This window comes from Diadema antillarum, unplaced genomic scaffold, assembly GCF_040938485.1.
Source record: "Diadema antillarum isolate AM-2024a unplaced genomic scaffold, OU_Dant_1.0 seq00000550_RagTag, whole genome shotgun sequence".
Lineage (NCBI taxonomy): Eukaryota > Metazoa > Echinodermata > Echinoidea > Diadematoida > Diadematidae > Diadema > Diadema antillarum.
In genome coordinates, this window is record NW_027271495.1 from 2,169,517 (window position 1) to 2,241,605 (window position 72,089).

General features: G+C 38.9%; 2 protein-coding genes across 2 annotated transcripts; both read left to right on the forward strand.

Moving 5' to 3' along the window:
• Positions 1-4,926: 4,926 nt before the first annotated feature.
• Positions 4,927-43,498, forward strand: LOC139734848 (uncharacterized). The gene is made up of 6 exons (XM_071645634.1): positions 4,927-5,111; positions 35,227-35,331; positions 35,931-36,049; positions 40,778-41,111; positions 41,883-42,046; positions 42,654-43,498. Exons 1-6 carry the CDS (start codon positions 4,927-4,929, stop codon positions 43,496-43,498), a joined length of 1,752 nt encoding a protein of 583 aa, XP_071501735.1.
• Positions 43,499-54,400: 10,902 nt separating this feature from the next.
• LOC139734892 (uncharacterized) lies at positions 54,401-61,256 on the forward strand. The gene is made up of 3 exons (XM_071645672.1): positions 54,401-54,512; positions 55,792-56,169; positions 58,795-61,256. Exons 1-3 carry the CDS (start codon positions 54,401-54,403, stop codon positions 60,243-60,245), a joined length of 1,941 nt encoding a protein of 646 aa, XP_071501773.1. The 3' UTR covers positions 60,246-61,256.
• The last annotated feature ends 10,833 nt before the right edge of the window (positions 61,257-72,089 follow it).

Sequence of the window (72,089 nt, forward strand, 5' to 3'; positions counted from 1 at the left end):
AATCTCTCACTTCTCTCTCCCTTTAAATGATTGGTTTGTTTGTTTGTTTGTTTGTTTGTTTGCCTTTTTTTTCTCCATCTCACAGCTCAATTCTCAGGAGAGGAGGTTTCACACTTTCCACACCTTTAGCTGTGGCTTGGCGTCCTTAGAGATCGACGCCGCGGATAATCGGTATAGGGGGGCCCCCTTTCTTTTTTCTTCTTCTTCTTCTCTCGTCAGTCTCTAACAATTCGCCACAGGAAAGAGACGGGCTCCGGGGAGAGCGAACAATGGCAAGAGGGAGTAGGTCGGAAGGAGACAAGCCTGGTTTAAAAGAGCCCCACATAACCTCACATCCAAAATAAAATGCCCTAAAAAATGTAACATTTCTGTTTCCTAGGGTTCACAAGGTTACAGCCAAAAAAGGGAATGGCAGAGAGAGAGAGAAAAAAATCAAAACAGCATATGGATCATAGAGATCGGAAATCTTGAAGGGATGACTGAGGGATTACAGGTGAGCTAGGTGGGTGAATGACACACGGCTTTCTTTCTCTCTTTATATACCCCATTTCTTTTTGCTGTTTATGTTTTCTGTTCAGATTTTTTTGGGGGGCAGAGGCGATATTACTAATAGTTTCTCATTTCGAGCGGGAACTGTATAGTGTGATATCTCGGACTCCCGAGGGGTGAAATGCAGGGATTGAGTTTGGCGTAAGGCCAGAGAAACTTGGACAGGGGGTTACATTGCTTGCCATGTCTGGACAACGTGCACTCTTGAACTCCGATGACTTGTGATCCACCTCACAATAATATTATGTGAACGCCCACACTGACTGGAATCCAAACTAACTCTTATTATACACGTATACACACGCAAAGTAAAAAGACAGACATACATACTAACTAACGCGCACGCATGCAGGTACACACCCAAAACGTTACATGATCTTTAACAAAAATTGTGCACAGTCAGAGTTGCAACGTGATCACGTGATAATAAGTCATGTATAACATTCTTTTTTTTCCAGAATATTACCTAGAAATATACTACTAGTAATGATGATGATAATGATACTACTACTACTACTACTACTACTACTACTACTACTACTACTACTAATAATAATAATAATAATAATAATGATAATAATAATAATAGACATTTTTACAACTATATACCACACATGGAGTACAAGAGAAATGACGAAACCTGACACACTTATCATTTCAATTCAATAGTCTATTTATTTCCATAAAAATATACATGATACAAAAAAGATACATGATACAAGAATCAAATTTTAGATAGCATAATACAGTAAGAAGTTCATTTATCTTCATTGTTCTTACAGTCCTGAAAGCTGTAAGAAGCTCAAATCTTTCTTTTCAAGAGCTTTCAAAACAGAGAAAATATTGCACAGATTAGTAAATCACTGAAAATGCATACAACGAAACAAGATGTGGAAATAAAAATAACAAAATGAAAACAAAATACATGTGTACGTATGAGTATTTGGATTTTTTAGTTTATATAATACTCATTCATCTATTTGTCTAATAATCTATTCATCCTTGTGTATCTATCTACTGATTTCATCTTATTTCATTCTTACTTCACATTATATAATAAAGCCTTTACAAAAGCATTCTAAAAAGTGATATGAAGACTTTAGTATCTGCTAGATAAGAAGAGCACCGTCAAAGCAAGATGAAAATAAAACCCCAAAACAAAAATGTCTTCTCCTGAAGCAATTATTCTGTGCATCTGGAAAATAATAAAAAAAAAAAACAACAACAACTATAAAACAAGAAACAGAAAACAAATGAAACTCGCAAATACTTTAATCGTTCCTGGATCCCATTAGTATAAACGTAGACAGCGACTAGTTTTCCGCGCAGTTGCACCTTGCGATATTGATTAACACAATTCGATATGTGTGTTGAACTTGGCAACGGCTTATCTTTCAAGGTCAGGGGTACCCCAATGCAGAGAGAAACAAAAAAATAGACTTTAAAAAAAAAGAGAGAAAATACGGCTTTGCTCTTGGTTCCATCTCTCCAGAATTGTGAAGTGTGAAATACAATACACACGGGCCTAGCCAATCATTTAGTGACATCCTGGCCAGGGAAAGGACAAAGTTTTTGAAGAGAGCGATGGAGAGAGAAAGAGAAGAAAAAATAGTTGAGCTGGCCTGGGTTGTGGAAGTGAACTCCTCAGACACCTTACACTCCGAAATCACAGAGCGACTGCACGGTTGATTGACAGGGCCTAATATTGGACTAGTCATGGTGATACCTTTACAGTCACACAGGATCTTTTGGAGACTGGGTGTGATGGGAAAGGGAGGGGGGGGGGTTACAGGGTGAGAAGAGGATGGGTGGTTTGGTTGATGGGTAGGGAAGAGGAGGAGGAGGAGGATGGGGCTAAGATGGGTAAAAGGAGCAATGTAAACTGTATGTCCATACAAAGGTCATGGATTTGGGGACAAATTTTGATTCTGGGTTTTTGACTTTTGGTTTTTGTTTTGCACTGAATAATATCATAGTAAGTGCAGATATTATTGATTTTAGTCATATATATCTATACATTGCGCATGATGAATCCTTGTAATCATTATAGTTATATTGTATAGAGTGAGAAAAAATGCATCTTTATACGAAATCGTGCAGATGTAAAGATGCTAAATCTACATGCACTTTTTTTCTAATCATTTTGAGGTTAATGATTTTGAGCTAATCATTTTGCTTGTATTGTAAAGAGTCATTACTACCGCAAAACCGGCATTGAATTCATAATTATAACAAAGCAATGATCACAGTGGATTATAATCCCAACTTGATCGTTGTTATCATTATTATCATCATTATCATCATCATCATCATTATCCTCATCCTCATCATCCTCATCATCCTTATCATCCTTAACATCATCGTCATCATCATCATCATCATCGTCATCATCATCCTCATCATCCTCATCATCCTCATCATTATTATCATCATCATCATTATCATCATTATTCTCATCATCCTCATCATCATTGTCATCATCATCATCCTCACCATCATCATCCTCTTCATCATCATTATCATCCTCCTCCTCCTCCTCATCATCATCCTCATCTTTATCATCATCATCATCTTCATCCTCATCATCCTCCTCATCATCATAATATCACCATTGTTACCAATGTTACCATTATCATCATCTTTGTCATGTAGTGGGAAGGAGCAGAGAAAGCTTTTAATCCTATTCGAAAGTCTTGCGACTGCTTTGTATCGGCTCTTCCTACAGCCCACCGCACACTATACGACTCACGACTTTACGACTGACAGACTTGGGATCTGATATAAACAAGTGTGTTTATTCTGAGGCTATTGCGATTTATTTCGGATCCAAAGTCTCTCAGTCGTAAGGTCGTGAGTCGTATTGTGTGCGGCGGGCTTTAGGTTTGTCTCGCATTTTGTCATTGTGACACAATAATGTTACTCGCACGAGAGAGGACAGGTATAATATTATGAAATAGTCTTCGTTTGGAAAACATAATCATTACAATATTAACTTTTCAACAGTCTGTTATGAGTTTCCTTAATTCCCATAGATCCTGGGCACAGGCACTGGCCAGGTACTCATGGAGTATGGCTATTTTATGATACGTTCTATTTGTTGTTGTTTTATGATACCTGCAACATATGTATCAGTTATAAAATTCTCTCACTCTATATAGATACTTGGATATATAACATGATTTAGGCATTTTGTTATTTTTTCAAGTGATCCACGTTTTACACAGCTCAGCTTTTCGGTAGGCCAATCTCTTCAATCGCTTTATTTACATTTCGTAACCATTGCAAAGGGGGTGCATGCATTATTTCTATTCTGTCTGTCTGTATTAAACCTTATGATCTGTATTGCTGACAAACTGTTTACAGGAATGTATACTTTGTATTTGTATTTCCTTTCTGTTGGATGGAAATAAAGCACAATTGGATTGAATTGAATTGAATTGAATTGAATTGAATTGAATTGAATTGAATTGAATTGAATTGGACTGAATCGAATTGAATTGAAATGAAATGAACATATATCGTTCCACCCCAAGTCAAACACATTATAATCATGTAGCGTTGCTGTCACGTGTACGTACGGATAACGTTAGCGTAATCAGGTTGGGGTATGCATCGACGGAAAAGTGTTGTAATCTCGATTTGGAGCGAAAGCGATTCATCTTTTTGACCTAATATGAGGTTAATCTGCCGCTCTCCTAAGCTCTAGGACGGGGCCCCATCCAGCAGACAGCCAGGGAGCGAGCTGCGCACTGACAGATGCCTCGATGGTTTGTTCTCGTCTGTTTCGCAGCCGTGTAAAGAAGCTAGAGGCGGCCCCCGCAAGCAATCCAGCTATTTAAAAACGCGTACAAGTTTACCGCTTCTTTCGCAGTGCTCAAACTGCGTAGCATACAGTAATGGTACGTAGATTGTAATACAGAATGAGTGATCATATACTGTCAAGAGAGGGCCTCCTACAGTACATTCTGGGCTAGACTTGTGTCTCTCCGCTCAAGTTCGGCATATCAAGGAGGACTTCGGTGGTACGGTTGTTGTCTGCAAGAACCTGCCGCGACTCCTTCATTGACTTTCCTAACTCGGTGCGCTCTGCATTCAGAACATGATCATCACCCTCTCCGCAAAAACTCCTCATTCCAAAATGGACTGCTTCGAGGCGCTGTTATAGCTAGCTGAGATATCATGAGTTTGACAACGGACGTGGATTGAGCTGCTCTCGGAATTGCTTACGGAGAAATGCCCGTTCTACAATCGTGGAGGCGTCCTAAGATCATTGAGGATAAAGCTGACCTTTTATCATTATTCGGATGATAATGCAGGAGCAACTTTTGAATAAAGTGGATTGAGTGACGATTAATCCTTCAGTACTCTGTGAACGCGATGATGATTGGACTAAGAGAAAACAACCCGGCAAACATGGAACGAGTAACATTGTGCTACGGCCATATTAGGACCTTTCGACTCCTGGCGTGTTATATATTTATACTTGCGTTCGGGATGGGCAGCGCGATGTCCCAAAATAACGTGGAACCTCATGGAGATAATGTTTGCTCAAGGGTAACAAGGTAACGTTCATCAGCATGCCTCCGTACCATGTCATATCTGTAGACAGCACGTCATTATACAATAATGTACAGTCCCATGTATTCCTACACACCGTGTGAAATTACATGGAATCTACTCTTACCCCATTTGTTTTTCTTTCGTATGTCTTCTTGACAGAATGAGAATGTGCAGATACTGCTTAATAAAGCATGATAAACGTATGTAAACAACCTTCACTAATATTGCAGCTTTTTGGTAATTGGATACAGTATCATTCTGTCATTCGAAAGCGGCAATAACCAGGACTCAGGGTGCTTGAATAGACACAAAATAGCAACAACAACAAAAACCAAACAAACAAACAAACAAACAAACTCGAGACACAGAAGTCCTGCCTGAAGAGATAATGATCGATGACTACCTAGCTTGTAAGGCAGCATGATCAAAGCTCTACTGCAACTTAAATGCAAACATGAAACAGTAAACACGATCCTTGCGCGAAGGGTAAACATCACAACATTAATGATCGCGTCCGTCCACATTGTCTTGGTGACAGAACCCACCCCCCTTCCCCTAAAAAAAGGTTGTAGTTTAGAATGATCGAGGACACCACATTATTCTCATCCCAATAAAATTATGGCGATCGATATTTATACTCTTATGGAAGGGATCAGAGGTTAATGACAATGGCCTTTACGTTGAGAAATTATGCCTTTGGCAAGAGGGACATGAATTTTCTGTTCATGTATCTCATTAATGGTATGTAATAGCAAATGAGGAAATGATGCGCTAATTCCCCGTGTCCCTGAATGTAATTCTCTTGTCCCGTGATGTCGCCGAGGCTCATGGCCCGGACTATACCTGGAGGAATTCATGCTCTTCGTTGAAGGTTGCGGAACATGCTTTCAACTGTCACTGCGCTGTTCCAAATTTAGGTCTGCTCAAATGGTTTAAAGTCATCGCCCTTTCTTTCAGTTAAAATGTAACATCATTGGCCTGATGAGAGTTTTTCTATGCTTGTATGTCTTTTTCTTTCCAATGACTGACTTGGTCACCGATGTCCTCTATCGTTGTTAAAAAGCATTGATTTTTACATGGATTAGAAAATAAAACAGGGAAGCTACTATGTTGATTATTTTTTTTTTGTATCTTTGATTGCTCTGTTCTCTTTTGTGACCTTGAGAAGTATATGTTTATACGATATTATATAACTAGGCGGACATTTAAAAAAGAAATACACTGGTAAGCTCTTCACTTTCCCGACGCCTTAAGCAAGATATGAAGAAGACTCCTCAAAAGGTCGAAAGCTTGGCATTGAAATCTTTTAGACTGAACTAACGCTACGTTCGCTGGCTCCGTCTGTTGTATTATAGACCGTGGAATAGAAACTTCAAGCAACCGTTTTATTCGTGTAAGCTGTAACAGATTTAGATTGACACTAGTAGTGGTATTGATTCGTCGTCCTTTCTTTCAGTTGAAACAATAGCATTATTAATCCTAATGAGAGTTCACCTATGTTTATTTGTCTCCCCCCCCCCCCCCCCAGCACTGACTTAATAGGCACTTGATTATGTATTTTCTGTTTAGTAAGAAAAACATATTCATTTTTGTTTTCATGGATTACTAAATAAGACTGGGAAACAATGCCTAATGATTTTCAGTTTTTTTATTGCTTTGTTCTTTTTGTGACATCGATAACTATAAATCTGTATAAAACTGTGCGATAGAAGCAATTGCATCATTCGTATAGGCCTACCTGCTCATTTATAATGATATTGGAAAAAAAGCTTTCTAAACTTCAAAGTTTTCAACTGCTGTTATCAGCCCAGAGTCGCAAAAGTAGATAAAGTCTGTTCTATACAGATTATTTTATCAGTATTCAAAGCATGAAGTCCAAAGTCTAATACTCTTTGGTTTGTCGGATAATTGTAACATCACGTCCCCATAAACAAGCAAGAGAGAGAAAAAAGAACAACAGCAACCGAAAAGGAAAATGTCTCATTTTAGTCTGAGCACATACAGACTTTCACACACAGGCACGGATCACAACCCGACTGTACATGAAACACCGTGAAAGTCATGCTCTTAGTTCAAGGTTGCGGAACATGTTTTCAACTGACACTGATGCGCTGTTACACATTTAGATCTGCTCAAATCCATTATCAAGTCATCGCCCTTTCTTCCAGTCAAAATATAACATCATTACCCTAATGAGAGTCTTTCTATGCTTGTATGTCTTTTTTTTTCCAAGGACTAACTTGGCAACTTGACAACAACATTGGTTTCTACATCGATTGTAGAATAGGACAGGGGGACTTCGTGTTGATTTCTCATTTATGGTTGCTCTGTTCTCTTTTGTGACCTGGATAAGTATGTATAGGCCTATGTATATAATATTATATACATATCACTCCACAGATTAAAAAAAAAAAACACGAACCCGCACTAGTCAGCTCTACACTTTCCCGACGCCTTATGAAGAAGACTCGTAAAAAAGGTCGAAAACTTGGCAATGAAATCCTTTAGAGTGAACTAACGCTACGTCCGCTGCAGCTCCTATTGAACAAACAGTATACCGTGAAATAGAGAAGTCAGGCAACCCCATTATTCGTATACGCTGTAACAAATTAAGGTCTGCTCAAAATGGTATTAAGTCATCGCCCTTTCTTCCAGTTAAGCCATAAGATCATTAGACCAATGAGAGTGTATCTGTGCTCGTTTGTCCTTTTTCTCCGAGGACTCACTTGGCACTTGATGTCCTTTATATGTGTATGAAAAAAGCACATGCTTTTTACTTGGATTACACAATAAGATTGGGAGACTACCAATTGATTTTTTTGAAAAAAATTTTGATTGCTTTGTTCTCTATATTTTTCATTTGCGACCTTGATTTCTTTAACTATTAAATGACGGCCCTGCTACAAATTTAGGTCGGCTCAAACTGTACCAAGTCATCGCCCTTTCGTCCGGTTAAAATAATTATAGCATCATTAACGTAAAGAGAGTGTTCTATGTTTGCTTATTCTTTTTCTCCAAGGACTGACTTGGCACTTGGTGCACTTTATCTTTATCTGTATAACTATATTATTTAAAAGAAAACCACATGATTTTTTTTTTTTACTTTGATTACAAAACAAGACTGGAAGACTACCAACTGCTTTTTTTATTTTTTGATCGCTTTGTTCTCTTAAGTTTTCATAATGACCCTGATAATTCTAAATATTATGTGCTGCCCTGTTACAAACTTAGGCCTGCTCAAAATGGTATCAAGTCATCGCCCTCTCTTTCAGTTAAAGCATCATTAACTTAAAAAGAGTTGTTTATGCTTGTATGTCCTTTTTCACAAGGACTGACTTGGCACTTAATATCCTTTATCTTTGTTAACAAATAGAACAAAATACTGATCTTAACATGGATAACAAAGTAGGAATTGGAAGCTACCTATTAATTTTTCATATTTTTGAGTGCTTTTTTTTTCTTTTGTGGCCTTAAAGGCATTATTAACCATTTGCAGATGAAACAAAAACACAGCTTTAGTGCTTCAAATTAGTTCTAAAATGTGAGTTAGGAGTAGAAACAACCTATGTAAAAAATTGAATCAGTATGATTAATGTTAAGTATTGTTAAATATACAAAATTTGAACAATGGATATAATAAAAATGTTTCTAAACTAAACCGTCTAAATGTATGGTTTATTGAGAAAAATAGCAATATCTCCTTATATTCTAAGCTTTATTGCTAAATTTTTACGTGGTAGGATGTTTTGTGATACAACTGGCCTACACATATGCATCAAATGTGATATCTTGAACATTTTCTACATCACTGCTCCCAATGGCAAACAGTACCTTTAATAACTATACAGTCAAACCTGCCTTAGCGGTCACATGTCTATAGCGGCCACCTGCCGTATGCAGCCACTGAAGGATTGACTGGGCACTTGAGGCCCGTTATCTTTATCTTAAAAAAAAACACACACATACACACACACACATATTGATTTTTACATGGATTTTGCATAGATTGGGGAACTTAATGTTGATTTTTACAAAATGTATTGATTGCTTTGTTCTCTTTTGAGACCTTATCAACTATAACTATAAAGAGACACCGTAGGATGGGAACGTCATTGGAATGCGTTATTCGTATACATCATGAATGATAATGATAATATATATATATATATATATATATATATATATATATATATATATATATAAAACTTTCTAAACTTCATAAGTCATAAGCTGTTATCACCAGTCAAGAGTAGTAGAAATGTCTGTTTTATATAAAGATTATTATAAGTACCAGTGGTAATCATAAAGTGTGAAATCTAGTGTTGCTCCTAAATTTGTAGGATAATATTGTAACATCACTTCCTCCTACCACACCAGCAATAGAGAGATAGAAATAAGAAACTCGAAAAGAGAGAGAAAAAAAAATCGTCATTTTGGCCCGAGTACAAAGCACATATTTTCACACACTGGCACATACTTTATCATGATTATAATTCTTCAAGGTACTCGTTAACAATGAATTACGTGTTTGTGCATGATTAGTTGTCAAAACTATATCATTGCATATACAGTACATAGCTCAGTACATAACACCAAGGAGCATCGCGAAGGCTAGGGCTCAAGTCCGGCCCTGACAGCATGCACCACTAGTAAGGGCAAGGCTTATTGGTTATATACTTGTATATACTATTACATTTATGATATGATATTATATGATATTATATTATATTATATTATATTATATTATATTATATTATATTATATTATATTATATTATATTACATTATATCATATTACTTGTAGTATAACGGCATAAACATTTCTTATTGTATGATCAGGTGAAATGAAAAGGTTTGAACGTATATGAAAAAAAATGTTTGTGATATATATATATATATATGTATATATATATATATATATATATATATGAGGATTGACGTTTTTGGAAGCATATGCTCCTTGTAAAACGTCGCGGCACGATGTGTGTTTGCGACTAACTAATTATGACATTTATTAACATACCTCAAGTGATAGTATAGAGCAACGCCCCTTGGCCTTAAAACTTCCCTCCTTCCCCCCCCCCCCCCCCCCATCTCTCCATCTCTCTCCTCAAAAGAGGAAGAAATCCATTGCTCTCTCCAAGATACCACAAACACCAATGCACAAGAGTGGATGCCGGCTAATTGACACAATTTACCAAATTACCTTCTGTTACCAAGAGGGGTTTTCGTCCACGCACGTTGTAATACTGAGCGAGCAGCCATGTCCGGCAATGTTTTGCGACGCGTTAATAAGTTTAGGGGGTTCGTCCGCCTTGGAGTGATAACATGGTTATCGGTGTGGTGCGCGACGCTTTTATTGTGATCCTTTTCTTCAACGTCCACCAACTATGACTGACATAACCTGTATGGCCGCAGCAAACCGATGTACTTGTTGCTAACGGAACATAATTTGCCAGTGGTAGGCGGTGAGGAAACATCTTATGAGAAGATGTTGTCTCGCATATAAGTTGAAACGTGTGTGTAGTCCATGTCGTTGAAACACTAGGGTCATAACGGATGAGAAAATTCCAAAATTTCCTGAGAGATTATTTCTGTTGTTTGTGACGAACATTTTAGCCCATCATTCACATTATATAGAAAACCAAGGCCCAACGTATGGCAGGTGGAGGGGGGGGGGGGGGGGGTGCGTGAGATGAGAATCGCTTTATGAAGCAGGCATTCAAAACGTGCACTGCTCTATATCATTGCTCATTGTAATTTGTTAAGAATCAGAATTCTTCACTTATATCAGATAATTTATCAGATAATAATTATACCAGAAGTGCTGTAATGCGGCAAATTCTTCAATTCCACTTAGGGGTGAAATGATTAATCAGCAAGAAACAGGGGTAGTCACGTAGGTAACTTTTGATACGAATTCGAGTTATCACGCACGCAAGCCACGACACAAGGTAAAAAACAGGGCGAAAACATTTTCAGGAAGATTAGAAACTACAGAATATTAAAGCGTTTTCACGAAAATATAAAATTAAAGGGAAAAAAAGAGCAGTCGAGGGAAAGGAAAGATGTAGAGAAGCAAGACAACACACACAAACATACTCACATACAGAGATAATTGAATGCATATGCAGCGAAACTTTGGGGAGCCCGTTATATTCATTTCATTTTCTTTTTGATATTCCCCCCCCCCCATTTTTTGCCAACAATAACGAGCGATTTATGATGCACAGCGAATATAAGCGGAGGATACGCGGCGGACTTGCATCATCGTTGAGGCTTATTAGTGTGTTCTATTTTTGATAGGGGAGGAAGCGATTGATGACAGAAGTTACGTTTCTAGCAGACGCCGCGTGAAAACCGTCTCTTTGTTAATATTTCCTCCCGCGATGATAACAGTTTTTGTTACTTTAAAAGAAAACACACTCATACTCGGGCACGCATTAAGAAATCCGTCACCTTCTCTGTTAAATTGTCGCCTGGAGCTCATTAATCGGTTCTCTGAAGTCATAATATTGTACTGATCACTCAAATTATGGAGTATTAATGCGGAATAAAGTGCGTAATTCCTCGAGGAATGCTGTAACGATATTTTGAGTTACCATTCCTTGACAAAGATGGAGAACATTATTTCTTCACACATAAATTTTGCATAATGGTTTTTGATCATTTGATCCATAGGTACTTCTCGCTATTTCTAAACATACAGAATAGTAATCAATATGAACAAAGTTATGCAAAAAACATTTTCAATATTCAGACTTTTATTTTCATTAAACATTCAAAGCTGTTGAATTGATGGATTGAAATATGTAACAAGAGAGAAGGGAAGATAGATAGATAGATAGATAGATAGATAGATAGATAGATAGAAAGATAGGTAGATGGATAGATGGATGGATGTATAGATAGATAGATAGATAGATAGATAGATAGATAGGGAATACTCTTTGTGACATAGGATTAAAACAGTTATTGTAACATTTTTGTACGCTATGCACACACCGCATACAGCTTATCATCTAATCCTCCGCGCTCGTGTTGGAGTGCACCATTTTGGGCGTTTTCCACCGAATAGTCGCATGTGGTTCATCAATGCTGCACCAACCTTGGAACCTAAACTGACGGGTTCATCATGCATGATCCTACGCAAATCCGTGTAACATTAATTCCAAGGAATCAAATGGGTTAGTGGTATTAATTAAGGTAAAGGAGAAAATACAAGCACGTAGTCGCCGGCAATACTTTCTGTAGGAAGTTAATTGAGTTCCATGTCCACACCTTGCGGTAATTCAACTCTGCCACTCCCCCCCCCCCCCCCCTACTCACAATAATCATTATGACGTCGGTCGAGAATGATAAGGGCGTTAAGTTACTGTACTTCAACGACGAATAGAACAATTAACGACCTTGTACAGTATGTCACTTGGGCGATGGATAAATCCTCTTTTGGGAGGGAGCCAGAAATATCCTGGCACTTAAACTATGTTAAAAAGGGCGATGGCACTTCTTTGACATACGAACGAGGGAAAAGGAGTTGATAAAGTGGAATAAAACACAGGGTATATACAGTATCCCCCCCCCCCCCCCAAAAAAAAAAAAGAAGTACAATAGGATTCCCGCATTGATTACTTTCAAAATCATTTAACAATCTGAATGCAATTTCAGGGAATGAAACTATAACTTCTTACGTCCATTTTGCAGGCAACTCCATTCAATCTAGTTAAGTGGTCACAGAGAAAAATGTGGAAAGCATGTCATGGGCTCTCTTCTTCCAAGTTCAGCACTTTGGTGCTCTTGGAACTGTGAACACAATTTACAAAACTTGGAGGGGGACGGATTCTTGACATGCTCTATAAAGTTCCTCATTTTCTCTTTGACCTCTGAAATTAATCGGATGATGTTTTCTGTAAGATGTAGGTAATAACCTATAGTTTCATACCTTGCAATAGCATTTATATTGATTTTTTTTTTTTAGTTATTGTTGTGGAAAATCCGATTGTATTTTTTTTTTTGGGGGGGGGGGGCATACTGGAGTGTTGCAAATGTCATTTGTAATGACAGAGAGAGACAACAATGGGTTTTCCCGTGAAATTGGGACATACAAGCCTTGTCATGTTCAACTTCCTGTTGGAAAGATAAGTCGCCAAAAAAAAAAAAAAGGTCCCATGGTTACTTATGCCCTGGGGGGGGGGGGGGGGGGGGGGGGAGCAGGAGGATTCAAGGATAACTTTGAAATCGCGATGAAGGACATTGGTCATGGAACCTTTACCTCTGAACATGAAAGATATGGTGGTTGCATGTATCTTAACTAACTTCGTTCGCTGGACGTGAAGAAGACGGTATACCAAAGTTAAAATCCATCTACATTGACCAATCCAATTTCCTTGGGTTTATTGTATAGTCTCTCTTCCCATCTACGGAAGATGTGGGAGTGGAAAGCACATCCAACCTCACGAGAGTTGCACTGCACTGCCTATATTACAAAGAGCGCCACAGATCTATCTCATAGCGAAGTTCAAACAAGCGTGCGCACACGTGTTCTGGGTCTATTTCTCTCTCCACAACGGAAGAGATGATATATTTTAGATGATATACCCATCACAAGTAGGTGTGTTGACACCGCACCTCTCGATGTAATCACTCCGTCACGGCGAATTCATACGGGACGATGTACCCTTTAGCTGTCCATGTAGTGAAATAAAAACAAGACGACGCAAAAAAGACCATTTTGATTGTTCTTTGTTAAAAAATTCAACGAGCGACACTATGACTAAGTGTTCAAAACTTTTCCTCACACTTCATCTGACGCTAATGTTTCCTATCGTGTCAATGACATTAAGGTCGAGGGATTGATGTGGTTACCACAGGAACCAAAAACGGCAGTAAACCACAAAGATAGAAGGAAAAAAGAATATTTGTTTCTGGACAGGGGGGTTATTCTTGACTTTGATTTGCGATCTATTGCGAGCCACTCTTTAGGGAACAGTAAGGGGGAAAGCACGCACTCAGGACATTCGACCAAATACTTTCCCTTTCCTTTCGCTTGCGTTTATCTAAGTCCAAAATCAAGTTTGATGGCACGTCTTGTCAACAAAGTCAGAAATAAACTGATCTCAATACGATCTAGTCTCGTTCACTCTGAGTTTTAGTTTTCTCTCTCCTTTCTCTCTGTCCCTCTCTTCTTCTTCTTTTTTTTCTTTGTTTCTCTCTGTATCTCACGAGAACATTTCCTTCCCTCTTACAACAACAACAACAACAACAACATCGAGAGAGCAGTTAGAACAAGAAAAACGTAGGATATGTTTTTTTATGTCGTGGTGAAAAAAAAAATCTGCATATCGGTTCATCGAGAATCTCTTTCACGCCATTACTTTTTTTAATTAGATTTATGTACTTTTTATTGTTTTTCTTCAACAGAGCATGACACCATCAATATAAGAGTATTATAAATAATCTTGAGTACGCAATCTTTAGCTATATGATAACAATTAGAGGTAGTGAATGCGTGCATACATAGTTTCAAACCCTGTCAAGTTATCCATGTTTTCAGATACCAAGAATTAGGGGTACGCTGAAAAGCAATGCTTGTACACTGTGGACGGATCTGAAACAGTCCACCCAAAAACTTGATACTCTCTTAATAACAAAATGAAAAATTCAAGTAATTCAAAACAGCCCAAACAGGACAGGAGAGAATATAAAAACGAAAACACAAATACAAAAGCACTGCAATATGGCATGACTGCATCAACTATCAAAAGTGACAGTGACAGACAATGACTAAATGTTACAGCCTCAAACTAAAAAAGGTGGAGTTATCGTGATTGTGGCCATCTATGATCCTACTAGCCTAGTCATCCAGGTATGCCCCACTTTTCTGTTCTTTTTCTTCTCCTCTTTCTGTTCATTGATGACATCGTTTTGTTGTTGTTGTTGTTGTTGTTGTTGTTGGACCGATAGGTCTGATGGACTGAGCTATGTACTTACTAGCCGTTTGTAATAAATCTCATCTTTTTTAAGTGCAAAAATGTCGTATCTCCTGCAAATTCTGTTGGGGGTATGGGAGGCCACTGGTCTGTCAAACGGACACAACTTAGGGGGATATCCGGGAAATTTGTGGATTCTCATGCCCGAGCCTGTTAAGCAATGGGGATATCCTATCTAGACTTCAAAATGGCATGGATTATTCTAGGAACAATTTGTGTGGGCGTGTCTGGTGAGTTGAACAAAGAGGGAGGAAGGGAGCAACAACAAGCAAACAGACAACAAGAACAAAAGCGTCTATAGCAATGAAAGTATTTGTCACATGGTACAGTAAAATGAGATCTGCCTTTTATTGTCACAGACACGTACAATCATGTTATGTTACAATATGTCTAGCTGTGTAAGATATACTTTTAGCGTTCAAGACAAATAGGCACGGTAAAATTTTAATTGGGGGCATTGGAAATTCCAAATAACATATCGCCAGTTTCTTTATAATCATCATTATTCTCTTTATTGTGCCCTTTCACCTTTTTTCATGTTAGGTAATGTTCTATCATGTTGGGTAATGCCCTACCCAATCATACTTCACTCAAATCCAAACTAAACTAAACTCAGCTCAATTCACATTTATAGAGAATTACCACATACATGTATTCTCTTATAACATCTAAAGTAATAGCACAACTTCTTGTACAAAAAACCCACAATATTCATACATGATATACACAGTAATTATAATGATAACTGGTGGACAGAACAAATATTAAGGATACATTTAGAATACTGCTTATACATCATATCTGAATATTGAATTACTATAGCTAGTATACGACCAACGAATATAAGTGGAATTAGCAAGTCCCTTCTATCATAATATAATAATCAATGTAAATATGGATATGTATGTATGTATTATATATATATATATATATATATATATATATATATATATATATATATATACATTGTAGTTGTTCCGCGTATTGGCAGTACTAGAAATAGCAATAATAAAGTCACAACAGAGGATTAATAGCCAATCTTGATTTAATGAATAATCCATTAAATCAAGATTATTCATTAAATCGAGATTGGCTATTAATGCATTCCCTGCATTCCTCTGTTGTGACTTTATTATTGATATATATATATATATATATATATATATATATATATATATATATATATACATACATATACAATACCTTGAACTGTGCCTCATTGAAGTCTCTCGCTCGCTAATTCCAGGGGACGTCTGTCAGTGGGGCTTTGGGGTTATTCAAACATATTTCAGTCTGGCGGGAATAGATGTCCTAGATGATGTCAACACTAGATAATATGACTCATTGCGAAAGGACAGAAAGAGCGAGAGACCTATATGCCGGGAGATAGTTAGCCCGAGTGAATCATACACGCGCGCGCTCATTCCGGTATACGTACTCACAAATATGTTTAAAAATGTTACATAATGGGAGCCAGGGGGTGTGAGACGTAATACATTCAGACATGTATCCCCGACACATTGATTTAAAAACACCCTTTAAATGAGTAAAACCTGCTAACGTTAGATAAAATGAACATTGCTTTCTGCGTCGAGAACTCTCATAGTTTTCGTTGTCAGATTTTTTGTTTGCTTTTCATGTTTATTACAATAACAACAGCAAAACCTTTACGATGTCTTCCTTTCTCTATGTCTTCTCTGCATGTAAATGTACTTGTCTCACATTTATTGTCTTTCCAGCTCTCCATTTTTATATTTATTTTGTGTCAATTAAGTGACTGCAATGTCGAACAGAAATCAGCGAACGTCTCTACTTTTTGGCGCGTATTTCTTTTACCCCTCATTGATCAAACTCTAACTAAAATCTCTACCCTCTGTCTCTTTTATATCGTATACTTGGTCATGATACCCTGTGAGCAGGACTTTCAGTCGAAAATGTAGAACATGTGTCAATATAAATCTGCATTGACTGTTCAAAAATTCAGTTACGAGAAAGTCCACCAGGCCTTCCCCGTTTGTGTTTTGATACCTCTTGCCTGCCAGAATTTGTGCTCAAGATATCTGCGTTGATAGATTAAAAAGAACGCAGCAGAGGGGAATGAATGGTGATGTAACTCCCTTCTCCTTATCGGAGAATGGTCTTTTTGCTTGGCCCCTCACACCCCTTTCCAACCCGACAGAGGGCTGATCCGACTCGACGCCACGTTCTCACTTCATCATGCACTACCACGATTGATACGTCACTCCGAATCAGTGGCACACCACTATACTAGCCTGACCATTAACATGTATTACCATTTATACACCAGGTATAGCAATTACATTCACAAGTATTTTTTGGAAACTACAGAGTCATACTCGAAAACTTGTAGAAAATGGAATGGCATTGTAATGTTTGCAACGATAATCATACGTAAGCTCGACCCTAGTACACGGTTACAGAAACTCTGTAAACTTGTCCGAGATATATAAACATAAACAAATACAATGGAAACGAAGATTTTTTTTTTTCATGATATTGTATTGATTGGCCATTCACTTCAAGACATGATTAAATGCAGCAGCAGAGAAAAAAAAAAAACAACTACAACAACCACAGCGCCAGAGTCACGCTTACTATGACTCTCCGTATACATTGAAACATGTTAAAAACTTAATCCGTCGGCTGTGTCATTACGTCACTGAATGGGGAAAACTGATGAGACTCATTATACCGAAAACGTGAGGAATCACACAGAAATATGACACGTCATTGACAATGCACAGCAATGTTGGGATCATGATCACGATTATCACGAGGTGAACTTTGCTGTCTATGTGTGTGTTTATATATATTTTTTTAAGCTGTGGTTCGGGGAGGGGGTTGTTCGTGTTTGTTTTTGTTGTTTTTTTTCACGCCAGAACTCTGATTTGCGTGAAGCATTAAGGCAACCTGACCTCTGAATCATAGAAAGAAACACCAACTTTAGTCACTATCTTGAACATACATAACCATTCTTCACTCGATTGGTCTTTTATCGCCTAAGGAGGTAGCACGCACATGACACAATCATCACTCGTCTTGTCTACTGTCAAAAGATTTTTCTGTCATGTAGCGTTTCGTTTTTGATTAGCGTGTTTATTTGTCTGCTTGTTTGTTTGTTTGTTTGTTTGTAATGATTTATCCGTGACAAAGACAATTGACAATAACCAAATCCACGTGTCTCTTCTGAGTTCATCCTTTCCCCCGGAAACAGGCAGTTCCGCTCATAATCATCACAAGGGCCTATTCATCAGAGCCAAAAGCAGCCAAGAAGAAACCGCTTTCGTTTTCTATTTTCAGTGTCTGACTGGTCTTCAGATATTGTTGTCCTTATTACCCAAAGAAGCAGTTTTGCGGTTTCTGGTATTGTCATACGCAGACGCTTTTCACACCTGTTGCTGCGTGATTACCAGAGAGAATGGTGAGCAATCAAAAACACGTATAAGGACAATAATATGTCCCTCTGCAGAAATATCTGAATGACTGAACGGTCAGCTAGTCGGCTATGTTCCTTTCCCAATGACATGAATGACATATAAATTGCATCCGCAAGCTGCTCGATCAGATACAAATCATCGAAATGGTGATCAGTCGAGACATTTCGGACAGTTCCTGTCAACACGCCGAGGCAATCGTTACGGAAGCTTTAGATGTCAGCGATTATTTCATTCGGAGATGTTGCCGAATTAAGAATGCTGCTGTCTGTGTCCACGTGCTTGCCGATTAACGTTTATCATCGGTTCACACTCTGACTCACAAACATTGCGAGAATTGCCGTTCGAGATAAGAGGGATGAATTAAAGCCTCGATGCATGCTTCAGTGTTTAGATTAGGGGCAAATCACCATCAAGACTAAAGTATAGCACGATAACACGCACACACACCGACATACAAGTCTCGATATTTGACGATTAAAATCCTATAATCATCAGTGTAATCTGGTACTTCATGATATTCAGATCGTCACGGAATTTAGCGGGGCTATGCACCTGACAGAAAACTGTATATTAGTATGACGGACGCGCGCGAACTCGTTACGTTACCAAACTTGGTTGCACAAGACAATACGATACAAAACAAATAAACAAACAAAAGAAAGGGAGAAAAAATATCAGGAAAGTATATATGCTTCCAAACCAAGGGCAAAAAAGTGCAGTCGTAATCCAGGTCACAAACTGAAGCTGGAGAAAGTCGGCTTGAAGGACAAGGCCGGGAGGGTTTTCATTTTTTCCTTTTTGGTGGTTGTTATTATTTCTGTTTTATTCCATAAGATGACAATCATTTTGTGCCAAGACTCGCAAAGATGCGTGAGTTGGCAATACGAGAGGGAAAGGATCATTCTCAGTATTAAATTGTTAGTCCTTAAATCTAATCAATTACAAGGTGCCCGCTTCCTTTTGGGTGAAACAGTTTCATACGTCGATGGAGCAAGCAAATCATTTATATCTCGTAATGCTTCAGATCACGCGACCTAGAGTAGGTAGTTGTTTTGTTTTGTTTTGTTTTGGATTGTTTTGTTGTCGTTGTTGTTGTTGTTTTCGGGGGTGCCTCAGGCGTCTGTTAATTTCAACCAGAGGGGCTGACCTGGTAGATGTGTCACTTTATTAAGGTTTAATATATTTTCAGTGTTTTTTTTTATTCATGCATGCTTATCCCTCCTGTTGACGAAGATGAGTGACGAAAGGAAACAACAGGGCAATCAATCGCTTGCCTTGTTATAACTGTCGTTCTCAAATTTAAGTCGAATAAAATCCAAATCCATTAAAAGGGATTACATCACTCAGTAATTCCGGAGAACTGAGTGGTTTGCAGCATAATACGTTCAGACATTGAGATGGCGTTTATTTTTTCGACTGCATAATCGGTTGTTAATACATGCACTCATGTCATCGAATTTCAAAAAACAAACTAACAACAAGTTAAATAGAGCTTCTATGTTAAAATTACAAAGGTCATTATACGACTCTGATACTTTTAATTTTGTTACATGTGACTTTTGCTACAATTCATTGCGTGAAATTTAAAGTATAACGCGATAATTAATGTCCATTACATCTGATAGGTGAAGTATTTCTTGCATACACACTTGACAATATATTCAATAGTGATCGATTGTGCACGCATGACTGCATGCGAGTTGATGATTGTATCGACGTTGCTATGACGGAGGAGAAAAATGAGCATGTTTTTAATCATATTTCTGTTTGGGGAATTATATAATTATGTAGCCTGGGCAAGGTAACGTCTGGACCCAGACACCTGTAGAAAGAACAATTTTCATGTCACTTCGCTTTTGTCAGTACAGATTAGAAATGTAAGATTGAGTATATAGGACTGGTAAACCGTGACTAGAGTGGAAAGGGGTGGAGATAACGTCATTGCTACTACAAGGTCTATGGATTTGTTCCTGGCCTTGTTGGTTGAAACTTCGACCCTTTAACCCTATATAACTGCAAATATATTGCCTTGAAAATCATCACGGATTGGTTATCTCAACGTTGGACTTTACAATAGAAAGACAAAGAATTCCATACCCCTATTTGTGCAGGTTAACTGGAGAAATTTTGAGTCGCACACATCATCACCTCCTCTTGCATGCATATTGTTATTCTGGCGAATATCCGTGAGCTGTCAACTTAAAGGAAATTCCAACACCCCAAAACCTTATTTTACACACGATTCTTAACAATGGTCGTTATACTCTTCCACTTATTACTCTTACTATATAGTACAGGTTTTCATCACTTTTTATTCCTCTTCTAGCTAGTCTTCCACCTGATTTACAGTCAAATTAAAAACGAAACACCACAGCACATGAACCTGCGTCGGTGCAGAAGAGCCTTTACATTTAATTCAATTTCTGTACAGAACATAAGATAATACAAGCCATTTGCAAAATTGATCTTAAATACACAATAAATAAATGTACGATGAAAATTAACAGCGACATGCCGCAACTGTGGGAAGATATTGCCTCTTTACTACCAGATCCCAACCGTTCAATTGTTTATTTGTATGCATAACCTAAAGAAATGTATAGACCTGCATGTGTCTTTGATACTTCATGACCGAATCCACAAAGCAAAGAGAGAAAGAAACAAACAAAATGCTATAGATCAGCGACTCATAGCAAAGAGATGTGTGGCCGGTATGATTATAATGTCTTGAGATAACCATGAAATAATGATTAAAATGCAAAATTGAATATTGCCTTATGATGTAATAATGGTCTGGCATTGAGGCTGCAAGCACCAATATCGAATTTGTGGCCATGCAGACTACCTGTAGATATATCTTATCTAAATAAGAAAAAAACTAAAAATGATGGCGGGAAATAGGAATTTGAGAGGCCTGCGATGAGTCACCCGCTTGTCTCCTGCCTAAATCCTGTATTTATCCGTTTCGTGTATCCTTGAGGGTATCTCCTACATGTTTTATTTGACTAAAGTGCAACTTAGCTAAGGACGCGCTGAATACAACATCGCAGGAATCGGGTGCATCTCTTTTAGAAGGGGTTCACCTGGGGGTCCACATTCTCATTTTGTTTGTTTGTTTTTCTTCTTTTTAATAGTACACCAAAGAGCAACATGAGTTTGACTCAGGCAGAAATGGAAGTGAAAAAAAAAATCAAAGGAAGCTTTGATTTTTTTTCTTTCTTTTTTTCAGAACATGGTTATAACAAGGCACATTCACTGCAAGTGGCGGTCCACTGGTATCGTAATTTTCACGTAGATTGTTATAGATTTGAAAGGTCATTATTTGCCTTACAAGAACGTATTTCACGTTCAGATATTGGCCAAAAGATTTGACGATTTCTGATTATAAACATGATAGAGAAAAAAATCAAAATGAATTGAATTAAAGACAAACAAACAGACGCGATATTCGAGTGTCCTAGCATACATCCTTACTTGGCGGCCATGCCTCATCATCGCTCTTATTGAAAGATGCTTGTCTTGCTTTAGTCAAGTTTGACGCATTCTTCTGGAGTTACTTCATATCCTACTAAGATAAGAGCGGGGGGGGGGGGGGGGGAGAGGAAGGGGGTGGAGAAGGGAGATAAACACCACGAAACAAGAGAACGTATTATGCAGCAATAAGCAATTTAAACCGAACCTAACTTCCTCCTCCCCTCCCCTCCCCATAGCTAGCAAACAAACAAACAAACAAACAAACAAACAAACAAACAAACAAACAAACAAACAAACAAACATCCAAAAACCGTTACAGGACATTGTAATGTAACAAAAATTAGCGATTTTCGTAATGTGTTCCGTCACAGTATCTTGCGCTGAGTGAAGATTCTCGCAGGTCATACAAATGCGATTAGTGAGCACAGCTGTTTTTAACTTGCTTTTTGAGCCAGCCGCATTTTGACCTGTTTCAATCATGAGCACGGTATTAGCGTCACGCTCCCAAATTAATCCCGCAAAAGAACAATTGCTCAATATCGTCCATGTATCACAGTCCAGTGTGGCTCCTGTGGCTTTAGGCCCGGCTCATTCTGTGGGCTATACCCTTCTCTACTTCCACCCCACCCGTCCCTTGCTTATACCTCCCCCTCCCCCTCTCCGGTAGGATGGAGTTGGGGTGCAGGACAGAGAGAGGGGCCGTTACAGTCGAGGATGTGTGTAATTACGCACTGACAGAGATACGTAGCAAGCGTAGCTCCAGTTCTCTTATCGTTCTGTCTGCGCCACACGGGTAATGCTTATGGTTGGTAGTCAGGGGGTGCGCTTGCTGAGAGAACAGAAGAGCACACGGGATTACGGCGTCTGCAAGAGACGACAAGAAAAAAAAGGATGTTCTTTCCTATCAAAATAGTTCCTTTTCCATATATCCTTATTGCCATAATCGGGATCATGACTCTCTTTTAAGGCATCTACATCATTAAACTGCGCACTATCTACCCAATCGCATCTTACGGGTGATTAATTCGTTCATTTGTGCGATGATGACAAACTGAAACAGCACGGGGGCACCTGTTTTTCAGGGGTTGGTTTCTGGGCACATTACGTGTCTTGTTCGTGGCATGTTATATCACTCGTTTGGAGGGATTACCCCCGCTCTTGTCACCGCGTTTATTTTAGATAAACCGCGATGTCTATTCCGAGGGTGTAATTGGTTACAGTCAAGTTTAACAGGCGTGATCAAAGTTAGCGAAAGAAAAAAAAAGTATCCGAACTCAACTTCTAATCAGCGAGCAGCATTTATCTCTCTATTAAAATATAACTGCCCCGGAGTTAACCCTCAGGGCAAGCCGCCATGTCTTCCGATCCATACACTTGTGTGGGCACGCTCGATTTTAGCGCCAAAGTCTACACCCAACACTGGCACTTTTCTGTGTTTTAATCCACACGGGATCTTGACATTTACTATTAGTATCTTAAAGCCTAGGTACTGAATGTAATATAAAAAAACAATGAAAATTATGTTTACTGCCTCTCCTAAAATTTCATTTCATTCGTAACTACATGTAAAAGCTGAGATCTGCACATTCGAATAGGTGGATTGAATTTCTTCAGATGAGCCATCGATATTTAATCTGTTACATTATTTATATCAATCAAGATAACTTTTCATCTAGATTAACGAAAGAGTAAGCCAGCATGGTATTTTACTTCACTTCCATATGAGCGATATCTATATTTCTGTATTTTACTGACCTAAAATTTTTGTTCACTTCGCACAAGCGGCCGTGTGAATCGCATGCTTTTGGCATGTATGAATGTTTTATGTATGGGTAACAGTACAAGAAAGTAGAATTTTTGGCGCGGGTATTATCGATTTCAAAGTAATGCACAACAAGTAAAAAAGCCAAAGTAATACCGTTGCGGCCTTCAATGTCACAACCGAGTATGTGTGGTATCGTTTAATACAATTCCTTTAAACAATTAGGCTAAGGTTGCAATGCAGACTAGATAATATTCATTAATCCATTTTTATTTTCATCTCCAAACAGAAAAGATGTATACAATATATAGTACAAATATCTAAATAATAGTATATTAATATCATTCAACCAAATACGACACGGGACTTGATTATGTTTTGTGAGGGCCCCTTACTTGATGACTATCTTTTATATGTTTCACCTCGAGTTATAATTTTCCACACCGATTTCTGATTTAAATGTATACCTCATCAAAGAAGAAGAAGAGTTGGCCTGATTTCCATTTCGGATGTGATACTCACATCACGGATATGAAATCATCGTAGAGGGTATCCCATTTGGTAGGTGAAGCTATACACGACCTTCGACACATGTAGGCAAACAAAAGCTGAAAGAGAGGGATTGAATATGTTGAAAAAGAAAAAGAAAGAAAAAAAAAAAGCTTGTTCAGAATTACTGGTATTCCTAAAGATTTACGGTGAACCTAAAATTGCCAGACCTTGAAGAGTAATTATGTGTAGCTTCTCGCAGAATCCTGACACGTGAGCATTTGCATCATTCCAGGGATTCTGCTGGGTAATACGCGATGCCATTTTGGCCGACTGCAGGTTAAATCCACGCAGAAGTGTACACTTCCTTCCCCCTTCTGATCGGGCTCGTCCGCCCCCGATCCCCGACCCCGATCCCCCGAGCTGCACAATAACCAACGCTCCAGGTACGAGCATTATAATACATCTCCAACTGAACACGGTGATGTTATGGCGGCGATCATAATACGCCAAACATATTCCTTCCTCACCCCTGCGGTCGGAACAAGAATCTGAAAATGGTAATACATTGTATGTAAGGAGAACATGCAAATGATAACAAAAAGTAGATAAGAAGAAGAAGAAGAAGAAGAAGAAGAAGAAGAAGAAGAAGAAGAAGTAGAAGAAGAAGAAGAAGTTGGAGAAGAAATAAGCAACAAGTACACTTCGATAATCAGCCCGATTTGTGGCTAATTAGCTAATTGCTTTGAAACTATCTTTCGAATACCCGTCTCCAGGGGTGTGCAGTACTCTGATCCATAGTCTAAAGGGCTTTTTACACTTGTGTTTCTTAACCCCGGACTTTCTCTGACCCAGGACTATCGTTAGTCCCGTACCAATTTTTTCAGCTTTTTACACTCGCCAATTAGTCCCGTACTATCTCTTGTCCGGGGCTAAGGAGAAAACTGACCTTTTTACACTCGTATTTCTTAGCCCCGGACTTTCCAAACCACATGAATATTCATAATTACGCTGTGTACTGTACACGTACACGCACGCACCGGCAGCACTTGATTACCTCGTTTCTGATTGGTCAGTGAGGGTCGGACTTCGCCTCCTTCGCTTAGCCCAGGATTATTTTGTCGTTCTGTTTACACTCACTTGCTTGGCACCGCAATTGCGGTGCTAACCCCTGCTAATTTGCAGGGCCAGATAGTACCGTACTATCGGTGGGGCTAGCCCACTTTGGCAAAAACGAGTGTAAACAGAAAGTGGGCTAAGGATAGTCCCGTACCAACGGTGGGGCTAAGGCCCCCCCTTAGCCCAACCGTTGGTCCGGGGCTAAGCAAAAATTTACAAGTGTAAAAAGCCCTTTAGGGTTCCTCTACGCCTTAGCCACCCGGGCCCGGGGGATTAGGGCTCGGGGGTGTTTGAGGACTGCATGGAGTGATTTCTCGCGATAAGAAAGGGTTAGTTTAAAAATAACGTGAAGAAAGAAGATGAAGATGGTGACGACGAAGTAAGGAAAACAGACAATTTGCAAAATTTCGGAATTTTGTTATCTGGACATTATCTTCAAAAGTGACGTGAATTGAAACAGAAAAGAAGAAGAAGAGAGGAACATTAAAGAGGAGAGCGTGGGGAGTGAGAACACCTTTACGAGAACAGAGAGGGGAAAGTCTTGTTTCTAAACCAGAAATTAAAGAGGATGTCGAACCTCCAGAATGGATGTCATGTGCGAGGTAGCTTGAAGGATGGGGAATGTTTCAAGAGATCAAAACATAGATATTTAGGGCCTTTTTTTTTACATGGCTGTTTCATCTTAAAATGACGATGCTTATCATCATCACCAATGCAAGCGCGATGACAGTTTTGAGAGGAAAAATGCATCAGAACATGAAGCCCCCTTTCCCATCGCTTCTGCGATGATGCTATAGGGGGAAGGTCGTGCAGGTGCGCCCGGCGTCCTTGCAGGGTAGTTGCAAGGAGCTGCTGCTGCTGCTACTGCTCCTGTCCTGTCATCGGCTTCAATTATTCAAGTCTCGCGGATGTTCATGTAAAATGGGACTCGAGGTACATCCTCACGACCTATAGCATTACGGGCTCCGTTCCGCTCCTCTCCGGCGAACCCCTTCCACCGTTTCCACATCATTTTAGCCGCATATTGCGAATGACATTCACACGCATTTCCCCCACACACCCTGAACCAAGTTGCTTCATGTTATCCACATGGTCATTTCATTTTATCTGCTGGTCTTTCAAATGAACTTTTGAATGAAATACGCCCTGTAAACCCCTCCATTTTTGTTCTCATTTAGTTTGTTTTCACATTATTACCATTGTCTCTTGTAATATCATATCATATTGTGTACATACATTTATAATATTCATGATTCTCTAAAGGTATTTCTGCGCGTGATCGCGAGTCTAACGCTCTTTGTAAGTGGGACTATCACTTTAAGAGCAATCCATGCATACTTAGAAAAATGCTTCATGGTTCAATGAATATGAAAATAAAGAGAAGTGCATTCTGGGGTGATGAAATTTCTTCGCCTAGTCAGAGATCTGGTGTGGGAAGACAAAAAAAAAAAAAAAAATGGTGCTTCTCCTTTCACGACAAAGCACATCTCCCCTCTTATATTCTTGATATACGAAAATGAAGAACAGATCGGTGAGATCCTCTAAAAAAATACGACTAAGGGAAATGAAACCTGTTTAATGGAAATAATTTTTCTGGCGTTCCTATTATATGGGAACACGATGTTTGTGTCGAAATATTGTGATTAATATGGGGAGGAAAAAGTGCGTTGATAACTCATGTCCATAAACCACATTATTTCTTTCATAATTATGTAATGGGCATAATCACGAAGAATATACCTGTTTTTAGAAAATATTACAGGCTTTGACACATTCTGTGTGAATACAAGTACATGTCTAGAGACTTGTAGGCATAAATGGAACTTTATGTTGCTTAGCTCCTTCAACTGAAACATTCTAGAGACGATTCCAACCTAGTTTAAATGAGCTGTTTTCATGACGTGATCCTTCAAGGTTTGGTGACATCACGTTGACATCAGCTGTTGATAAGATTCTCTATGACACCTGCCCAATCTTTTACCCCACCCCTATTCCCATCCCCTCATCATGGTCATAATGCCCGGTGTTTATAACACACCTGTTACTGCAAGTCAAGGGTAAGTGGGTCTAAGTGTTTGCGAGGTTACCGTGGTAACTCAACGAGAGGGTGAAAATTCGTCCCAATTTGTCGTGGTCAGAAAAAAAGGAGGGCACACGAAACGTTGTTCCTAGTAATATCATTATTGTTATAATTGTATCCTATCTGAAACGACGATAACAAGTTATTAAATCAAAACGTACTTTTGTGGAAGAAGATAAGGTAAAAGCCGGAAGAAAAATAACACGCTCGTGTTCTATTGGAACCTACCGCACAGATAAGGGTCATCCATATGGGGTGCCTTAATTGACTTAGTATCAACTTAGACCACTATAAAGCCAGTAGTTTGCCTTCTCATTCATTCCGACTATCACATTCTCTACCCTTTCATCTTTTTCTTTAACATAAAAGTTGTTTTTGTTTGTTCGTTTGTTTTTTAACGAATTCATGTACTCATGGCATGGACGGGTACACTTCTAATAATGTCAATGTTGCCTGCGTCCGCAGTGGTTATTCATTACGGCCAGACTGAACCTTCAAGTGACATGCGAAAGCGATATAATGTACTAGTATTACTTTTTTTGTATGCATTTTCCCCGAGATAATGGTGATGATGATGATGATGATGATGGCGATTAGTATTATAATAGTTATTATATTATCATCATCATTATTTGTAGTTTATTTTTGTTGCTGCTGTTGTTATGGTTATCAGCACCATCATCGTCATTTGTATTGCTATTATTTCATTACTATTATAATTTTCTTTATAATCATTATTATCATTATTACGCAATGACTACATTCATCATTACATTTGGGCATGCATGCTTAAATTTGCAATGGCGGACGTAGACGCCTTTTCTTCTTCATCTCCTGCTTTGATCCTTTTCTTTAATCAACGCTTGCCCATCTTGACTAGATGGTGATCTGTGCTTAACCTCGCTGTCGCTGCTATCAATTTCATCTTACTCGACCTCAGTTTCGGAAGTAGGTAGGGTGGTCGGTGTATCGTGTTTCTTATCATAAAATTGCGAGTCATCTTGGGACCCATGTACAACTTCCGAATGACTTCCGTTCGGCCGATGAGACGTTATCATAAAGTGCAGAGTTGATATGTCTCGTAATATTTTTTCCATGACACGATTATCTTTGACAGAAGAAAGGAATTCAAAGTTGTGCATATAAGACGCGCGCAAATGCCGCCTGACCATCGGATTAACATCCCTTCCTTTCCAATGGGGTTGCATGAAAGGACAGTGTTATCCCATCACAGCAATATTGTCAATCAAACTTATTCCTGAGACATTTATGACACGAAAATTTGGGGGCCGGATGGATTCTATATGAAAACAATGAGTAATTACTTTCCGGATGGAGTTGAATTCAATGACAATTAAACACCATGTCAAAGTTGTCTCATTCCTATATCTGACAATCAGAATGGTAGAAGTCGTACCAAAGTTGGACCTGGACTTTAAAGGAAGGGTGGCATTGTCAAGTTTCACACATTTTCGCCGGATATTGGTGGCGACCAAATGTGCGAGTTAGCTCAGGTGATGATACCACTGACCCACGTACACTTCCATCTCCCTGCAGGAAAACCTCACCTTATTACGTAACGCTTATACCGATGTTATTCACAGCCATTCTGTTCGACCTTGTTTCATTAACCCTTAGCTCCTAATTCACGAAGGTGGCACAATCTTTGTCCATGGTTTAAACCATGGACAAAGGCCGTAGTTTTGTATGGGGCGCCAAGTGTCACATGACCTATTTCGTTACGAAATCAGTCATTTCGTCGACAAAATGTTAACATTTCGTAACGAAATAGGTCATGCGACTCTTGGCGCCCCATACGTTTGTCCACGGTTTAAACCATTGGCAAAGATTGTACCACTTTTGTGAATTCGGGCCTTAGAGTCATCAGTGGTCGTTGTTGTTAGATTTGCTTTTTCCAACACACCAGCAAATTGGTGCCAAGGACACAATCTGTTTTCTTTGCAATCAAATGTCAAAAAAGAAGAAAATATTAAAAGAGTGAGGGTATTTGTGTGGGTCAATGGGAGAAGTCTGTGATAACATCGGCTTATGTAATTGCAATGGCAATTGCCAATAATATCAACTTTAGTGCAACTTTGAAATACCACAACTTTGTCCTTGCGACATATTTAGAAAAAAAAGTGGGAAATATCATACTTAACTGCGATAACTTACACGATGAACATAGATAGACCGAGTGCCATTGGATGCATAATCAAAGAAGTAAGATTATTTCTTCGTCAGCATAATTTGTCCGATATATCCACCAATGGTATATAGTCCCTGCAAAATCTGCCGACCGGATCCATAAAGTAAGTAAGTCGTTATGGTATATGCTCACAGGAAAACACCACTCTATTCCTGCTTCAATACTCGGGAGGCATTTGGCTTAGAGTGATAGTGGTTGCTTTGCAACCAAGTTAACATGTTAAGTGGGACAGTGCTATCGATGCAGGACGTTTTGCTCAGGTGCCCTTTCCATTTCCAGTTTATAATCAGCAGACATCGGAGCGTTTCCTATAATTTACAGATTTTTATCTCGCGTATTTCGAGACCCCGCGTTACCGGCTACATTTGTAGTTAACCCCCCTATATGACAATTTCAGTTCATTTTATTCTTTGCATTTTACTTACCCGGGACACACACAAATTTTCGAAACAGTCAGTCGGACAATATCTGCCGTTTTACCTAGCATTTCGATCCCTTATCAAGATGGAACTCTGTTTCCAGGCTTCCTTGGGCTATGGAAGAAGAAAAAAAGAAATATTGATTTTTGTCCTGTTATTTGTTTGTATGTTAGCCTCTCACCTCCCTGGTTTGTTTAAAAGCTCCGTAACTCCGTGTGAATATACTTGCTGTATACCTATATCTGCTTACTCGCCCTCCATAGTACTTATAACGCCTTGAAATAGACTAGATCACTGGAACTGATAACTAAAGAGTCCCTCTAACGTAAATAATTATTGTTTCAAAACATCTGTTTTACATAAGTGGCTTTTATGTATTATTTTGTAGTATCAGGGACCAACATTGCCAGGTATTTCACATAACCTACGAGTCCGTTTGTTTGTTTATTTGTTTGTTTCATTTCCATCTGAGAAGATGGCTGGATAGCCCATATGATCAGCTGCAATAGCTCGGGTCCAGTTAGATGTAAGGCGGGACCACTTCACCGGGTTCTTTGCGATGAATAAATGAAGCGGGATCTTTAAGATTTTAAAAAAAAAAAAAAAAATCTGTATGAGTTGTGACTCTCTCCCACACGGGACCTCCATTTTATGTCCTATCCGAGGGACAGAGTGTTTTGCCTCTTGCCAGAGGCGACGGTATGTTTACACACAACATTGCTCAGTGGGACTCAGGAATCAGGCCGGGGTTCTTTGGGTCGTGAGGCAGACGCGCTACCGACTGAGCTAACTAACCGCCCTTTAATGTTCTATGATTATGTGTTGTTCTCGATGCTTGTTTCATGCGTTGTATAGAAGCACTCTTGCTGTGCAGAATCTGTTCTAAAAAGAAACTTCCCCAGTCATTCTCTCTCAATTTACCGCGAAGATACACAATCATCAGTCTTGAGGGTATGATGAGGAAGAAAAGAATAGCAATCAATTGTGTTCAAGTCTTTCGATGATTCCATTAATGCGCGGGAAATTCGATAAAGCGACATCAATCAGTAAACACCATAGAAAGCAGGTAATTCGATTTGAACAGGCACGTTCTCTCCACCGTACGTTTACGGATGCCGCGTCTTCCGCCTCATTTCAGCGTTTCTGCAAGAGACCAAAAATTAGTCCTCTGCCATAAACGTATTGTTCCGCAAGCGGAGCAACATTCACAAATTAGCGAGAGGAGATCGAGGGAGGGACCATGTTTCAAATCAATTAGCGTAATGCGTTTATTAGCGCGAACTTCGTAAACATTTGCTCATGAGTCTTGTTGTCTATATTTGGATGGTAGGGTGAAACCAGTGACCTACTTCTACTTTTCAACACTGAATATAACATTTTGCATAAATTGTTTTTGTTGCTGTTGTAACCCTGCAAAATCTGACATCATTGCACTACAGATGTAAGAATATGACACTAACGTTTCATTTTCTATACCCCTGCGGGGGTAACCCCTGACAGCAGGCTGTCAATGCTAATTTCTACGCTTTTTCTGGAGGATTAATCGCCTTTCACTCATGGATTTATAATTTCTCTGACCATGAGCCTAAAAGGAGCCTGAACCGTAGTTCTCTTTTTCCTCTGCTGAATTCAGTCTTTGTCGACATGAGAATTATCTGCGTAAATTACTTCGGTGCACTTACTTTCTTGGAAAACAGACAGAAAGTCCTCCAAATAGAATGTTCCATCCTGGTATTGAGTCTGAAAATCCCTGTTCCTCTCCGTACTTCAAACTTCTTAGTTCACGTCGCTTCACTTCTCCTTGAGGTTTTATAAAACATTTGGCGCCCACCTCCCGTAAAACATGACAAATCCAATCACAATCTAAAAATATAAACGACCCTATCTCTCTCTCTCTCTTCATCTTCGTCCGTACTTCCTGTTTGTTTTCTCCTCAATGCCCGTCAAATCCATAATGATATAATAATTATACATAATATCATAATGTGAAATATCTTTGTTTTATAAATTTAGTTTTTGCTATTCATTGTTGGTATTTCATTACAGGCAGGATTGGGACATCTCTTTTATTCGTGTACGTTGATTCCAGAATTATCAATAGACCTTTAAGTCGCTAAATATGTAAATGGTCCTTTTAATATTAGCAAGTGGAAAAATGACATCTAAATTAAAGTCAAAATTTTTTTCTTTGTGTGTTTGTTTTGTTTGTGCTTTAAAATTTCTGTCGGCATAGTTTCTTCTTCTTTTTATTCTGGTTTTGTCCACATTCAGTGAATTTAAGCACTTCTATTCAATCTTAATTTCTCCTGTGTAGGGTAACTACTTGATTCAGACTTCTTATAATTCAATGATGATGAAAAAAGATTTCTGAATGATTTCAGGGATCTTATCTTGCCTTAATGCTTGATGGAGGATAAGATTGTAAATATTCTAAATGTTTTCACTATTATCATCATTATCATACCCATCACTTCCATCCTATTTTTGTAATCAATGCTCTCATAATTACCATGATAATGATAATGGTAATAATGGTGGCGATAATGATAATGATCATCATAATATGATGATAACGATTAAAATAATAACACTGATATAATAATGATAACAATGGGATTCTTAAAATGATGTTTCATTTGTTATCTTTCATTGTCGTTTGTCAATTTCCTTTCCTTGTATCAAATATCTTTTTTTTTTCCTCTCCCTCTCTCGTGGAACAGCAGGTCAACCTTGACTTTATGTCAATGAACGATCTTACAATCACCAATAATTTCGCGTATAATCGTACCCCGAGTTACAAGTTTCCCCAAACTGTGACCTGCTCCACCACCTGGTGGCGCCCTCCGAAAAAAAAACCAAATGATAGTGCAACTACTGCAAAGTATGTTCAGGCAGTATAATACATGTAAAATCAATATATGAATCGGTTTTGATCATATCTAAGTCTTATGGTACGGTCGTATGTCACTTCACATACCTTTAACTGCATCCAGGCATAGTAGATGGTATTTTAAGCACTAGCTCGCCGGGTCTATGACGTCAGAATGGCTCAAGTCATTTTCTTTTAGAGTTCATTCAACTTTCGTGACTGTCTCACCACATCTCCGTTTACTTCCGCGATTGTTGGCGGTTGCTAAAGTCTGTCTTTAATGTTCTGGATCGCGATAGTAATTCACTTGAAGGCACTCGTGGTTCTTAGTCAGGAGTGCATTCTTATTCATGGTCGTGGTGGCCTAAAAGTAAAATCTGTGACTATACCGTCATAAATCATGGTGATGCGCAAAAGGGGACATCGTTTGACATTTTTTTTTGGGGGGGGGGGGGCAAAATAATTGCATACGGTCAGTGCAACTCAAAGAGGAAAACGAATGCTCAAAAAAGGAAGAAAATTACAAGCATGAGTAATGACAAAATGAGCACGAACAGTAACACAAACAACAACGAGAATGCTATTAATACTACTACTACTACTAGTTGTAGTACTTATTACTACTACTACTACTACTACTACTACTACTACTACTACTAGTAGTACTAGCTAGTTATAGTAGTAGTAGTAGTAGTAGTGAGAATATTATAGGAAGAGCGATGATGACATTGATAATGATGATGATACTAACAATGATGTCAATGAACATGATTGTATTGATAATGTAAATATAAATTAATGAATGAATGAAGAAATTAACATTAATATCTTGACTCTATCATTATGTTCACCATAACATAGGAGTTGAAAAACAGCAGCCCATGCATGTTTGCAGTTTAAACACACCTCACTTTAATCGCATGCGTTTTAGTAGAAGGTAATAATAATAATGATAACTGCGAAACTATCTACAGTGAACTCTGAAAGAAAAGTGACCCACCCCCGCCCCCCAAACAATAAATAAAAAAAAAAAAAAAAAAACACCAATAAAGACAACATCCAGATGGAAATTTGAAAAGTAACTGAAATGATGTATCAGAGAAAGAGATATCAGATAGTTCAGCTCATAAAGATTAATCAGCACAAAACTATTTCGGTGTGACCGCGGGATGACGATCAAGGTAGCTGAGATCGTCCCCCCTACACCTGCTGGAGTTATCAAATTAAAGATATCTCGCACAGGTGCGACCTCTTCGAGATAACACCGATGGTGATGAGGACCATAATCATTGGGCCCTAGAGACGCAATTAACAACAAACTATTAGATGAGGATTTTGCGATGTTGGGGAGAGGGGGGGGGGGGGGGAGGGGGGAGGAGAAGAAGTGCAATGGTGCTTCGCATTCCCCACAACAGTGCATGGATGTGAAAAGTACAGCGGGTCACTCCGTCATTTAACCACTTATTTTCAATGTACCAAGCCCACCTCTCCACACCTGTTAATTCTTTCCTGGAATTTGGATGAGGAAAATCGATATTCGATATCATGCTAGTTGTTTTGGGAATAGCGTGGCCAAGGCAGTGTTGATGTTTTGCAATTAACAGAAGAATTATGATAATTTGTTATACATGTAGCTTACCTTGTATGATTACACACAGGCACGCAGCCGCGGATATATAATCATTTCCGTGTCAAATCAATAACAGTGACTACGTCCATTCAAATGAATGTAAAAATGACTATGCTCTGTGCATATACCAAATGGCGTGCGGAGGTGGTGAAGTTTGTCCAGGTGTGCTCAAGAAGTTGGTGTTAAATTCGTTATCGTGCAAGAGATCATACCTATTTTTATTTTCCTTGATGAATTCAATAACAGCGTGTAACATTGATGAGAAGGAGAGTCAGACTTTGTAATGGAAACGCCTGACTTGATTATTCCCAAGGAAATAATATGTTATTTTACCATTAACCTTCTTCTATCCGGGCTGTGTCAATAAAATCTTTCCATATCTTTGCTTGTTTCATATGTGCGTGTGTGTGTCTTTTAACTCTCTATACATATTGCAACAAATGTTTAAAAAGTTTTCAACTTTTGGTAACCATACTATTATTTTCATAGTGTCATAAATGCTCGACCAATGCTCAATCTTTCGTCTTTACACAGTTTTAGAAAAGTTCTACAAGTGCTCTTTATTTACACAGTGTCACAAAAATTCAAAGTGTTCTTATGTTGCTGTTCTTTGTTTACAGTGTCACAAATGTTCAACGGATACCAATGAGTGGCGTACAGACGAAGAGGTTCAGATATATGACGAAATGCAGTGTTTTTGGCGTAGCCCAGTGTAGTAGATATAGGTAAGTGTACAGTTCACTTCATGATAATGTATCATTTTACTGCAAAAGTACATTGAATTAGCCTTTTTTCCTTTTGTTAATTTTTCCCTTTTCTCTTAGGTTTTTTCATTTTAGGAAATGTAATTTACTTTGGTATGTGCCCATGTATTTGTTAACTTTGCTTTTCATTTATTACCTTTTCTATCTCATCTGCCTTGTATAGTTTGGTTGCCTTCAGACAGCTGTCAGACTTTTACATCTCCGAACTCGGTTCCACTTCAGTCTGCACAATTACCCATTCACTGCAGCACAAACTACTTCTACGACTACTGCTACCACAACTACTGCTATTACCACTACCAGGGCAATGTGACCATGTCTTGTAAATGGCTATTAACATTCATATATCATTAGCGATGTAAATGAAATGTAATGTAACGGTTTTATCCAGCATTAGTCTCTTTGATTAGACATAACTATATTTGTTCCCTCTCTTTCACTGTCCCTCTCTTCTCTTCCCCCTTCTTTCTTCTTCTTCTTCTTCTTCTTCTTCTTCTTCTTCTTCTTCTTCTTCATCTTCATCATCTTCTTCTTTTTCTCCTTCTTATTTATACCTGCAGGATCGTTTACGTGAATGCATACCGTGAGCTGGTGTCCACTCAGTACGCGGTGAGGCCCGGATGTTGCCCTGGCTACGTTCAAGAAGGGTCCATGTGCTTGGAAGCACCACCCACAACTGGTATATATTTCAAAATTTAATATTTTAGCTCCCTCGTGGAGACATTATATTGGCAGAACACTTTATTTTATTATTTGATAATGTTTGATTTGTTTATGATTCATTATGGTCTGATTTGAGGTCAGTATTGTCTGGATGGGGCAAATCATTTTAATGGGGTCCTAATTTTTGTAAGTACAACAGCAACAAAATTCACATTTTAAGTTTGTTTGTTTGTTTGTTTGTTTATTTATTTGTTAACCTGTTGTTTGGTTGGTTTTCGGGTGTTTTGATTTGTTTTTTAAAGGCATACGATTTAAGGATTGCTGAGAGCGCCACTGGATGACGTAAAAAAGGCCGCCATTTTCATTACGAATATCTATGATACAAAGCCAGTTAACTGCTGATTAACAAAGTATGTCACTGATGCATATTGCGCGCGCTCTCCTTTTGAACAGTTTCAATAGTTGCTCACTATTCGCTTACAATCATTCACATTCCGAGATCCTTGAGATTATTGTGTCGACCATTTTCATCATACAACTTTGCCATACTCACCTTTGAACGTTTTGAAAATGATAGATGCGCAAGCATAAAAATGATTGAATACATGCAACTTGTGTCAATAGGATGAAAGCGATGCATCAGGTCCAGGTAACAGCGCCCTTTTACATCCTGGGTCCGTTTCCACTGGCTTAATTCTAGAAAGACCGATGAAGTCATATAGGAATTGAAGCGGTGACTTTAATCAAGTCAAAGCAATACTAACGATGATAGAATGACAAACTCCCTAGTGGACATACACACAACAACAACAACAACAACAACAAAAAAAAAACACACAATCAAACCGAGTGATAGGTAATGATATACACTACATCCATCACCAGAGAAAGTAAATCACAACATCATTCCTGTGATATAACCAGAATTGAAAAAAAAAAATAGTACAGAAAAGAAAGAGAAACAGTGAAGTACCACAATATTTGTCATCTTATTGGTCAAATAATGAAATGGAACTCTACCAAAATTTACCCGTCATTCAGTGGGCCTGTTAAATGAACAATAATTGCCTCAGAGGCCGCAGCTATCTGCAAACTGCACGTCCTGATGTTATTGAGCCTTACTCCAGCTGTGCAGAACATAGGGACCCTAGCTGTCAATATCCTTCAGCCCCCCCCCCCACTTCCCCGCAATCCCCTTCATTTTCCCCTTCATACGCCCCTGCTGTATCATAATAGGCCTAATTGTCAACTGATCAGCACATTATGGTCTCACCAAAAAATGTATTCCACGCTGCCCAAACCTTTCAAAATCTCTGAGTGGTTCGCAATACTGTCGGCGCTAATTAGCCACAAAGCCTGGCAGTATGATTGCCTTACTTTAAGAAATACAGATGAACAGAAATAAACAAAACAAAACAAATTAAAAGGCCCAGGCAACGGATAATGACGATAAGACCAGCGGAAAAGGGTCACTTCCTCCGCCATATCGGGACGACTGTCCTACATGAAAAAGTTCGCGTGAACTCTGGTGACGATCACAACGCCATCCTTTCTCAATGCAGTCAAGGTCTCGCCGTTCATGCATGTTTTTATCAACATGCTGTTTACATGAACTTACCGTGATTGTCAAGGACTGGCATATAATACTGGGCAGGTGAAAGTCATTTTGCTGGAGCATATTTATTAGGTTCATGTGGTACCTATAGCAACTGCCACAACCCCCTTGTACCATTATTCGGTTGGGTAAATATGATCAATATGTCAACGCTGTTCCCTGGATCTACCATGGTCATCAAGGCTTGAAGCATTCTTATAGGAGGGTACCAATTAGCGCTAGAACAAAGTCATGGTCAAGTTCATTAGGACATCTGTTAGCGTGGCAATGGGAAAGATAAAGCGGTCACTTCAATCGTGGAACAAGACATAGAGTTCACTAAGCCCTGTACACATGTAGTAACCACGTAAACTGAAGTTCGAACACAAGCTCGCAGACACGATTCCAAGCCAAAGCGGGAGCACAACTTGCACGGCTAGACTTGGGCTTGTTTTGAAATGTTTCTATTGCGCGTGGCGTAGGCACACACATATCACACGTAACACACGCCTACATTATTTTGTATCATAGATAGATTGTCACATGGATAGATAGACAGAAATAAAAGAAAGAGCAAAGAGAGAGGGTAGAGCAAGGTGACTTGGAAGAGATGGAGCTAACTTCTCAAGTGGTCGCTGTTTGTTGGATTTCTGGCTCGATGATTCAGTTTCCTGCAAACGGAGACGTCTTCAGGTCTTTCATTGTCATCAACTGTGTAGAGTGCAGGTCCCAATCGCGAGGAAGGGGGGGGGGGGGTGGACTCTCTCTGATTCCCTGACTCCTGTATGGATTCCACCTTAAAATGAATCAACGCCGAGTCATCAACGCAGCTCGCCCCAAATCGCTCCAAATGCTTTTGAATTCATGTCGTAGATTACCACCTTCATCGTGTATTCGCTAAATCTCGGCTTTCCGCGTTATTTGCGGGGTGAGAAACGTTGTGTTTTTCCTCCTTCTTCTTTTCTTTTTTCTCTCACGATACGAGAGGCATCGTGCCGTTTGGATGCTATCTTAGCACTCCGTTTCTTAATGACGTCACAAATGGGATAAGTTGTGACATGACACACTGTCTCTTAAGTGGGTCTCCTATTTTATTTTGTTTTCATAATTTGAAATGAATCACATAGAATCAAAATTCATGACTTATCTTGTCATTGTTCTCCGTGTTATGGAATATTAGTATTTGTTATCTTTTCCAAAAACTCATTTGAACCATGTTTCATTTCATTGGAGCTTTATTTGAGTTACATGTTCTTGTTTTGTTCTGTTGATAAAGCCCAGATAGAGACATGAATATGTATTTGGCGTGACTTGGATGAAAGACGTCACATTCCAAAAAGTAGTACAGGCAAGCACTACAGAATATAAAGAAACTAAAAGAAAGGCATAAGTGGTATTCGGAGGCGAAGACAAAACACAATAGTGATTTACACAGACTTGAAGACTCGATAATTCAGTGCCTTGACCGACAGACTGACAACGCGTATATGGTTAATCTGTTACAACTATCTAATGAGTTGTCCGGATATCCGATATTGATGTCTGACTCCAAACAACCGCAATCATAGTTCAGGCTGATTCAAGTGACTACTAGTGCGGCGATAAAGTCATTGACCATAATTGCCTTTCATTCTTCCCTTGCCGGGAAGTTAAATCACAGCTGTTTGCTCTTAAAGGGACTGTACAGTACTGGTTGAGGTAGGGATTCATGTTTTGAACATTCCTAAGTGAGATAATGAAAATCCTCTTATGAAATATGAAAAAGCATGTAATTTTAAGAAGGATTCAACATTTATTTGATGAAAATTGGTTTTCAAATGGCCGAGATATCCAAAAAAGTGCTAATAATAAAAGGCGACATGCCCCAACTTTATTAGTATCTCTTTGTTTCACCTTGTTTTTGGATATCTCAGCCATTTCAAAACCGATTTTCATCGAATAAACTTTTGATACCCCTTAGAACCGCATGCTCTTTGACATCTCATAGAGTGGTTTCTGAATATCTCACAAAACGTTAAAAGCTAAATCTTCACCTCGACCAGAACTGTACACACCCTTTAAGTTATGTGCTTTGTTTTGTTTCTCATGTGTTTTGTTTAGTGTTGTTGATATTGTTTCATTTATTTGTTTCTACCTTGGGTTAAGGAAGAGGCTCATATCCATCAACCAAAGGAAAATATATAACATCATGGGAAGCGTGAGACAATTAGTATATCACAAAAAAAAGAGCCTTGTCCCCAATTTCGTTTAGTCATACTCCCATCGAATCTGTAACATTTTTATCCCTCTGCTCGTACGCCTGTGCTATAAGCCTGTGAGCGATATGATGAAATTACAATAATGAAAAAATGAATATTCTGTGGTGCCATTTCTGCTAGCACGTTAGCCCTCCTCTGCGGGGGTAGCCTCTGTCTCCTGATAATGGAACGTGCCCTTTGCTATTCTCATCCCATTTTTCAGCGCAAGGATTTTTTTTTTTCAACTTGACCTTCAAGTAATTTGTCAAGTCATGAATAACGAAGGAAATTTAAAGCACATTGAAGGAAAAGGGACGAATTTGTCAAAATGAGGAGGTTTAATGATTACATAAACGAATAGATAGATAGATAGATAGATAGACAGGTTTTATATGATTATGGATAATAGACAAATGACTTTGGTATACAAAAATAATTAATTTTAATGTCTTATCATGAGTGTGTTTTTGTGTCCTAACAAAAACAAACAAACAAACAAACGAACAAACAAACAAACAAACAAGTTGCTATAAACGTAAATATATGACGACAGAACTTTCGTTCCAGAGGGAACAGGCTCAAATGGTCACAGGAATTCCTTCTGTGCCGTATCCACACGTGAAGGGGACGCAGCACAGAAGATGACAGTTTCAACGCATGTCCTACATACAACTCTGGATGTGACAATCAGACAGAAGGTAGCTGTCAATCATCTTAAATGATCTGCAGTGACGTTTTCCTGACCTTAACTTAGACTAGAGGAACACAATAGCAGGCACATACAGGCCATATAATCATACTTGCTCACAACCTTGGAATCTACGTCTAAACCGCAGCTCCAAGCCTTCATTAACTTCCCTTTAGAAATGTGACCACATTTCTCTTCTGTTTTTTCGTATGCCCGTAACTGCAGTGGCTCTAAGAACGCTCTCAAAGCACCCGACCACTCTGAGCACGCACACGGGAAGAGCTCCCTTCAGTGGTCTCGGACCTCGCGGATCTGCCGGGGGTTACCCAATCAAAGATGGTGGTATCAAGGGGTCCGCCGACCACCACGATGGAGGTGAAATTCACCAGGAAGGGGGATACTTCGAGGTCAACCCCGACTACAAGGGTCCGGCCGTCGACAAGGTCCTGCCTCTGATCGCCTCGGGAGTGGCCGGGGTTATCACTCTCACCGCCGTGGTGGCAGTCGTCCTGATCGTGGTCAACAGAAGGAAGAAGAAGCGAAACAAAATACAACCAGGGTAGGGCACGTTGGTTTAGTTATAATTAGTCAACTTTTGGCTTGCACTATGCAATCACGATCAGATTTAACGTCTTACATATATGAATACGGGCTTCTAATTTCAATACTTGAATTGCGTCATAGGCAAAATAAGTATGACTCTAACATACATCACACAATAATTCTTGTGACAAGAATTCTCACTCCTGAGAAGGATCATGCAGTGTAAGTGAACTGTGGTGATAAAAAGAGCGAGGCTGTACACAGCGATTATTTGATTCAATTTTAAGAAATCCACCAAGGAAGGACACTTGTATTGTTTCCCTGGGCAGTATTACTTGGACACATTGCACTCTTAAACTGCACCTGATGAAGCACAAGCCTTTAAAGATTCAAATCTTCGTACTTTAGTAGTAAAGATATCACTGTTTCATTGTCAAGATGATGTAATAGCTTCATCTATGAGTTTGTCTCTCAATGGGGGTAAGCGTACTTCTACTCGGGCTGTTGTCTCTGAGAACTTATGGGTAATGTTCGTTATTCCGAAAATTCGTTATTCCATAAATTCAAAGAAGGTGCGTACTAAACGAACCTTTCTAATTATGAACCTTACTTCATTTTCGGATGAATGAACTTCCAGAATAACAAACCTTATTTCATTTTCGGATTAATGAACCTTCGGAATAACGAAGTGTGGCTTGAACTTGTATTCTCATCGTAACACCAAGGCGGCATCGCCTTGATCACCTTGATATTACCGACTTTGCATGACATATTCCTCTCGACCCAGGTTCCACGATTCTGTGAGGTTCCGCTCCGGCAACCACCCCAAGCCTCCGACCAAGCTCGAAATGAAGCGGGTTTCCGCGGTTCGACCCACGGTACAAACACTGTCGAAGCCGACCACGAAGCCATGCAAGGCGTCCAAAAAATGCAAGAGACTTTCGAGAAAAGGTTAGCATGTCATAAGTTTTCTGTACAATTTCGGGCAGACGTCAACTTAATTCAATATGAAAGTCAGATTCTCACCTGTCATGCCCTGTATGTGTTTATATCTATGAGACATTCTTTTAACAAGAAGTCATAGTTCAGAGGAATGATTCTAATTTTGGTGGTGACACGTGACACGATGAAATATCAAGCAGTGTTGTCTGTGCCGACTCATGCGGCATTTTTTCCCTTTAAACTGAGCGACACTACAATCCATTAAATTTTGCTGGGTAATGATCTCTTCACCTCCCCATTTCATTCGATGAAGTCCATATAAAACAGACGGTCAGTGCCTGAGTAATATTTATGGAAAAGGGAACTACCCCGGTATCTATTGCATAATTATTCAAGAGACCGAAAGTAAGATTGCAATTGATGTAAATGGTAGACGTGGATATGCATCCGCCTAGAATAATCATTCCAAACAGATGCAGCCTAAACATGACGTTGACAGACAGACTTTGTCAGACCTGCATAATATTTACGCTTTAGCTGCTTTATTATGTCTAAGAATTATTCGAGTCAATAGGTTCTTCTTTGTTGTTTTTTTTTTCACAAAATCCTGTAACAGACGGCCCCTACGTCGAGATTGCGGAGATTCCTGGGTCAGAGTTCGGTCCAGTTACATCCAAGGCCGAGGTTAGCCATGCGGACGAAGTCAAGAGTAAGAACAAGCTTCAGCCTAAAAACTCAAACAGCGGACAAAGTTTGAACGGATCACAAAAGCACAAGAAAACGGGCGCTAAGCGCGGAGGGTCCGTACGAACAGTCCCGCAATACGCCGTCGTCAACAAGCTTCGCAAAGCCGACAACGACACGGAAGAACTGCTCGATAACAGCAAGAAGCCGAAGAAAAGCCCGGAAGAGGAAGACAACCTGCATGGGGCTTACCATGCCTTCAACTTAGATGAGCGCAACGCGAATGACACATCGCCTCTCTACGCCGATCCAAATCAAAAGAACCAGGGGAAATCCAAGTCGAGCACGTGGAACTCTCGAGTGGGCGTCAGTCTCAAAGATGGGCCGCTGCGAGGCGTAGGAACTCTCAACACCGGGAACGTCCTTGCTTTGGTGAAGCAGAACAACTTCCAGGAAAGCACTAAGCTCTTCACCAGTTGTGCCGGGGGAGGGCGACGCATGTCATCCGGGTACGCCAAGGACGACGAGTCTGAGAACTCGAGTGGCTACAGCTCGTTGCGGCACAGTATAGAAGGTGAACCTGATAACATGTACGGCAAACTGAACCACGCGAGTAGCGTTAAGCCAGCTTGTGAGACAAAGAGTCCAGGCGGATCTCTCGAGGGGTCAGAGGAGAACGACTACGATAAGCTGAGACGGGGGCCGAAATCAGGAGTGACCGGAACGAAATGGGCTACGTCTGGTCATTACGAGACTCTGGACGTCAACGAGAGCTGATGTTAACAGAACTAGGGCAGTGTCTTTTCCACAGTCATATCCCGGTGTTGGAGACAGCCATGAATCATAAAACGAACTGTTTCGCTGTGACTATAGTGTGGAACGCCCAGCAACATTGATACGAGGTTTTCCATGAATAACTGCTTAGGCCTACGTGTGTGCATTTTGCACTGACTGACAAGTTTTCTACAAGAATGCCCGGTGTAACATGAAGTCGAAGATACAATACGGATAATACCAACTGCTGCATTCTGTTATATAACATGTTATACAAAAAGTAGTGCAATATGCGCAGTATCACTTTATGCCAGTATCTAGCTGGACGTGTCCATCAATCCACTGAATACTGATAACCGAGTAGTGTACATTCAAGATGCGCTGAAGTATGATAAATTGGAGGAAAGGGGTAAACTCCAAACGCGCAACATCTTTGTGGTACTTGAGCTACTTGTTTTGGTGTTAAAAAAGAGAAGAGAATCTATTCATTGCGTAAGAAATACATTCTGTAAAAATTATAGTATCCGTAGCACAATGAAAATATCTTATTTATCGATAGGCAATTAACTTTACAGCTGTCCTTTTTCTGTTTATAATATCGAGTTAGGGGAGATATTCAACTCCGCAATGCAAGAAGAGCGGGGAAAAATCAAATTATTCGGGAGAAAGTGGAAACCAATATTGAAACGTTCAAGAGCACTTTATACTTGTAAATCGTGTTCTTATTTCCATTCAAACAATTACAGATTTTAGGATCTCTGCGAGGGCAACAAGTTGGAACGACTTGCAAAAGATGTCCCAATTACTTATCATAACAAGGTTATATTGAACTGCATTGACTTGCTAACTACATTTCATCTTCAAGTTTGTGCTAACTTGTTTGTATGCTATACAGGGTTTCAATTGAGGCAGTTTCCTATGAGAGGCTAAAACTATTATAACACATCAAATACAAGTTATCAACATAGGAGAATTAAAAAAATAACGAAAGTGCCCTGCTATAATTTGACTTGCTCTAAAGTAATTCGAAATGCATGTCATGTGTATTTGAATGAGTGTGTATATAATGTATATCTTTTTTGTACTCTTGTAATTGTATATTATGCAAAAAATAATACGAAGCATTATATCTCTATGCTGTTTTCTTTCGGCGATAACGTTTGAGCGTCTAGAATAGTTAAAGTGGATTGATGACGGAAATGCGGCTGCACATCTGGTCTTTTTTTTCATAATCAACTTTTTTTCCCGCTTTTTATTATTTCAACGTGTCACACATCGCATTGACCATCTTCACTTCGATATATATGTTGAACCTTCAGTCCCTGTCTCTTTGCCATTGTATCTTTGCTTTGATCCATAATAATCGTGACAGGAGTGCATACACCATATGGAATTTATTGGTAAAAATAATCATGATGATTATATGTATAGATTGTGCGATGATATCATATTATCATAGAGTTCGTGTTGTTGTTTTTTTTTTCTTTTTCTAAGATTCTTTTCTTTTTCTTTTTTTCATAGTTGAATAAAAAAAAGGATGGATGTGGATGCCCAGCTCTAGTACATAACATATCAGGATAACACGCAGAAATCATTATTCTGGCTTTAATTGTTACTAAATTTACTTTCAGGAAAAAAAAAAGAAAATCATCCTTAATGAAGACTAGTTCCGAGTACACTCGGGTAGGTGTCTATGGAAAATGCCTGTTATAGCAAAATCAGCCCGATCTTAACAGAAAATAAAGTACAAAGAGATAGACTATTATTGAAGAGCTTACTTTTAAAAGACGCCAAATGTATTGCATAAAATGATGGATTTACCGCCTTTGGGAAGCAAGATCTTCACTATATAGAGAGAAGGAAATAAAGGGACATCAAGCAAACTAACTACATAAAAAGATTTGATATGCATCCAATTCATTGCTGAATTGTCTGTTACACCAACTTCGTTCTCTGTCCTGGAATCATTCTTATCAAACTATATACAAAAGTACATGCAATGCACGGACTTTATACAAAATGATACCAGCATGTACGGAGGAATGATAGTGGAATGAAATTGCCTGAAGAAATGAGTTCTCATGCAGAAGACTCTCTATCACAAGCAAAGTGTGACTTTGTCTGTTGGGACCTGAATTGTCCCGTTACACCTGTTATGAGAGATATAATATTTATTCATATTAAATGTATGTAATGCTTTAATAGTCTCGTTAACGTCATTTCCACATTTTTTATTGTGAATCTTTTTGACTATTACACATGTGTGCATTATGCTCTCCTCTATCATGAAGAGTCACTGCGATGCCATGTCAATCAAAAGATTTTTTTTTTGTGGTCTGATGGATATGAAGCCATCATGCAGCTTTATAAAACAATGCCTTATGCCTTTGTCCAATGTACTGAGTGTCCAGCCCGAGTGTCCCCCAACCCCTCCCAGAGGCGTTTGTGTCAGGTCTCGCTGTTTTGTGTCATAATCCCATGGACGGTCTTGTCATGATATTCTATACGCTTGAAAGATTAATAAAAAAGAAAGAAGACACAGATGATGAACGGAGAGCTTTACTTGTGTGTTGACTGATTAGTAAACTGTAGTTTCAGTATCGAACATTGAGGACGAATACTGAGGAGTCATAGCTGAATCATGCACCACACTTAAGAACATTATCATAGATAGCAGAATATCAGCCAACAGGTCGGTTTCTATGTTAAAGCTCCTGTTTACCTTCGGGAGCAGTGATATAAAAAAAAAAAAATTCACATTTCATGCACATGTGTAGGTCTGTCGTACCACAAAACATCCTACCATACAAAATATTGCGAGAAAACTTAAAATACAAGGAGATATCAGTATTTTTCTCAGTAAACCGTAATTGCCGACGGTTTAGTCTGGAAACATTTTTATCATAACTATTGTTCACATTTTGTGTATTTAGCAATACTTAACATCGATTTTACTGATTCATTTTTTTAAAGTGGTTGTTTCTATCCCAACCTCATATTGTAGTACTATTTTAAAGCACTAAGGTTGGGTTCTTGTTTCATATGCATATGGTAAATTATGCCTTTTAGGGTGAGACACTGTCAAGAAAGCTCAAAGTTTCTCCATTTCTTAAATTATGATCTGGAAATTAATATGAGATAAGGCTATTAGTCTACTGACTGCTCTTGATGAGTCTCTGTTAGATGTAAGTGGTCCATATTACTCACGAGAGTATAGCCAGAAACAGCAAAATTTGAGTTCAATGTGAATTATTTTGTGCTAAGGGTTAAAAAAATGTAAGTCATTTCCTGCTTTTTCCAAACCACCCAACCCCATTTCCCGTCAAGTGATGCACTCAGTACTCAACGTGACTTAATCATATATCAGCACCATCGTCACTTCTCAACCACCCTCAAATTGTTAATAATTGTTTACAATTTTTGGCTCTTTGCAGCAGGACAAGATGCCAGATAATGCAGGACTTCAAGGTTTTAAAATATATGGGGCCTATGTATACATGTAATGATCATCGTCAGTAGAGATGTTCACATACAATATACGTTCACACATAATACCTATGTACACACCTATGTAATGTTCGCATATACGCATGCACACACTTATATCATCATGTTCACAGAATATTATGTCAACTTATATGAGTGTGTACGTGTGTGTGTGTGTGTGTGTATGTGTGTGTGTGTGACCGCGCATCGCAAATACAAGAAGTAACACAACCAAATTTTAGATGAGAAATCAAAATAGGTGTAAAGAGTCAACGTAGTGATTTTGTGTGTTTTTTATCAAAAAAAGAAACAATTAGGCCTACTCTGCTGTATAATTCTGAAGTTAGGATCATGAAAGTGAATGGTAAATTGTCCGCCATTTTTTGCACTTGTTTATATTCTTTTCGGTCTGACTAGGCTATTTTGGATTCACGAATTCGAAGCACGAGAATTTTTTTTTTCGTTCACTATTTGATTTCAACTTACTTTTGAAAGGAAGATGATGTTGCGTTGGAAGTTAATTTTAGCCATGAATAGAACGTACAACTGGGGGCACTGTTGCATAGTCCATAAGACCTCTAACTCCCAAAAAGAGGACTCGAGTTCGAATCTGCCCAGTGCTCACGTCCTTGGGCAAGATGTTTTTACCCACTATGTTCCTCTCGACCCACGTGTATAAATGAGTACTTGGCAACGCTAGGGTAATAATAATGGCAGGGCTCTCTGGTAGAACAGTGTTAACACTGAAGAGGCTACCCTGGGTAAAGAAGACCACATTATCATTATCATTATCATTATCATTATCATTATCATTATCATTATCATTATCATTATCATTATCATTATCATTATCATTATCATAATCATTATCATTATCATTATCATTATTATTATCATTATTACGCGGTGAGAATGCCAAATGGAGAATGGCGTGACTTTGGATAACAAGTTTAGGTTCTTAAAGAAGAAAGGTCCGCAACACCTACATCATGTTCATCCTGGAAAGAAAAAAAAAGAACTTCATGTAAGATAACACTTAAACAATAGTCACCCATCATCACTTCTTCTGTGTCGTTATACATGTAGATGTTATACCAGGTTGTGAAAAAATTGCTTTCACTTTCACAATAGAAATGACATCCTAAGATTCTTTTTTTAAACACATAATCTTTGTAAATACCAAAGATTAAACGGAAACACAATGTTGACGGCTCATGACGAGATGTAGATCAGGTGACAATCGCTGTATATAGTGTGGCACACGTGATTGTGAGATGTACTATATACATTCAGTTATTTCGAAGAAACACGACCCCCCCCCCCACACACACACAATAATAAGTAGGAAAACAAAAGGAAATTTGTCAGCCGAATCATGTTGAGACTGACGGCGTGACAAGCACTGGGATGGCGAATGTGATCAGGAAATTATTGGTGAATGAGTCACTTAAACAATAACCTCCCCTCAGATGCTGAATACTTGGAATTCGGGTTCGTGAGGGAAAGCTGGTGGATAGTGGAGCGATCTATGTCAACGCCATGACCGAAAACCCATTGTCAAACCTCGACTGGTATCATTGCTCCTCAACTTCCGGAGTCCCACGGAAACATCCGGCTGCTCCCTACCTATAATCAGTAGGGCTTCCTTGTCACTCTACGAGTCCGTGCGTGCTGGCACAGCAGAAAGCAAGAATACGAATATCAATTGTGAGAAAGAACAATGCACGCGGGGCGGACGGTGGAGTGGGGCGACACTACACATTGAAGTCGGTGCTTACACCAGTTGTTGTGTATGAAAGAACATTCACCAAACTGTCAGCAGAACTCTTGAAGCAGCGTTTCCCTTTTCTTGTCACTAAACTGGACAATTCTCTAACAACGCGATAGGTAAGTTTTGTGTGGTCATGTGTGAGTGTCTGTATGTGTGTGCGTTTTTCTGTATTTGTGTGTACCTCTGCGTACTTGTATTTTCTGCATATCAAGGTTTTGTTTCTTAGCACATTACAGATTGGCATCTAAATTTATTTCGTTTTTGTGTTTGAGATCTATCTGAGAGGATCCTTTGACCCATTCGAGTTTCACATTTTCTAATAGAATCTACCAGCCTGATGTAAATAGCAGTAAGAACAAAAAAAAAACGTGAAAAAAAAGTAATGAGGGTTTGGTTGAAAAAAAAAAACAAACAATCTAGCTCTATTTGAAAATGTAACTTATTTGGAGACCTGATTCAAGATACACTCGATATTCCCTTTCATAGAACTACTGAAACTACACGACTTACGGGGAATAATCTAATCACTTACAAATTGAAAGAGCTTAAGAAAATTAATCATAGATGACTATGACTATTAGTCCAAACTGGATCAAGCACGACTCAACTCAAGTGCGACTAAATTATTGTTTACGTCTTTATCGTTAAGTGCATGGACAAGGTGTGACTCACTGGTTTCATGCCCTTGGCACTATAAAACAAGGTTGATAATTCTAATGCTATACATGTGACACAGTATATGGAAGACCCCAGCAGAGCTTAGGCATGTAAATATGAAGTTGACCATTTGTTATAAACAGTTTCTGCATCTTTCGTTTGACAAGGCAGTTAAGTGCTTTCATTCCTTGATACGCTGAGAAAGAAAATACTAGACTACTACCACTACTACCTACTACTACTACTACCACCAGTAATGATAATGTTAATAATGATGATGATGATGAGATTAATAATAATAATAATAATAATGATAATAATAATAATAATAATAATGATAATGATAATGATAATATAATTATAATAATAATACCAATGATAATGATAATGATAATAATAATGATAATAATGTGTGGAAATCTCTGCATTCCATAAACCTTATAGTTGTTTGTGTCTATATTCACATACCTTCCTTCAATTGAAGCCAAGATCAGAGGATTGTGGATGATGCATTTCTACCATCAGGACTAGGTGAGTGGTGGTACATGTATGAACTGTCTTGATCTTATTGCTTATTATCACCAGGTCAAACCCCGTGTGAACATGAAACAGCTCGGACAAATCTTGATCGTTGTGACGGTCTTCTTCTGCCTATTGAATGAAAGCGCCGCCAACGATGGGATCTGCACAGTCTCAGAAACGTGAGTTTGTTCCAAAGAGTTAAAGTAACATTCCATACGATTTTCATAATTTCACATCATTTAGCACATAAATCGTCAACTAGATAGATAGATTTCTGGAATTTATTGTGGTTCTCGAGCAGAGAAACAATGCTCAGAAAAACCTTAAACAAATTACACTGAACAAGGATGATGACACAGGAGGCTTACATATTTCAGAAATGTAGCAGTGTAATTCCATTACAATACCGCTTGTTTGCGAGTTCACCTGTCTATAATTTATGCATGCCATCTCCTTTTGTTCTGCTTCCTTGAGCCCCAACTCATGCATTCTTATGGTGACTCTGCCATGTCATCTTCCTTATTCATTGCAATTTGTTCTAAATTTTGGAAATATTCCTATTCTTCATCCCAATTATCATACATTTTGAAACTCTGTCCCTAATATAACTAATTTTAGCGTTGTTCAAATGTAAAAATCTGAAAATCATCCGGAGGTCTCCTTTAAACTGTACATGTCACCATCAAGTTGACAGTATAAGAGCAGGATCGAAGTGTATAACGCAGCTGTGAATGTTTCTGTAAAATCAAACAAACATGGAATTACATTACAAATGACATGCATGAGTTGTACAAAATTTGTCTCTACTAGTACTTTCCATCACATAGGACGCACAATAATCTGTACTACACCTGCCTATACACACACACAAACACACGTATATATCCACGCACACGCATACATGAGGCCTATAGATAATATTTGTTGTTTTGTTTTGTTTACTCTACCATACACTTTTTAAACAGTGTTAAAGATGAAGAAATATCACCCGTCATGTTAAGTGTTCTAGACTTACAACGGAGACACCATACTGACTCTGTGAAAGGGAAGGGGTAAAAGGAAAAAGTTGCTGAATTACAGTCAAAACAGATGCTTCATCACAGTTTTATGCAGCTTGATATTGATTGGGGTCACCTTTCAAACTGAAAGCTGGGAGGCTGTTTCCGATTGTACCGCATTGTGGAAACATCAGAATCTTTGAAATCTTACGGTTTTCTGTTTTTGTCCTCTATTTACTTTCACTTTTTTTGCCATTTTATGCTATAGTTTGGATTCATATCATTCTAACATGTGAAATTAATTTGAACACTTCCTTCGTCAGAATGATTTCCTGTAAAGAATAGTTGGATATTCATGCCTTTTTTTATTACCTTTTTTTTTTCGCCGATGTATTGAATAACTAACTAAGTGATCGAGTGATAATTTTTTCATCTTTATTTCTATCGAATGATACGTTCATTAATTGTGACCGTGCACCTCAAAACGAACATAAAGTCGCACACACTGATTTTGCGTGAGGACTGAAAATAAGTGAAAAGGGTCAACCCAGCCGAACTAGACTTTTTCATATTTTCTAAAAGAGCGGGTCTTCTTTTACATTATGCTAAAATCTGGTATCATAAAACGGGCAGGAAAGTGTGTTTTTTTAGCAGTTTATCTGGAACATTTTTGGTAGAATAGTGTGATTAGGTGTGTCTTTAGAATCTCTCTTTCATTTCTGAAAAACCCTGTCCACACTCTTCACTTTCAACTCTAATAACTTTTGAAAGGATAATGCCACTGCTTTGAAAGTTGGCAATAATTATGGACAGAATGTGTTAATGAGGCATGCTTAATTTCAGTCTAATCTGATAATCCCTTCATTGTTGTTACTCTGGTGGTTTAGTTCCTGTTTTTTTGTCCCATTCATCACACAGCCAGCACGGTTTGGTAAAGATTAAGCGCTTGAATAAACACTGTACTTCAGAGCCTCTTTTCTCAGTTCACACATTTCCTGAGTTTGTGCTTTCTTTCCAATATTTAGATAGGTTAGGAGAGTCCATTTGATTTGAGTTATACATCATTTTAAAGCTTAAAGTCTGCTCTTTCAGAATATGGTCTTAACTAGAAATTCATGTCTGGCGACTTTTTGTTTGTTTTGAGGTGCAGAGTCACAATTATTCAACATAATTGTCTGTGAATAATGCAATTGTAAACATTAACCAAATCTTGTGTAGGATATTATCAACCCTACTCTACCATTTATGAGATATTTCATGTAAGGGCAACAAAGTTTTTGTTAATTATGTTTTATTACGGATTCACAAGTTGAATAGTTTTTCGTAAAATTTCTTTTAAAGGGATGGTATCGATTTGGTTGTGATGGGAATTCAGATTCTGTCGTGTTTTTTCTTTGATAATTATGATTTGTAATTCAAAGTTTATTTGATGAAAATCAGTTTGGAAATGGCTGAGATATCCAGAAACAAAGAGTCGTAATAAAAGTTTTGTCCCACTTTTGTCCCACTTTTGGACCACTTTTCAAAACCAATTTTCCTCAAATAAACTTTGAAATACTCTTAAATTTTATGCTCTTTTACATTTTATACATTAAGTGGTTTCTAATTAGTTTCTAAAAAGTTAAAACCTGACTCCCCATTATAACCAAAACTAAACCATCCCTTTAACAATCAGGGGTTCTTCTTTCAATAGTTGGCAAAGTCGTAAACAAGAGTGTACATAAAACTAAGGACATTCAGAGTGGACTTTCTCCCCATATTTCTCTTGCTTCCTTCCTCAAAGTTTGTCTCGTTTGTGCGTGCATGTATAGCTCTGTATTCAAGACAATTATTAGCAGCTTGTCCTTATTCCTGTAGGAGAACATTATCCCTTGAAATCACCACTGTGTGGTGCATATTCTGCGTCATGTCTTTGAAATTACTCAAGAGACATAAAATTGTCGAAACTTTCTCTTTGCGCTACAGGCAGGTTGTCCCCACCACCTACAGACAGGCATACTCGAGAATTGTTGCCACCTACAGGAAATGCTATTTGTTTTGGACGTGCACGGAATACCGGTGATTATCTATCCAACAAGTATTACAGTATTGTACATAATGATATACACCACATTGACTTACCTCAGAAGCAAAACTTGTCCATTCTCATACGTTTTTTTTTTCTGTTGTATTTTTTTTTCTCCACGGTTCGGCACCCACCTTATCGACGTAGGTCCTACACTAACAAAAAGTGAAAGCAATTTATTGTGTCGAACTGCAACAAAATCAATGATTCCGCTCTATACTCTTCTTAGGAGAGGTTAAAGGATCTGTGCTATGAAATTTAAACCTATTGGAATCACCTATGAGAAAGCCCAAATAACTTCACTCATTCATTACTGTAATGCATTTCATTAGCTAATCTGAATACCTGTATCTATTAAACCTCACGCCCCTAAAAAAGCCAAATTGACGGGAACATGTGAAGGTATAGGTGTGGTGTTAGTCTGTCGGTTATTGCTGAATGTAATATGAATGAATGTGAAATAATTTCTGACTTTTTTTTGTCATTGCATTTACCTGCATACGCCAAGCACATACAAGATGCTTTCCTATCCTTGGACATGATACAATTCAGTTATTTTTGGTCACTTTTTTTTAAAGTTTCGTTGTTCGATGTTGATGACATTTTCTTTTTTTGAAGGATTTTTTTTTCGCATGCAATGTTACTTATTATGTAGGAAAAAACTGGTGTATTTCTGAGCCCATCCCCTCCCCGCAGGAGATCATGATTACGTATTAAAAATCCTGCAATTTTTTTTTTCTCCTGGAAGTGGTGTTTGTTCATTTATCTGTATCCGTATCATTTCCTATTTATTACATAAACACTTTTATAGAGAGTAACTGCATCAAAGAGATCGCTGTCGATGACATACAGAGTTCAAGTCTCAGAAATGTGGTTTGGAAACAAATCTGCTTGCACCATTCGACCATGATACAGACAAATAAACCAGCATTTACTATAAATCCCAATACAAAGAACCTGCAAAGGGATTTGAAGATCTTATTGTGCTGACTTGGGCTTTGAATGTCTTTTATTCACCTAATTCATTTACCTATTTTTTTCGCAATTAAGCTTGAAGTCGATGCGAGCATATTGTATCATTGACAAATTATACATAAGAAATTATTTGCAACGTACTGAAGAAATATATTGCATGACCCTCTTGACAAAGAACACAATGTCCCTGATTGTTCTTCCATATGATTTGATAATATAGCTGGTATATTGACTTTCCGGAAAAAGGCCATCATTATCCTAATTTGGCTGAAATGTTAAAGCAACCTGTTTCATTACATTCTTAGCCGCATCTTAAATTTGTATGGTAAGTTGTTGTTGCTCGTTTGTTTGTTTTTGTTTGATTTTTATTGTTTGTTTTGTTTGATTTTTACTGAAAGATAAAGAAAGTAATGTGATTTTCATGCAGGACTATGATAGCTTACAAGACCGCTACGAGATCCCAGACGCGTATTGTGCTGAAGGACGTGTGTTGCAAGGGGTACACGTGGAACACTGCTCAGTACAGATGTGTGATGGACCAAGGTTAGTGGCATCGATTGGTATACCATTCCCCCCAAGACATCAAGTCTTTCTCTGGAAAATTCTGATAGGGCGTTTCCGATGCCAATTCTCAAATTAGTACTTTTTTTTTTTCTAACCGAGTCCAGCTCCATCCTGCGTGGTTCACAACAGCGATCATGAATGATTGTTGCCTTGAATAAATCGTTTAAAGCGTTGCAGCTAAGATTATATCGCCCAAGTTGAGACTACCCTTGTCATCCCTGTGCTTGTTTCAGCACCGCATAGCTCTCTCGGAGGGACCTGCTACTTCTATCTCAGTGGTGCCAGGTACCCATTCTTAAAGCTCAGACAAAAAGAGACATCTAACTCAAAGATAATTATGAACACTGGCCAGAAACTGAAGTCGAGGCCTCTGTTTGAAAGTCGAGACTCTTATTCTTTATGCGAAAATGTTTACTGCAAGGTTACTGCATTTTTAAGGAATACCGTCTTTCAAGCTATCATTATCATGCCATTCTTTAGAATTGCACTGACTCGAGCACAGGTTGTAGAACAGATTAGTGAAAGTTTGAGGAAAATTGGTCAATCGATGCAAAAGTTATTAATTTTCAAAGTTTTGGTGTTTTACTGACTGGATAAGGAGACTACTGGAGATCATGACGTCATGTGCGGACAAAAATATAAAGAAAATGAAGAGAATTCCACAAAAATGCATTTTTCATGAAAATCATACATTTCATCAACTTATACTGACATAAACTAAGAGTAGCAATTATTCCTCCTGCTTTCTGAAAGCGGTTAGTCAAGTGCAGCCATCTTTCAATACGCAAGAAAAGCGAAAGCATGTTGAATTTGCTTTAAATTTTCTTTATATTGTTTTCCACACATGATGTCATAAACTCATGTAGTCTCCTCATCCACCAAAACTTGAAAATCTCATAAGTTTTCCATCGATTGTCCGACTTTCCTCAAACTTTCACTGATGCCTTCTGCTAGATGTTGCTGCTTTAATATTCACTCAATCCACATTTCTCTTTGGTTTTTGGTTTCCTTTAACTATCATCGGATGCAGCACGTTGATGGTGTGTGTATGTAAAAACCACCACTCCCCCCGCAAAAAGGAGCGCAAATCTAAATCCTACCTTGCCCCTACAACACAACGAGAATGTCATTGCAACAAAAAACAATATAATGCAATATAATGTAATGCCAAAACGATCAATTTACACAAACAAGATCTCTTTCGCACTTGGTGTGAACAAGAAATGATATCGATTGGATAAATTATTTTCCATGCTAGGTTTCGTAGCCATCGTTCCTCCGTCCACAAGTGTGCCGGGGTCCAACCATTCAGAAGCGACTACACCCGACGTCGACGACGATGACTTCGGCAATGCGACGGGGCGAAATATCACGGGAGATCGGCTCCCCGGTCGCGGAAAAGGGGCAACCGTTACACCAACGACGACTACAGAGTTGTTCACGAAACCCGGGCAGCAGACTACCACGGACTGGTCAACGGATAAGATGTTCGCCGGGTTTCAGTCTCGGATGCGAGCACCTTTAGGGGCGAAGATTCTGTTCGGCTCATTGCCAGTACTTGGCATCATACTCGTGTGCGCTATAATCGCTGGATTTGTGAGACACAGACGCAGAAAAATGCATTTAAGGAGGAAAAGTACGAATAAGTGAGTATATGTAAGATCAGTTCAGTTCATTTCAATGATTTCATTTCAATCATTTTATTTCACAGGGTATATTAAGCATTGATTTTAAACAAACATTATATAACACTCAGTAGAGGTTAAGGAAATGCAGATGAAGATCGATGTAAGACTAAACCAGGATACTAGCAACTTTTACCGCAGGACTTCCAGCAATTCCATTTGCTCAGTTTGAATTTGGCATTTTAATGAGAAGGGAACCATATATAACAATGATGTAAAAATGATATTTATTTATTTATTTTTGGTATGAGAGCAAAAGAAGATTAAAATATTCTTTCAATTTGGGATTTTATAAAATAATTCTTTATGGAGCTATTTCATGACAGATACGGAGTCGTGGCTTACTCATCATGTATTCCCCTTTCCTCCTTCCCCCTCTTTTTTTTTCTTGATTTTTAAGAATTCAAAACCAACCCCCCAAAAAGTGAAACATTTTCACTTAAGAGCGTGATAAGAATAGCGCCATCTGGAGATGGAGTGACCTTCATATCACTATTTTATTGTCTTTTCATGGAATCCCAAACTGGACTTTCGATATCATCAGTTCTCACGTGCAGCGGAGTTTTGCTGACTAATTATACAAGGAATCGATAAACCCTTCCAATGCCAAGGACTCTGTATTAGTGTATACAACGCTATGATGGTTTCTGTGCCAACTGCCACTCGGATCACACAGACAGACAGACAGATAGACAGAAACACACACACACACTCACATACACACACAAACACACACACATGTGAAGGTTAACACGGTTGAAGGGGAATTCCAGAATTTATCAATGCAGTTGAGAGTTGTCTGAAAAGAAGGAGTAAAATAAATATCCTGAAAAAAAAATAAAAAAATGACCAAAACCGGATTAAAGTTTAAAGAATAACAACATTTTCAAGTTTCACTAATATTTTGTCAGGAAGTAATTGCCAAACTGTCAATATGAGTAGTTTGCAAGTAATGAGGTGATGATTATCATCCCCTAACAACTTGTCGTATAGTTTGTGCATAACTCTTTGAAATTTCCAGTTTTTCATTCAAGCGCATTACCCACTCCCTTCTGAAATTCTAATAATTCCGAGAGATCATTATTCTAAAGTTATTCAACCAGAAACAACGTCATGTTTTACAGAAACAATGCATCTTTGACATTTTATATACACGGTCAGTGGAAAATTGAAGATGAGGACATCATCACCTCACTCATTTGTAATTTAAATCCACTATTTGAAAATCGTTCTACAGAAATAAGCGAAGGTTCACAACTTCATAATTTTCCAAATTTTTATCCGATTTTATTAAATGTTTACTGTTTTACTATAAGATTTTACTCTTTCCTGTGAGAATAACTTATAGCTGGACCGGAATTCCTCTTTAAGTCATGTTTCGGCACTCAATGAAGATCAAAATTTGTCAGAGGTTATAACGCGGGAAGACACTGCTATAGATACTGTGCAGCTAGACCAACCTTATAATAAATGTTTGTATTACGCGTTGTACGTACAGTATAGAGGTAAGCTTATTTGAATGGTTATAATAGACTTTTTGTTTCATATTCCCGTTAATTATCATGCCAAACGGGTTTTAGAGCGACGTCATGAAGCGATACACTATCTCGGGGATGAAAACTGAAACAAAGAGCACGCACTTTAGTGAAAAAAACTGAACAAAAAAAGTGACCTAGAGATTGTCTTTTCTTTTAAATATAGGTGACCAAACAGTATCGGGATATTCAATTGTGAAATTGAAACTTCGAAATTATCTCATTCATATTTCTAAATAGCATGCACTTGGAACCACTCCGAGACGTCACGTTACTCTCGCGAAAAGGTAAGACATTTCGTTTTGTATCTTTTGTTTTTTTCAACTCTAGAGGTAGTATAGGCTGTCATCATTTCTTTTTGTTTATCTTCACTCTCTTGTTTAAAGATAATTTGTCACAAATAGAACATAATCATTAATTGCAACAGCGATGTGTGTGTGTTTTTTTACATTTATAGTCAAGTAAAACAGCCCTGTCTCTTAATCCACAACACCAAGAGCTGTCAGCATTCAAAAATTCAAATGGGGTTATTTTTTGACGTCGTGTACTACTGAATTATGCGATTTCATCGACTCACCAACATGCTCTCCTTTATTGTATGGAATCGTTCTAGTGCAAAAGGTTCGAGTAGTGACTGTCTCGATTAGGAAGGGGACCAAGAGTTGAAATCACATAGAATGTCTATAGTCAAAGTCAATATCGCCGGGCTAACTTTTGACAACTTAATACCGGTATGTGGAACGAGTTGTGATGCCTGGTTGGCTTTGGTTTTTTTTTCGGGTAAACGTAAGGAGTGAACTCCCATAACATAAACAGATGAAATTAATGATATCTTACTATAGACAATTCAGTGTAGCTAATCGCAAGATGAAAGAATGATTGAAAAACATGAACGAATTTTAATAAGAGTTGACAACTAGATACAAAACGCAATGAGTCTTTCCGCCCTGGTTGTGTTGCGTTGACAAAGTAACAGAAAGCTACCAATTTGAACCCTAATGCAGTAACAATTTCCTATATTGTCATTCGCCACTTTGCCAGCTAAGCGCATCCAGCACTTCAGGCCCTCCTTCGCCCCTGATGACGAATATGCTATCGTGGACAAGGGTGCAGCCGAGCAGCAAGTTGTCGTCCAAGAGAGCTCGTTGATCTATGAAAATGCTGACGTCGGCCCCGTCGTTGTCAAAGGCGGTCTTTCCGAGTGTCCTAAGCAAGCATCTCCTGAGAAACCACACCTATCTAACGACAAAGATGAAGATGACTGCATAGAATCTAAACTCGATGGCTGCTACACGGAGGTTGATGACAGCTGTCTCGTTGGAGGAGCCGGTTGCTACACGGAGGTTGATGAGAGCTGCCTCGTTGGAGGTGCCGGTCCTTTGAATGATCAGAACAGATATCCGACGGAAGGGAAGAGGGAATCGCTCATGAGCAACCTCATGAACAAACTAAGGCCGAAAAGACTTAATAGCCTGAGACACACCTACATGGAAGGTCCCTGTCCTCAGCAGTTCTGCGACAGTCAGCAGTCAGGAAAGACTACTGAAATAGACGATTGCTACACAGAGGTCGACGAAATTGCCAATGGGCAGACTGGCAACCAAGACGAGTACGCGGTAGTTGATGATACGCTACCTGACATAACATACGACCACATCGATCGCGAAGCACACACAGACAGGAGTAACCAAATGGACAATGTAGATGGCGTTAAAAGTGTCGTTGGGAGATATGGAGTGCTCGTTCAATCGAGCTCGGTCGAGACACCAGAGGAGTACGACGCCTTGCAGCGAAGCCTGTCACAAGATGGTAAGGCATCCAGTGGGTATGGTTCACTCTTGGCACAATCTTCGCAGGGCGAGACTGAGGGGTCTACTGAGGAACTGACCCAATCAGGACACTGCGATTCCTACGATACTGTCAATAGATATCCAGCAAATACTGGCGAACCCAAATCAAAAGGTCGACGACTTAAGCTTGTCCATACGAAGGGTAGTGCCACCTACAACCGTATCGAGTCAAGCAAGGAGAGTGAGAACGCTGACAACGAAGCCCCCAAAGGTTTGGGCGATGGATGCAGGGAACCACTGTATACAAACCAAGACGTTCTCAACAACGGCACCAACGGGGATAGTGCATGCTCAACCTACACGGATATGAGTGGCTGCTTAGGATGTAACGCTGTCGCTTTTAGTGAGAGACAAGACAAGGCTAACGACAATTTATGTTACACAGAAATGGCTCCACAGCCCAGAGACCGTACACCTGATGACGCGTTAATGGCCGGCCATATCACGTATGAATGTCCCGTTGATTACGCTGCTATTCCTGAGAACTGCAATAAAGACTCAGCTGATGAAACGGAATGGTACATCAATCCTGTGCGTGGAGTCAATGGGGGAGCGCCGAGTAATACGATCGAAGGGAACAATGAAGCCCGCTCGGACAAAAACTTAAGAAATAATTCTGACCAGGTCTATGAAAACGTGTAAATGTCTACACTGTTCGTATCAAGACTTTCAAGGCAATCCTTCAGCAGTCGTAATGCCGAGCATCAATGCCAACTCCTTTGTGTAATCCATTGTCTCAACTTATTTTCTTTCCAAGCAAAGGGTAATCAATATTGACAGAAAATGGTCCAGAGTGTTGCGCCCAAATTACGAGTGTTACACATATTGATACGGGTCAATGACAAAAAACATCGAATTTAACTTATGAACTTAAGAGCAACAGGGCGGAAAAGAGGCGAGTCAGAGGTATTATGTTTTGGAGTTGTTTTGTCATTTCCTACTTAACTCCCCTTCGTCCTTACAAGATCGTTAACACCATCGAAGGAAATCGGTTCGATGGATTTCCAACGAAACTGTGCGATATGAGGACTGGTGTAGTTGCGCTGAATAGATTTCGGACAAAGCCTCTCGAGGTCAGAACTGAAAATGTTCAGTTGTAATATATAATTTGATGGAGAGTGCAAAATTACAAAGCGAAAAATTTCAATTGACTAAAGATCACTAAACTTTGGACATCTTTCTAGTCAATCAGCTAGATATGTCCACCAGTATATTAACTATATTGTAAGTGCATAGCTATTTATCTACATGAATGTGATAATGGTATCTTAATTATCAAACGATAGTGTCAAGGCTCCATGTGCTTTTGCTAGAAACATCACATTCCAATTAAATCGTTAATATTTTCAGTTATCCATTTTTTATATATCCAGTCCAATTACATTTTATAATAGATTTCAAAGAAGGATGGAATAAGTACGCAATTAGTGGTGAAAGGTCATCTGATCGCAAAGAAATGAAATGACACTCTCCAATCGCAATGATATCAATGATGATGATGATGATGATAGTCTTCTTTACCCTGGGTAGCCTATTCAGTATTGACACTGTTTACTCGAGGGCCCTTTCATAATTATTACTTAAGTGCTGTCAAGTGCCCATTTAAACACTTGGATTGAGATGGACATGGTGGGTGAAAACACATCTTGTCAAAGGGCGTGTCCACTGCACTGGATTCAAACTCTGGTCCTTGAAGTCACGAGTCTTGTCCACTATATGCCACATTGCCCTCATAAAATCCACTTGTGTGTAGGTCAACACATGCAATATGTATGCATAACTTGGGAAATCTGTTGGGGATTATAATCAATATACATATATACACATGTATATATATATTCTTATATTATATTACATTCCCTTGGCGGGTGATGTAACACTGTGTATAACAATATAAAAATAAAAGAGCAGTAAGTACGCGAATCATCCAAATAGTTCATGAAATAATTTCTAGAAAAATACCCAGCATTCTCAAAAAAATCTATTAGGTGTGGAAGGTTCTTGTGAGTGTACTATGATGATGTCGATGTGTGTGTGTGTGTGTGTGTGTGTGTGTGTGTGTGTGTGTGTGTGCTATACCATTGATACCGTATGTGGTGATGGCAGTGACAAAAAAAAAAAACAACAGGTCTACCCCAAGTTAGCATTGAAAGGAAAAACACACGGTTAACACAAACACAGACGCACATGCACACACAGACGCACACACACACACACACACACACACACACACAAACACACACACACAAACACACATACACACACAAACCTTAGAAATTATTTCTTGATTGCTGCAGTAACAAAACGGGCGCTCCAACAACGGATTCTATTGGGACTGAACAGCTTAAGGTACACGTAAAGTGCTCGAGTAAGTTCAAAGCTCATGATACGAAAGGCTTGCGAGCGTATCAGGGTCAGTTGTTTGTTCACGCGTGTTCTCACGACAGAAAGTAAGAGTTTCAAATTGAGGAAGTACTACGGCTGTGGGGAAATTGAGAGGCTAGTGCTTGTTTCTATGTCACCGCTTTAATAAAAAGCGCATTCACCAAACTGTGACATTAACGTCTGAAGCAACTCTTTCTTTCTCATACCACTTCTCTGTACAGCCCTCGAATGACGCTTATACGGTAAGTTTGTGTATGTGTATGATGTCTATATTCATTTTTGTTGTTGTTTTTTCTTTCTAGTCACATAATGGAATTACGCCAACACAGGTTATCTATTTGAGATTTGTGCGCTTGAATAGCGTGAAAATCAGTTTGAAACATGCAAGAGAATATTAAGTAGGGGGTGAAGGTTGCAGAGGTTTGAATTTTCTTCAGTTTGTCTCCCTTCCGACATGTTTTTTAAATTACAGATCAGCAGTTGCGATCTTACAAATTTCATATGTTAGAGGGAGACAAACTGAAGAAAATTCAAACCTCAATTTGAAACATGTTAATAACACCTGCATTTTGATAGGAACATTCACGTACAATTTAGAGGACTCGAATTTCATATTCACCTTCACTTTCATTTGAATTTCATAATCCCTCTTCACTGACGCAGTGTACGGACGAATTAGGTTCTGATGAAGTTTACCATCCATATTATAGCCAGTGTCTGCGAGATCCCATAATAGAGCATTTATTACAATGGTTTGATTGATTCCATATATTACGTTAAAATGCGTAAATGTGTATGTGTGGGCTTTATAGGATTGAGAAATACTTTCAAATGCACAGAACATCAACTCTTACATTGCACACCAACAAACAGCATTGTTATAGGAATTGAAAGTTAATCTTAATTTCTGAATTACGTAATCCTCATTGTTATTTGTATCTATACGTATTTAGACAAGCAAGACTTGAAAGAAGGAATCAAAATATAGGTAACTGAGCTGATGAACATGTCCCCAATCACCGAAAAACGATGGGAAGATCAACTACAAATACAAGGGCTGACGTAATCTTATCAAATCTCTGCTGTGTGTGTGTGTGTGTGTGTGTGTGTGTGTGTGTGTGTGTGGTCATTTGCTCTGCAAATAAGCACCACGCATACAAATTATACTTTCTTTCACTTCATCTTGACAGCTCGTATCGCGGGATAACTCACTAGGAATTAAGGAAAACTAAACATTATCAATACATCTAAAGCAAAACACACAAACCTATAAACAATGAAGCCATTTCGGTATAGTGATTATATGGCTGAATGCAGTGGTAGCGTGAAAGTATAAGTATACCCTATGTCAAATAACGGCATCATAAACGGGCATTCCAGACGATTTTTATAATTTTACATCATGTAGTACATAAATCGACAGCTCCATGTATATATTTTTGGATTTTATTGTGGTTCTTGAGCAGAGAAACCAATACAAGATTTTCAACGAATTACACTGAACAGTGTTGATGACATAGAGCCTCACATATTTCAGAAATGTAGCAGTGCAATTCCATTACAATACCGCTGGTTCACCTGTGTAGAATCTATGCATGCCTTCTTCTTTAGTTCCGCTTTCTTGAGCCCCAACTCATGCATTCTTATGGTGAGGCTGCCATGTCATCATCTTTGTTTAATGCAATTTGTTATAAATTTTATTCCTCGTCCCAATTACTACAGTGCGTATAAAAAGAAAAGGTAATCCAACTTTGGACGGCTACTATTTCATAATAGTCCACTATGGAGAGCGCAATGTTAATAGTTGTGAGGAAAGGAGAACTCTTCCTCTTTCCATTGATACCTAATTATGTTGACAAATGTCATGCATGACTGAACACATGAAATTTAAAGACATCAATGACAATTTTTTTCCCAAATTTGCGTGTTATTGTGAAGGAACAGTGCATGTCTCACTGCATGGGTGAGAATTGTCAATGAAAGTGGTCTTGTGGTTCGTGTTTAGGGTTTCTTCGAACTTTTTATGATTCATAACCTTCAACATGGCCACGTTGTCGATAACCTGGTCCTCCACATAAACGCTAAACCATTACCAATTTTTCTCTCGTCATATTCAAGACATGGTTTGTCACTGCCAGCTATATGTTGAATATGAACAGAGAAAAATGGACTGTGTGGGTTGGCCTCTGTGGGAGTGACCAACTTATCATTCAGGTGCCCATGTTAACAGGTTATGGACCATAAAATGTTAAGAGAAACCCTAAACACAAACCCTTAACACAAACCTGCATTCGTACAGGCTGGCCTATTTGGCCACTTTCATTGACAGATCTCACCCATGCAGTGAGACATGCATTGCACCTTCACGATAACACACAAACTTGGAAAAAGAACAATTATTTGTCATTGTTGTCTTTAAAAATCATGTGCTCAGTCATTCAAAACATTTGTCAACATAATTAGGAACCAATGAAAAGAGGAAACGTTCTTCTTTCCTTACAACTAACTTTGGGCTCTCCATAGCTGACAATCATGAAATAGTAGCCCTCCAAAGTTGGATCACCTTTTTTTTTTTTTTAATACGCACTGTATAATAGATTCTGAAACTCTGTACTCAGTATAACTAATTTTATAGTTGTTCAAATGTAAAAGTCTGAAAATCATCCGGAGGTCTGCTACGGCACAGTTTGGTAAATCGGCACATTTTGGGAAATGTGACCCTGCACCACAAAACAAATAAAAAGTCGCCAGACATGAATTTTAAGTTAAGACCACATTCTGAAAGAGCAGAATCTAAGCTTTAAAATGATGTATAAATCACATCAATGGACTCTCCAACCTATCTAAATATTGGAAAGAAGGCACAAACTCAGGAAAAGTGTGAACTGAGAAAAGAAGCTCTGAAGTACAGTGTCTATTCAAGCGCTTAATCTTTACCAAACCGTGCTGGCTGTGCGATGAATGGGACAAAAAACAGGAAGTAAACCACCTTAGTAACAACAATGAAGGGATTATCAGATTAAACTGAAATTAAGCTTGCCTCATTAACACATTCTGTCTATAATTAATGCCAACTTTCAAAGCAGTAGCATTATCCTTTCAAAAGTTATTAGAGTTGAAAATGAAGAGTGTGTACAAGGTTTTTCAGAAATGAAAAAGGGACTCTAAAGACACACCTAATCACACTATTCTACCAAAAATGTTCGAGATAAACTGCTAAACTAGAAATGTCGCTAAGGCGACTGCTATGCCTCCGCCATAATGCATGATTCTCCTAATAGGTCTATAGTACATGTCGACAAAATATGATTACATTTTCACAATATTGGCAAAATACTGAAATTACATGTTTGTCACAAATGTGTTGAATGTTCACCCTCCTTTACCTAGGTTTCATTAGATGAATAGGAGAGCATGTATTGGGGGATTCAAGGACTTTAACTTGACTTGACCCATTCATGAGTGTATGAATACTGTAATTTTCAAGGTATAGAGAAAAAGTGTAATTTCTGTATTGAAAAGTACACTGTTACCATTTTCTTTAGGCCTTTGACCCTAAAATTCATAGGATAATCACTGTCAGGCAGAACATGCATAAATATGTAGTAAGTTTCAAGATAACTTGAGCCACTTCTGAGATATGGAGGAAAAAGTTAGTTCAGCACTTTCCCTTGATCTTTGACCTTTTGACCTTTGAGGCAAACCCCCGCCCCCCCCCCCCCCAAAAAAAAAGAGAAAAAGAAAATTTCCAGATAATCTAGGTTATACATGTATACATCAAGTGCAAAAAAAAAAATTGCTGGCATTACATAAATAAGGTCATGTATGAGGGAAATAGTAAAAATTTGAAGTGTTGCACTTGACCTTTGACCCCTGACCTTTGACCCTATGAACCCTAGATTCTCTAGATAATAACTGCCAGTCAGTACATGTATATATACTATGTTCCATGAAGATACCTTGAACAATTTCCAAGGTACAGAGAAAAAAGCGAAGTTTTAATATTTTAACTTGACCTTTTGACATTTGACCTTTGACCTCATGACCCAAAACTTTCACCAGAGAATCTTAATCGGGTAATACATGTATACACTAAGTTTCAAGAAAATATCTTCAGGCATTGCATAGATATGGAGGAAATAGTGAAATTTTACGTTTTTGACCTTGACCTTTTGACCTTTGACCTTGACCATGTGCACCCAAAAGTTGATAGGTATAACTTCACCCCCTAATACACATATATGCCAAGTTTCATTAGGATACCTTAAAAAGTTTTGATAGTTACCCTGTCCACAAAATTTATTACGGACGGACAGAAGGACGGACGGACAGACGGACGGAAGGACGGACGGACGGACGGACAACCCGAAAACATAATGCCTCCGGCACCACTTCGTGGCGGAGGCATAAAAAAACACACTTTCCCGCCCGTTTTATGATCCCAAATTTTACCATAATGTAAAAGAAGACTTGCTCTTTCAGAAAATATGAAAAGTCAAGATCGGCAAGGTTGACCCATTTCACTTATTTTCAGTCCTCACGCAAAATCAGTGTGTGCGACTTTTTGTTCGTTTTGTGATGCACGGTCACAATTACCAAAATGTGCAAGTTACCAAAATGTGCCGTCACTATGTCACGGCACATTTTGGTAACTGCACATTTTGGTAATTTACCAAAATGTGCTGATAGTGCACCTACACCTGACGGGAACAACTGTTACCAAAATGTGCAGTTATAAGTGGATTTGCCTGCATATTTTGGACAATCTGCACACTTTGGTAACTGAACTAAAAACCCATGGATGGGCTTGAGATCTATAATACGGTCAAGGAGTTAAGGTAATATGGTCCTGCAGTAAAGACAGGCAAGACACTTATTTAGCTCACCCGAGCTGAAGGCTCGAGTAAGCTTTTGCGATTGCTTTTCGTGCGAGTATGCTGTGTGGCCTGCGTGCCAGGTGCGTGGGGCTGACAACTCAGTAAAGGAATTTCTCTGAAGGAATGGCAGAAGTACCACAGAATGTCATTAATTTGGCCGCATACGGGGACTGCGAAATACATGCGTGGGAGTTGCCTGCGAGGTGCTGCCGCTAAGGGCCTCCTACTGGCGTTCTGCGTGTACCTCTGCGGGCAATTCCCACGACACACCCGGAAAAAGTTTTGGTCATGCTGTAAACTTAGCTGCGGGTAAATCGGACTTGCGTGCGCGCCTCCGTGCAAATACAGGCGGGTAGCAAATTTGTTTCCCGCAAGTCAAACTTCCCCAGATACGGTATGACAAGGCCTTGAGCATGCTCAAAATATGTTCCGAGTGGGTTGCGAGGGTACACGCAGAACACCAGTAGCCTAGTAGGAGACCCTTACCGGCAGCACCTTGCAGACAACTCCAACGCAGGTACTTCCCAGTACCCGTAAGTCGCTCGTAACAGAAAACGGATCGGCTTCAAAGTTCTCACGCAGGTCAAACGGAATATATGCAAGTAGAAGATAAGTAGCACGCGTCTAGCACAAGACACAAGTGCGAAACTCGTAAACATTCTTGTCCGCCCGTAGAAAATATTCCTGCGTGCTGAAAAATCCCTACTCGCAACAAGCCCGCGTAGCTTACCCGGAAAGGTGTGACGCGGCCTTACAGGCCGTGTCACATCTTTCCGGGAAAGCCTTCGTGCGACTTGCGAAGAACAATTTTTATTACCCGGAGGTCCCTGCGGATGACCTGCACGTAACAGTACCTAGCACGTATCTCACCCGTAGTCGCCCGGAGGTGCGCACGCAAATCCTTTCTACCCGTAACCATGTTAAGGCCTTGTCACACCTTTCCAGGCAAGCTACGCGGGCTTGTTGCATGTGAGGATTTTCCAGCATACCGGACAATTTCTGAGGGCGGACAAGGATTTGGGCGAGTTGTGCATGTGTCTTACTTGCTGGATGTGTGCTACTTATGCTCTTCTTGTGGGTATTCTGTGTGACCTGCGTAGCGCGTGGGGGCTGACAACTCAGAAATTCATCTGAAGGAATGGCAGAAGTCCAACAGAAATAACAGAATGTCATTATCTTGGCCGCTCTGACCGCATACGGGGACTGCGAAGTACCTGCGTGGGAATTGCCTGCGAGGTGCTGCTCAAAACTTTGCTGCGGATAAATCGGACTTGAGTGCGCAGCTCCGGGCAACTACGGGCGAGATAATTTTCCTGCGTGCTGGAAAAACTTTACTCTCAACAAGCCCGCGTAGCTTGCCCGGAAAGGTGTGACACGGCCTTTAGGCTGACGAACTCATTCGGTGGGGACAAAAACCAACAGCTGCACTTACAATTTGTTTTTGTGATGATTGTGAAGGAGCAGAAAGTCACCAAAATGTGCCGTCAATGTCCTGCACATTTTGGTTAATTTACCAAAATGTGCAATTTACCAAAATGTGCCGCAACAAGGTCTCCTTTATTAACCCGTTGAGGACGAGTCTATGGGTCTATGGGAAACGCTTGTTGTAGCAAAATCAAACCGTCCTCAACGGGTTAAAAAGATTGCAGTGGGTCATATCATTGTTACAGTGCATAGTCTGTCATTCCTTACTCTACGCTAGTCGAGACGGTGACTATAACCAGATCATCCAGTGATTTGATACTTGATACTTGTATACAGTAATTCCTCTTGCAGCTCCAAGAATCTATACATGTGGTTACAGCTCGTTGTTCCGAAGGTTCGTTATTCCGAAGGTTCTTTAGTCCGAAGGTTCGTTATTCCGAAGATTCGTTATTCCGAAGGTTCGTTAATCCGAAAATGTGATGAGGTTTGTTATTCCAAAGGTTCATTAATCCGAAAATTAAATAAGGTTCGTTATTCCGAAGGTTCGTTAATCCGAAAGTGAAACAAAGCTCTTCATTCCGAAGGTTCGATACGGACCCTATATCATTTCGGATCAACGAACCTTCAGAATAACGAACCCTATTTCATTTTCGGATTAGCGAACCTTCGGAATAACGAACCCTATTTCATTTTCGGATAAACGAGCCTTCGGGATAGCGAACCCTATTTCATTTTCGGATTAACGAACCTTCGGAATAATGAACCTTCGGAATAACGCAACAAATGTTCGGATTAACGAACCTTTTTTTCAATTTCGGATTAACGAACCTCTAGGTATTGGGAATTTGTGTGTTTCGGATTAACGGACCTTCGGAATAGCGAAGCTTCGGAATAACGAACAGCACCCATACAGTTACTAGGATGAACTACACACATGTGTGTCATGGGGAGGTGCTACAGTATAATGATCTCTATTAACAATAAAATTGTGCTCTGAGGAAGTAAAATCTGAATACATTAAGTGACATGTGGATGAATGAATAAATAAGGTGTTCTATATTATTTCTATTTTGAGTACAGGTGTGTTTAGTCCCACCTATACAAAGGCACAAAGCTATTTCAAAGACCTATTATTTGCTGTCACAAGAAAAATCTTGGCAGTCGTGTGAGCATGTGGCCGTTTGGAAAACCCTTCTTCTTGACCGTCGTGATGGTGTTCATCTGTATACTCCACGAAAGCTCAGCCAGTGATAGAATCTGCAGAGTCCCACATACGTAAGTTTGGTCGTACAGGAAACTGTTCATGCTGAACTTAATGAAATATGAATGAAGTCAACGCAAAGCAGCGCTGAAAATTTTCATGACAATGTCGCAACAATGGCGAACGGGTGAACGACATAACGCATTTCCCAAGTGTGCATGATGCCAGAGGTAGGGGAGACCTTGTCTATTTGCTACAAATTTTACATTTTTAGGTCTATTAACCAAACAAACGGATAATTCATCTTATTTTCGTTGTGAGAACAACTTTTCATACTCTCTGTTTCTTGGAAACAGTAAAAACTTATTATAACATATTGCGGAATTAATAAATAAATTATATAACATTTTGTATAACAGCTTCTCCCGCTGATGGGGTCATTTGTGACGGCGCATGCAGTACTTTGTTACGATTTAGACAGTATACCTAAATCGGTAAAAGCTGATCTGATAGTGAATACAATTATATGATCACGAATAATACCTGTCTGTCTGTGTGTGCACGTTCGTGCATGCGTGCGTGTATAATGTTTGTGTTTATGTCCCTCTGTCTGTGAGCATGCACGCACGCTAGGTCATTTATATCTACTCTGATTGGATGCTACACATTAATGTAGGTGACTGTAGCATTTATAGCAACAACAATGATGAAGAGTAAACCGAATAAATTGAGTTTACTCTTTACTACAATGCCAGCTTAATTCCCATTAAGGTCAATGATATCAAGAATCAAACAGCGATACGTATAGCTAAATCACGCAATATAGCAAGTTGATTTTTTATTTATAAATTTATTCATTTATTTGGTCACGTTTCTAACTGATGACAGGCAAGTCACTGAATTGATTGACTGAAGAGTGTAGATTACAAAATCTGAATATGTTGGATCAGTAATTTTTATAAAAGAAAAATTCGCAGTATATACATTATTCAGGGACATACAGAAATAAAGCATCCAAAATCGACGACTTATAGTGCACAAAGGGCATGGGATTCTCCATTTATTTATTTTCTTCTTATACTTCAACGCGTCGCTGTGTTTATTACTCTCTGTGAAGTAACAACAGATTTTTCTTGGAATGAAGTTGCTTATTGAAGCACAGGATTTTTTTTAAATTTCAGAACCACGTTGGAAAATATGTGTCATGTTAGCAAAGGTATTCAAAAAAAAAATCGAAATTATCTCTTTGTACTACAGAGATGTTGTCTCCATCACCTACAGACGGTCATACACGAGAATCGTTGCCACCTACAGGAAATGCTTGTGGTTTTGGACATGCACGGAATATCGGTGTGTACTCTGTACAAGAGAATATGATGTTGAGTAACTTCTCTCACAAAGGAAACCTTGGATTTCGCACGCTTACTTTGGCATCCACTCTCTAATAACGTACAAAAGTAAAAGTAAAAGCAACGTATGTGTCATGAAGTCACAATCATTACTGGCATATCCTATTATGATAGAAATCCGAGCCATAAAAGTTCTTGAGCGTTAAGAGCCACATTGCTCTGCAAAGTGCCCTTAAAAACTCTAGTGTTGTTATCAATTACTGCGGAAAAAAGGTGATCAGTTTCATTTTGCTCAAAGATTCAGCTGTATTTTTCATCAAGTTCCCCATAACATGTTTCCTTTGTATATGTGTAAGTTTTCATGTGTGTTTTACTTGATTTTATTTATGTATGTGTTTGTTGTCTCTATGTGTGTGTCATGTGTGTGTGTGGGAGGGGTTATTGTGGAACTTTTCCATGCTTATGAAAATTTAACGTGAATTTCATACGAAACCAGGACAACGATATCTTACAAGGTGTCAACAAAATACGGGAACCGGATGGGATACATGGATGTTTGCTGTGAGGGCTACACATGGAGCAAGTCAAAATACAGATGTGTGCCGAACGCAGGTCTGTTAAACTAAAATCATAGCTTTTTTCTCGAGAAATTAAGCCACTTTCTTCAACTAGAAAATCACTCGGAGAGCGCAGACCTCCTCCAAATCAGCAACTCATTTACACAAAACACGCATGCAATTTCCCAGTAAAGAAGCCTTTTGTTTACGTCATCAGCAGAGCACGCGCTTTAGTGCGTGTATTTAAACCTTAAAGAATGGGCATCTAGCGCTCCCAAATTCATTGACTTTATACTACTACGCCGGATCACTACCAAAAATTAATTGTCTGTTTCTTTTGTCATTATAGACTTTTCCTGCAAGTTTCATTCAAATCCGTTCGCAACTTTTTGATTTATATTGCAAACAGAAAAACCAACGCCGATGATATGGCTGAGGCAAAAATTCTCCTTTGGATAATCGCCAGGTAAAATGGTTTTCCAAATGTGTTTCACACACCCCCCCCCCCCCCCCACTTTCCTACAGTTTTCTTAAGAAATCTGAAGAAATGTAGAATACATGTCAGAACAACACACTGGTATTAATGTAATTGGTGTCCCCTGTGTGGTATGAAAAAAAACCCCAACAACAACATGCAGTCACGACAAAAGGAAAAAGAAGCTAGAAATGTGGCAATGACGACTGGTTTGAAT

Excerpts from the sequence above, each read along its gene's own strand:
- LOC139734848 (XM_071645634.1), top strand. The coding sequence starts at position 4,927 with ATGATGATTGGACTAAGAGAAAACAACCCGGCAAACATGGAACGAGTA. Across the intron at positions 36,050-40,777 it reads GGAAGCACCACCCACAACTG|TGGCTCTAAGAACGCTCTCA; the intron begins GTATATATTTCA and ends CCGTAACTGCAG. Across the intron at positions 42,047-42,653 it reads CAAGAGACTTTCGAGAAAAG|ACGGCCCCTACGTCGAGATT; the intron begins GTTAGCATGTCA and ends ATCCTGTAACAG.
- LOC139734892 (XM_071645672.1), top strand. The coding sequence starts at position 54,401 with ATGATAGCTTACAAGACCGCTACGAGATCCCAGACGCGTATTGTGCTG. Across the intron at positions 54,513-55,791 it reads CAGATGTGTGATGGACCAAG|GTTTCGTAGCCATCGTTCCT; the intron begins GTTAGTGGCATC and ends TTTCCATGCTAG. Across the intron at positions 56,170-58,794 it reads AATGCATTTAAGGAGGAAAA|CTAAGCGCATCCAGCACTTC; the intron begins GTACGAATAAGT and ends CCACTTTGCCAG.